Source organism: Rhinopithecus roxellana, chromosome 13 (genome assembly GCF_007565055.1).
Source record: "Rhinopithecus roxellana isolate Shanxi Qingling chromosome 13, ASM756505v1, whole genome shotgun sequence".
In the NCBI taxonomy this organism is placed as follows: domain Eukaryota; kingdom Metazoa; phylum Chordata; class Mammalia; order Primates; family Cercopithecidae; genus Rhinopithecus; species Rhinopithecus roxellana.
The window spans coordinates 54267498-54339586 of record NC_044561.1 but is presented as its reverse complement, the minus strand read 5'-3'; the positions used below and the strand labels follow the sequence as shown (position 1 = coordinate 54339586).

The following is a 72089-nucleotide window of genomic DNA, read 5'->3' as shown; positions in this document are numbered from 1 at the left end:
CAAGCTTTCTACTCCAATTAATTGTTCCTTGGAGCAATTAAGTTTCTGCTTCTCACTGTGGAAGCAGAAGTGAGCTCATGCCAAACAATGAACCCTGTCTTTTGGCCCAGCCTCATGGAAATTCTCCCAGCCCGCCTCATGGCACCAAACACATGTCTTTTCCAGGGAGTTTAGAGTATTTCAAAGATGCTTATTATTTAGGTTGCCAGATAAAAATACGGGACATCCAGTTTCAACATGAATTTCAGATAAACAACAGAAAAGTTTTTAGTATAAGTATGTCCGAAGGACATTACTTACAGTAAATACTTATACTAAACACTTATAAATAGTATACTAAATACTTACACTGAGTTATCTGTTGTTTATCTGAAATTCAACTTGAACGAGGCATCTTCTATGTGTATTTGTTAAATCTGGCAACCTACAGAATGCATTTTTAAGATGCTGAGACTACATATGGTCACCCCCAGATCACTGACGTGTACTAGGGGACCCAGGTGGGATGGCATGTGGGAATGATGGCAAAAAAAAAAAAACCCCAAAATCATGGGAACTGTTAGAATTCAAGTCTGTATGAGTCCTGGGGATGCTGTAATAAAATGCCACCAACTCGGTGGCTGAAAACATGAGAGATTTATTCTCTTGCTGTTCTAGAGGAAAGAAGACCAAATCCAAGGTCTGCAGAGCCGTGGGGAGAGATCTGTTCCAGGCCTCTCTCCCAGCTTCTGGTAGCCCCAGTCATTCCTTGGCTGTGACAGCCTGAGTCCAATCTTCTCATGGTTCTCGGTGTCTCCTCATGTACTTCTTCCTTTGTATCTGTGTCCACATTCCCCCCTTTAACAAGGACATCAGTAATACTAGGTCAGAGCCCACTCTTTTAATACCCTCATTTTAACTTGATTATCTCTGTAAAGACCTTACTTCCAAAGTTTGGTCACATTCTGAGATATCAGGGGTTAGGGATTCAATACATCTTTTTTTGGGGACACAATTTAAGCTATAACATTGTCCCAGGACTGTCCAGGGCTTTCCTATTCTCAAACTTCATGGGATGGCCTACGTTTACTGAGCTGGAGAACGCTGATGTACCTGGTCTTTGTGTAATCAGTCTTAACTGAAGACAATTCAAAGAAGTGACAGCCACAGTGAACCAAGAGGTGTCAAATACCAGAAGGGCAGCTCATCAGAGGACACAGTCGTGGAGAGTTCCATGGCCATCCATGGAGTATCTGTTCCACACTCCACCCATTGAGCTGCTATGTGGATGTTTTCAAACAGAGTGGCAAACACGCAGCTTTACTCCTGCAGAGTAAATATTTCTGGTAATGGCTTGCTTCATGGGAGCAGCCCACACATTTTGCACAAATGTTACACAAGCAGCCTGTGGCTTTGGAAATCATGGATGGAAATTATTTGCAAATTCTTTTGGAGCCTTATAACAAATGTTTGCTTCGGTCTTGAAGTGTTAAGCAAACAACCCCTCTACTTCAAAAATGTCTGCTAATGAGAAAGACATTTCAGCTGAAAGAAAAGAAGTGATCATTAGGGAAAAAAATGGACTGGATTATGCTGATCAAGCAAAAGATCAACTTGGGACTCTAACCACATTTGTTGCTTTTATCAGAAATTGGAGTGATAGTAGGTCTTCAGATAATATTATGTTGAATGGACTTAATAGTCATTTTAACGAAGACAGGCCTCTCTTATCTGGAATTGGCTATGTAAAATCAAAAGCCACCAAGATATTATTCAAAGGAAGCCTTGGCCATTGTGTGGGACAGGTTATCTGGCTTTGATCAGCCGTTTCTCTTGCTACTTCCTAGTGAGAAGAGGTGGATGGATAAGACCTTTTTGGCAGGCTGGTAAATTGTGTATATTTCGAAGGAGAAGGCAAGCATACAAAACCATTTCTAAGAGCACTTTCAAGAATTTTAGCTTTAAAGCTTGCAGAGTCTTGTAGATCAGTGCTGACCAATAGAAATATGGGGTGTTTTTATAATGGAAAGTTTTCTTTTAGTCACGTGTTAAAAACTGAAAAAAAAAAAAAAATAGTGAACTTCCAGCTTCATTCATGTCTTTTGACTAACGCAGGAACAGAAAACCAAACACCGCATGTTCTCACTTTTAAGTGGGAGTTGAACAATGAGAACACACGGACACAGGAAAGGGAACATCACACACTGGGGCCTGTCGGAAGTCGGGGAGGGCAAGGGCTGAAAACCTAGATGATGGGCTGATAGATGCAGCAAGCCACCATGGCACGTGTATACCTATGTGACAAACCGGCATGTTCTGCACATATATCCCAGTATTTAAAGTTAAAAAATAAATAGTGAAGTTAATTTTGATACCATAGCTAATTTAAGCCAACATATCCATAATATCATCTCATCATATATTTGATATAAAAATGATTAGTGAATGATTTTATCTTCTTTGTCTCATTCTATTTTTGAAATCTTGTATGTATTTTTTTAAAATTACACTTTCAGTTCTGGGATACATGTGCAGAACGTGCAGGTTTGTTAAATAGGCATACACGTGCCATGGTGGTTTGCTGCACACATCAACCCATCATCTGCATTAGGTATTTCTCCTAATGCTAACCCTCCCCTAGTCCCCTATTCCCTAACAGGCCCTGGTATGTGATGTTCCCTTCCCTGTGTCCATGTGTTCTCATTGTTCAGCTCCCACTTATGAGTGAGAACCTACAGTGTTTGGTTTTCTGTTCCAGTGTTAGTTTGCTGAGAATGATGGTTTCCAGCTTCATCCATGTCCCTGCAAAGGATGTGAACTCATCCTTTTTTATGGCTGCATAGTATTCCATGGTGTATATGTGCCACATTTTCTTTATCCAGTCTATCGTTGATGGGCATTTGGGTTGGTTCCCAGTATTTGCTGTTGTGAACAGTGCTGCAATAAACATACATGTGCATGTGTCTTTATAGTATACTGATTTATATAATCCTTTGGTTATATACCTAGTAATGGGATTGCTGGGTCAAATGGTATTTCTGGTTCTAGATCCTTGAGGAATCACCACACTGTCTTCCACAGTGGTTGAACTAATTTACATTCCCACTAGCAATGTAAAAGCATTTCTGTTTCTCCACATCCTCTCCAGCATCTGTTGTGTTCTAACTTTTTAATGATGGCCATTCTAACTGGCGTGAGATGGTATCTCATTGTGGTTTTGATTTGCATTTCTCTAACGACCAGTGATGATGAGCTTTTTTTCATGTTTGTTGCCTGCCTAAATTTCTTCTTTTGAGAAGTGTCTGTTCATATCCTTTGCCCACTTTTTGATGGTTTTGTTTTTTTCATGTAAATTTGTTTAACTTCTTTGTAGATTCTGGATATTATCCCTTTGTCAAATGGTAGATTGCAAAAATTTTCTCCCATTCTGTAGGTTGCCTGTTCACTCTGATGATAGTTTGTTTTGCTGTGTGGAAACTTTTTAGTTTAATTAGATCCCATTTGTCAATTTTGGCTTTTGTTGCCATTGCTTTTGGTGTTTTAGTCATGAAGGCTTTGCCCATGCCTATGTCCTGAATGGTATTGCCTAGGTTTTCTTCTAGGGTTTTTATGGTTTTAGGTCTTACATTTATGTCTTTAATCCATCTTGGGTTAATTTTTGTATAAGGTGTAAGGAAGGGGTCCACTTTCAGTTTTCTGCATATGGCTAGCCAGTTTTCCCAATACCATTTATTAAATAGGGAATCCTGTCCCCATTGCTTGTTTTTGTCAGGTTTGTCAAAGGTCAGATGGTTGTAGATGTGTGGCATTATTTCTGAGGCCTCTGTTCTGTTCCATTGGTCTGTATACCTGTTTTGGTACCAGTACCATGCTGTTTTGGTTACTGTAGCCTTGTAGTATAGTTTGAAGTCAGGTAGCATGATGCCTCCTCCAGCTTTGTTCTGTTTGTTTAGGATTGTCTTGGCTATACAGGCTCTTTTTTGGTTTCATATGAAATTTAAAGTAGTTTTTTTTTCTAATTCTGTGAAGAAAGTCAGTGGTAGCTTGATGGGGATAGCATTAAATCTATAAATTGCTTTGGGCAGTATGGCTGTTTTCACGATATTGATTCTTCCTATCCATGAGCATGGAATGTTTTTCCATTTGTTGTGTCCTCTCTTATTTCCTTGCGAAGTGGTTTGTAGTTCTCCTTGAAAGAGATCCTTCACGTCCCTTGTAAGTTGTATTCCTAGGCATTTTATTCTTCTTGTAGCAATTGTGAATGGAAGTTCACTCATGATTTGACTCTCTGTTTGTCTATTATTGGTGTATAGGAATGCTTATGATTTTTGTACATTGATGTTGTATCCTGAGACTTTGCTGAAGTTGCTTATCAGCTTAAGGAGATTTTGGGCTGAGAAGATGGGGTATTCTAAATATACAATCATGTCATCTGCAAACAGAGACAATTTGACTTCCTCTCTCCCTATTTGAATACTCTTTATTTCTTTCTCTTGCCTGATTGCCCTGGCCAGAACTTCCAATACTATGTTGAATAGGAGTGGTGAGAGAGGGCATCCTTGTCCTTTGCTGGTTTTCTTTTTTTGAGACAGAGTCTTGCTCTGTCGTCCGGGCTGGAGTGCAGTGGCCGGATCTCAGCTCACTGCAAGCTCCGCCTCCCAGGTTTACGCCATTCTCCTGCTCAGCCTCCGGAGTAGCTGGGACTATAGGCGCCCGCTACCTCGCCTGGCTAATTTTTTTGCATTTTGTAGTAGAGACAGGGTTTCACCGTGTTAGCTAGATGGTCTCGATCTCCTGACCTCGTGATCCACCCGTCTCGGCCTCCCAAAGTGCTGGGATTACAGGCTTGAGCCACCACGCCCGGCCGTCTTTTGCTGTTTTTCAAAGAGAATGCTTTCAGCTTTTGCCCATTCAGTATGATATTGACTGTGGGTTTGTCATAAATAGCTCTTATTATTTTGAGATACATCCATCAATACCTAGTTTATTGAGAGTTTTTAGCGTGAAGGGTGTTGAATTTTATCAAAGACCTTTTCTGCATCTATTGAGATAATCATGTGGTTTTTGTCATTGGTTCTGTTTATGTGATGGATTACCTTTGTTGATTTGCATATGTTGAACCAGCCTTGCATCCCAGGGATGAAGCTGACTTGATCTTGGTGGATAAGCTTTTTGATGTGCTGCTGGATTCAGTTTGCCAGTATTTTATTGAGGATTTTTGCATCAAAGTTCATCAGGGATATTGGCCTGAAATTTTCTTTTCTTTTTTTTTTTTTTGGTTGTGTCTCTGCCAGGTTTTGATATCAGGATGATGATGACCTCATAAAATGAGTTAGGTAAGAGTCCTTCTTTATCTGTTGTTTGGAATAGTTTCAGAATCTTGTGTGTATTTTATACTTGCAGCATATTTTAATTATAACTTGCTGCATTTCAAGGGCTCAACAGCCACAGTAGGTAGTGGCCATCATATTGGGCAGCTCAGCTCTAAATCTTTGCTACTTAAAGTGTGAACCAGCAGCATCTGCATCAACTGGGGGCTATTAACATGCAGAATGTCAGGCCGTGCCAGACCTGCTGAATCTGCATCTGGATTTTAATCCGGTGAGAGGCTCTGATCTAGCGAGCTTCTTTTCAGACCTTTCAGCCCGACGAAGGATGCATCCATTCCATCTGGGTGCACTCTGGGAAACTGTGGGTTATCTAAGTTCTTCTACTTTCCGTAAGAGTGATTTCCTGAAGCTTTTCTGCCTTTCATGGGTAAGTTTAGATTCCCTTATATGGGACTCCTATAAATGGCAGTTCCATCCTGTGAAATCTACATGGAGGTCAGTCTGTGCATTGCACCTCTGGCTCATTTGCCTGCTGATGCAGGGGTAGATGCGGTCACGGCAGACACACCTGTGGTTAAAGAAGGACACCTGGTGAGGAGGAGGGTGCGTTAATGCAGCCTCCGCCTCCTTAGGTGTCTGAGTGGAGCACTGGGCCTGTGTGTGTGGGTGCCCCTCGCTGAGGCTGGCCAGCGTGACTGGAGCGGGGTCCAGGCAAGGGTGGCCTCACTCCTCGCCAAGTCCTCTTGGTGTCTCTATTTTCCCATTGATAAAAATGGAGCTTACAGCCCCAGAGGGTGGTTTGTTGAGATTGGAGAAGACATTTGAGAGCCACCAGGGAGTGACGGAATGAAGTACAAATGCTGGAAACCACACATATGTGCAGATGCGATATGGAGATGTTGGAGTGATAATCTTCAGGCAGGAAATCCAAGAAATTTCCAAGTTAAGATTTTACCAGAAAGGTCAAATCATCCTCAGGGAGGATAGCAAGAAGAGGAAAAAGAAAATAAAACAAAACCACCAAGAAATCTAAGAGATTATGGACAGAACTATCCAGCCAGATCTCCCAGGGTGCCAATGACTCCATGGGAGAGGAAAAGGCCTGATGATGGCTGTATTAATATTCTGAATGCTTCTGGAACTTTCTGGGCTTGTGGGTTATATAGGATTTGCTCAGATCTCTCTCTGCATTTCTTTCATATGATTTTAAAGAAAGGTTCCTGAGAGGACACTGGCATAAAAATTCCTTTTACACAAACACTCCACTGGAAAGCAAGGCCCTGCTTATGGGAGGTGCTGGGGCTTCGGGCCTCTGAGGAAATGTCTGCTGAGAGAGCCCCCAACCTGATATGCTGTACCCTGCTGAGGGACTAACGGTCTGCTTTCCTGTGGAGAAAGGCAGGAGAGGAGTGCGTGTACTCCTCTGGATCACGTCTTGCAACAGAACAAAAACAGTAAAGTGTCCAAGTTGTCTCTGGCACGGAAGTTTCTAGAACAGTGATTACCTAGTGATAGTCATTTACCAAGCTCTGCTTCTTTGGGGACATCTGAGGAGTCAAATATGTGAGATTATTGGACTTTTTTCCTTCCTTTGGTCATACGGAGTGGAAGCATAAATGTATCAATCCTTTGCTTATGGCACCTCAGAAATGGAGTGGCACACTTGCCACCTTATACCAGATGTGACTTTTAGGTGCTAAGAGTCACCCTGGGGTGGTGCCAGCTCTCTCTGAAAGGATGTTACCTCAACACATCACTCAAGACTCAAGACTCGAGAGTGTTATTTCGAATGGCTCATAGTTCACCAACTCTTAAAAACTAAAGTAACTATCTGTTTTTCCTAATTCGCCAGGTCATATGTGCCCGTTGTATTAACAGAAAGTTGGAAAATTAGTGTAAAGAATGACATTTATCCATAATAATCCCACCACCCAAAATAGCCACTGCAAACATTTGGACATTGAACATATTGATTTGCATAGCTTGGATTTTACTATATTGATATTTTTTTCCTGCCTTTTCCCACTTAATATTGTATCATACGCATTTTCTATGTTACTGAAAATTATTTGTCAGCATGGTTTTTAAAAAACTTCTTACAAAAAATTTAAAAACCTATACCAAGTTAGAGAGCTGTTTATCATGAAGCGAATGTACTGACCACTTAGCCTCAAAAATTATCAATTTAGCCAATCTTGTTTTTTCTAACCTCTTTAATCTCTGCCTTTCCCCAATTGCTTTGAAGCAGTTTCCAAGAAGCAGTATAATTTTATCTCTAAATATTTCAGCGTGTATCTGAAAGATAAGGAAAAAACAAAAAACTTAAAAACAAATAACCACTATGCCGTTATCTCATGTAAAAACAATCTTTTAAAATATCAGCAAATACCTAGTCAGTGCTTACAGTTCCTCAATTGTCTTAAAAATTTTTTTGGATGATTTGTTTGAACTGGAATCCAAACAAGGTTATTCTGTTTAAATTGGTTCATAAGTCCCTCTCTGGTTGTATGGTAATTTATTAATTGAAAAAAATCAGTGCATCTGCCTTGTAACTTCCTATAGTGCCATGCTTTTGTCCAACATGTTTCTCTATACTTTGCTTTTCCTAAACTGTAGTAGTTAGAGCTAGAAGTTTGATCAGATTCAAGTTTAAATTCTTGAGTGTTAAGATGACTTCATAGACATTGTTGGGCTCTTCCATCAGGAAGTATTTAATGCCAGCTTCTCTCGGGTTTTCTTGTAATTTCCATTGCCTTGATCCATGAATTCATTAGGAGTTTCAAAATGTGACATTAGATAATCCCTTCTTTGTTTACTAATTGGAATCCTTTCCCCCGTCAATTCTTTTGTTATCCTGCAGTTTGTGTTGTGAAGGCAAAGATTAGTAAATGCCTGATCTTTTCTCTTTAGCAATTTCAAAGTAACGACGTGGTTCATGACCATCTTCCAGTTGTGAGCAGTGAGCTTTTTAATATTATTATGAACCTATGGATTCGGCCTATTGTAGTTATTATTCTTATTGATGCTTAAATTATATCTTTTTTTTTTTTTTTGAGACAGAGTCTGTTGTCCAGGCTATAGTGCAGTGGCACCATCTGGGCTCATTTCAACCTCTGCCTCCCGGGATCAAGTGATTCTTTTGCCTCAGCCTCCAGAGTAGCTGGAATTACAGGTGTGCACCATTATGCCCAGGTAATTTTTGTATTTGTAGTAGAGATGGGGTTTCACCGTTTTGGCCAGGCTAGTCTCGAACTCCTGGCCTCAAGTGATCCACCTGCCTCAACCTATCAAAGTGCTGGGATTACAGGTATGAGTCACGGTGTCTGGCCTTTATTTTTGATGAATAAGATTTTATTCAGATGAACTCCTGATTTCTTTTGGCATGCCCCTAGTAATGTTTGGTAGCTTCTTTGATTTCTGAATGGCACAATTTTAGATTCATTGTGTGTATTTTCAGTTCGGATCTGGAATCAGCCATTCCTGCAGGCAGCCCCAGTTCTTTTTGTTAGAAAATGGTATTTAGAGACCACAGTGCAGCACGACAGTGCTCAGTGCTGCTGGGTTGATGATATATTTCTAGGCCTTTTCAGGGGACAGTATCTTCTTAAAGATGGTTTATATTTCCTTTGAGGTCAAATGCATCATGAACTCATACTGATAGATGATTTTGTGAGCCAGGCAATTGAGCAGGGACTGGTGAGGTGATTCTTCTGTTTCAGGAGTCCTGGACAGAAGTCACTTAATTATATTCAGCTGTGAATGGGTTGGTTTAGAGTATTTGAGTGGCTGGTGACTTCCATGTCTGGTGACTTGAAGTGGATGCCAGAAGGTGAGCCCTAGCTGAGGCTCAGGCCGAGCACCTGCAGAGTGCTTGGACTTCTCACCTGGCCTCAGGGTTCCTAGAGAGTATGTTCAGAGGGGCCAGGCAGAAGCTGCAAGAGTTCTAATGGCCTACCCTGACAAGTCTCAGAATGTCACTTCACTTCCACCATGTTCTTTCTTCTTTTTTCTTTTTAAGAGACAGGGTCAGGCTGAAGTGCAGTGGCATAGCTCACTACAGCCTGGAACTCCTTAGCTCAAACAATTCTCCTACCTCAGCCTCCTGAGTAGTTGGGACTATAGAGTTGCCTTTAATGCCTACCTGTTTTTTTTTTTTTTTTTTTTTTTTTTTTTTAGCAAAGATGGGATCTTGGTACATGGTGCAGGATGGTCTCAAACTCCTAGCCTTGGGTGATCCTCCTGCCTTGGCTTCCCAAAGTGCTAGGATTACAGGAGTGAGCCACAGCACCCAGCAAAGAAGTAGCAAAGAATATATATATATTTAGAGACAGGGTCTGTAAATCATCCAGGGTCTGTAAATCATCCAGACTGGAGTACAGTGGCACAATCATAGTTCACTGTAGCCTCTAACTCCTGGGCTCATGTGATCCTCCCACCTCAGCCTCCTTAGTAGCTGGGACTACAAGTGTCTACTGTCACAGCTGCCTAATTTAAAATGTTTTTTGTATAGAGAGGGTCTCACTGTGTTGCCCAGCTTGTCTCAAACTCCTGACCTCAGGTGATCCTCCAAAACGGAGATCATTTGATCCATAAGGAAACTGACAAGGAACTCTCTTTGGCATAAGTCCCCGAAACAGAGTTCACAGACACTGAATTCTCAGTATCCATGAGGAGGGTTGATATTTCCAGGGTCTCATCTTGCTGATAATCTAAGCCTCCTCAACTATGCAGCATTTTATGGTATTTTTCCACGAGCAAGAGTGGTCACTTTTATAATTTATAAAACTTTATAGCTTATATAACTTTAATAACTTGCTAAAAATAACAGCAATTATAACGCTTGAATCTGGGACAGTTCTCAGTGCATGAGAGGAGCTTGCAAGAATTAAGAGAAGATTAAGCATGATCATAGGTGGTGGCTGTGTCCTGGCGTTTCTGTCTGTATGGCTTCTGTGTCATTGATCTATGTGTATGTATTTGTGTGTGTGTGTATGTGTGAGACAAACTTGAGATCCACATACTGAAACTGTTTGAGGTAGTCAGCATAGGCTAACCTCTGTAACACACAACCCCAATTTTCCGGTGGCTCAGTACAATGGAGTTTCTTTCTTACTCATGTAAAGTCCAGGTGACAGCGGAAACTTGCGGGGGAGAAAGTCTACTCCACAGTGTCATTCAGGGACCCAGGCTCCTGCCTTATGGTGGTTCCATTCGCCAGGGCCTTTCCAGCTCCTCCATTCAGCTGGAGGATGTGGGAGGAGAGTGCGTGCATGAAGGACCACACAGAAGCCTTTTTTTTTTTTTTTTTGAGATGGAGTTTCGCTCTTGTTGCCCAGGCTGGAGTGCAATGGCACATTCTCGGCTCACCACAACCTCTGCATCCCAGGTTTAAGCAATTCTTCTGCCTTAGCCTCCCAAGTAGCTGGGATTACAGGCATGCACCACCACGCTGGCTAATTTTTTTGTATTTTTAGTAGAGACGGGGTTTCTCCATATTGAGGCTGGTGTTGAACTCCTGACCCCAGGTGATCCACCCACCTCGGCCTCCCCAAGTGCTGGGATTACAGGCGTGAGCCACCATGTCCGGCCCACACAGAAGCTTTTTATGAGCCAGATCAGGAAGGGGCATAAGTTCCTTCTGCACCTATTCCATTGGCCAGAATGGTCACACCCTCACCCATCTGCAAAAGACACTGGGAAATTTGGTCTGGCCATGTGTCTAGGAAGCAGAGGAGCAGGTGACAAGAATAGATGTGAACATAAGGCATTCTCTATCATCCTGGCCAACCTGAGAATGGGTATAGCAAATGATCCCGGAAATGGCAAATCAGCTTTCCATGGAATCAGAGGATAGTAAGTTAGCATCTGCTATGTTTCCTTGGGATTGCATTGCTTTTCAACTCAGTGAGAAGGTGTGTAAAATTAATATTTTGTTCTTAAAGTCTTTTCCAGTGTTGAGGCAGACTCCATAGACCAAATTTAACTTATTTGTATAAAGGCCTAAGATACACACTTTTAAAAAGCATTGTGAAGAATTGTGAGCTATCTGAGATTTTACCTTACTTGCAAACTAACAAGTGGGCCTGCCATAGTTTCATGGATTCTGGCAGAAGACTCCCAGGTCAGAGATTTCACCTGTCTTGTTCACTGTTGTCTACATAGTGCCTGGAAAACACTGCCTGGCACACAGAACCCTCAATCAGTATTTATGAATGAGTGAATATGTAAATGCTAGCTATTATTGTTTCTTTTTTTTTGAGATGGAGTCTCGCTCTGTCACCAGGCTAGAGTGCAATGGCATGATCTTGGCTCACTGTAACCTCTGCCTCCTGGGGTTCAAGCAATTCTCCTGCCTTAGCCTCCTGAGTAGCTGGGATTACAGGTGCCTGCCACCACACCCGGCTAATTTTTTGTATTTTTAGTAGAGATGTGGTTTCACTGTGTTGGCCAGGCTTGTCTGAAACTCCCGACTTCAAGTCATCCACCCACCTCAGCCTCCCAAAGTGCTGGGATTGCAGGTGTAAGCCACCGCGCCCAGCCAATGCTAGCTATTGTTATGACCTACTCTCATCAGGTCCCTTTCTCTCCCTGTATCCCCTGTCTCACATCTTTATTCTCAGTTGCCCAAATCAGAAATTAAGGGCTACTGTCAACTCTCTCTACCATGTGGAAACCATCACATGCATGAAAACACCTACCACCTGAAAATGATTCTTACATGTGCCAGCTCATGTTGACATGATTCTGTCGTTGCTGGCTTTGAAGGAGGAGGAAGGAGCCATGGAATGCAGGCAGCCTTGTCTAGAAAACCAGTCAAGGTAAAGAAACAGATTCTCCCCTGGAAGTTCCAGAAGGAACCACTCCTGCTGACACCTCAATTTTAGCCCAGGGTTTCCCATTGCAGATATCTGGCCTCTAGAACTGCAAGGTAATCCATCTGTGTTATTGTAAGCCACTGTGTTTGTGGGAACTTGTTATGGCAGCAGCAGGAAGGCAATACACCTGACAAGGAGAGAGGGGGCTCACCAGGAGCCCTCCCTCCTGGTGGCAACTGGTCAGTGCTGATGGCCATGCTCCTGAAGCATTTTGTTTGTAAGATGAGCACAGAGGGGAGAGGAGTGTCCAGTGGTGGGGTATGGGCAGGGATTGCAGAGTCTCTGAGGAGGTTTCCAGGCGAGACTGGAAAAGGAGCGAGGAGGGAGTGTATGGGTTCCTCCTTCATCTTACTGTGTCTTCAACATGTTCCTAAGGGCATGGGGGCAGGAGGGAAAGGAGTGGTTAAAATTAGCACACAGGTGCACCGTGGCTCCATAACACCAAACCCCTCTCTATGTTGTGAGAAGAGAATTTTGCTTTCCCTTGCAGGAATTCTGTGACTTTCCAATTTGCCTCACATCGGTGCAGTTAAGATCCAGGAAGCTTTCATGAGCTTGATTTTCTATATTCTGGTTGTTGTGAGAGTGGCGTTTTCTGTTTCCATGTCCTTTTTAATATTCTTGTCGTCTGCCACTTGTTCCTCTCTCCTGGTTTTCCAGTGGAACTTGGAACTTAATGAGGAAGAAAAAAATTGCAGATAAGACTTCAAAGGCGAATGTTCTAAGTTTCTAAAAGGAGAATACTGAAAAGGAAAAATGTTCCAAGCAGCATCTCAAAGGGAAGGAAGAGAAAAAAAGTGAGAGCAAATTAAAAATGGGATTAGGCAATAGCCGTGAATGGTCAGGGGTGAGATGGGAAGTAAAGAGAAGAAAGTGAAGGGGTCCCAAAGAAAAGCGTAGCACCTGCCGGTGATCCTGTCTCCTAAAGAAGGGGACATGGGTGGAAGTACAACAAGGAAAGAGAGGCTGGGTATTGCCCAAAATGTTAAAAAGATCTAAGAAGGGAGGCATGCTTGACAAACACGATTGTTTGATTTTTCTCTTCTGATCTCTTCTATTAGATGTCTTTCCTCAAAGCTCCATGACGTCAGAGGGAACAAATGGCTTCAGAATTAATGCACTTTCTTTCACAAACTCTTTGAATAGTAATGCCGTTAATATAGAGATTGCAGAGTCTTGGAGCACGGATTCCATTTTCTTTCACCTGTGGCATCTTGGTGCTCTTTTGTTCCGTGTGAATTTGTATACAGTACACTTTTCACCTGATTCCAGATACAGAGATGATCCTGATGATTGAGAGGAACAGTATTGAATGATTTATGCAGGTATCTATTTGTGAAAAATGCAGAATGCTTTGTCTCGCCCAACATGATGGAATTTGTATGTCCTTGTTGGGTGATTTTGTGGATTTTTCAGTAATCATTCTCTCTACAACTGCTTAGATGTTGGAAAATGTCCCTTGATATTGGCAGGTAGCTGTGCCTCTGAGCTGACAAATCGTCTCAATACAAAGATGTTGCTAAAGACATGTAGACATGTTCTCTTGCTGTAGACACATTCTCTGGTGCCTTTCCTTTCTGGTTAGAGCTTTGATTTGCAGCTGTTTCTCAGTCACGTTTCTGTTGGGTTAATTATGCTTTGTTAATTTGTTAAAGTTTCGTGTTTGCTGTCATGTGTAATCATAACATTGTAATAAAAGCCAATAATTTGTAGGTAATGGCAGATGGTGAGGACCCAAATGAGTGCCAAAAGAAAGAAATGAATTTATAGATCACATCACAATATTTTTGTCTTCAAAGTTCCTTCCTGTTTCTCCTGTAAAATCCTTGCGTGTGTGTTGGGGGTGTGAGTGGAGGACATGAGCCTTTGAGGTAATTTTTCTCCAGGAAGTCCTTATGATGCCAGCTCTCCATGACAACTGTTGAAAACACACTGAGATGTTTTCCAAAACAACCAACACAATAATAATAATGAAATTACTGGAAGCAAGGGTAGAGAGCAGTCAAGGCAATTAAGAAGTTTCTGAGCAGCAGATCAGTCATTTCAGTCATGTTAGAAATTGTCATTGTCTTGAATCCCTTTGACGAGAAATCTCTCTGGATCCTTTGTAACTCCTTTGAAGTGAGTGTCTTGGAAAAAACAAGTGTCATTTCTCGTTTCTCTTGGGGAAGAGGAAGATGGAATATTTTTTCCCACTCTTGAGCAGTGTGTGATTTTGCCAGATTCCCTTGTGTGAACCTTGGGAGCAGATGGCATTGATGTGATAAATGCCACATGGTTCTGCAAATAATTTGGAATCCTGGGAATTTTTTCTGAATTGACTGGAAGATGAGGACTGTGGCACTTCCCAGGGAAGTAAATACTTGATAATGAATGGAGTTTCCACCATGGTATACAGCTATTTCATGCCAGTTGCCCACCTAGAGAGGGCAGACCAACCTGCGCATGTCTAAGCTCGGAATGTTGACCAGCCTCAGCCCTTGGGGTGGCTGAGCTCTCTGAGGCCTGCCCACAGCCAGTGTAGCTGTGTCCCACAACTGCAACTTCAAGTCAGCATTCAACTACAGTTACGCTAGGGTGGCATCCAAATGAAGATCTCCCCTGGGCTCTTGTTCCGACTGCCATTACGAGAGTAATTCACTAATCTGGAAAGCAGAGGCCCTTCCAATGGGGAAAATGACATTGGAATGGGTCTTTGTGTGGATTCTGGCTACTGTCACTGCACACTTGCAGGCTCTTTGGAGAGGACAACCCCACTCATGGGCCTCTGGTTACAAAGATGTAGCCAACCCCAGGTCTTGCTGTCTCCACCCCAGAGATCTGGGTGTCTGAAGATGGGAGAGGAAGAAGGAGTTTGTCCCTTTCTTCCTTGACCCTCCAGGGGCTGATTTTTCCTTGAGGAGTGAAATCATGGTCTCCCCTTCTCCATAACCTCCAGCACTATGAAATGGTCACATGTTCTAGTTCATCATTGGAGTTTTGAGAATCTCAAAGTCTTTGAGAAAGATCCTCTAATTCACTGGAGTCTTCCCTGGAGTTTTCTTGAGGCCCTCAATTTAATAAGAACTGAGCCAGCAGTTAAGCCATGTTTGCATAGATTCATAGAAACATTGGAAGCTCCCTGATCCAAGACTCTGCCTCCAGGGCCTTTTCCATGCAGCACTTACTCCTTCTTGTGCCAAGCCAGGGTTAGTGAAATCTTCACGAGCAGTCCTGGAAACCTACAGCTATTATAACTCCCTCAGTGCAAGGAACTCCAGACCCAAAGAGCGTGCTGCCATTCCTGCCATTCCTGACAGGGTGACATTCCCAGCTACAGCATGTGCATGCGGGTCTGCCCTCTCTAGGTGAGCAACTGTCATGAAATAGCTGTGTACCGTGGTGGAAATCCCATTCATTATCAAGTATCTGCTTCCCTGGGAAGTGGTACAGCCCTCACCTTCCAGCTATCACCTTCTCACTGATGAGTCCATAGCAGGGATTGGTAAACTTTCTCTATAAAGAGCCAGACAGTGGGTATTTTAGGTTTTGCTGACCATCTAGGCAAGTACTCACTTCTGCCATTCTGGCCTGAGAACAGTTATGGACTATATATAAGTGAATGGGTGTGATCGTGTGCCAATAAAACTTTATTTAAAAAAACAGGCAGGGGGCCAGATTTGGCTTGTGGGCTCTAGTTTGCTGACTCCCTGGCTGTAGTAGCTCTCATTCCATAAAAACGGAAAGGGCGTGAATTAGGTTTTTTATGATCTTAGCTTATTGACTATAAAGGCATAGTTCTCTCACACTGTGGTAAGAACAGAACAGATAGAGGAATGTCAGACAGATGGAGGGATGTAGCTAGTGGAGCACAAAGGAGGGCCCCTCACCTGCCCAAGTGGGTGCTAAGGTCGGGTGAAGAGACTTCTAGGTGGAGAGGGTGTGGGGGCTTCTCAGGTGTAGTGGTGATTAAGGTGGGTTTTGAGGATAATATGAGCTCCATATCAAAACCAGAAGAGTGTTCAGGGGAAATTGACACAGCGTGTGCAAAGGCACTGGGACACGGCAGAGCTGGCGTGTGGGGGATGCCGCATGTTCTCTGGAGTGTAACTGCTTGGTCAAGGGGGCTAGCCTTAGCAGCAGAGGGGGCTGGGAAAGGCGGCCAAGACCGAGTCTGAGTGGTCTCACATCTCAGGCAAAGGAATTTGGGTTGAGAATTTTTAAGCAGGTGGCAGACATGATCAGAACTGGGAGGGTGGTGAGAAGAGGAGACCCGAAGTGGGTGGGATTTGGCGTGTGGGAACCAATGCTTGGCCCTGGCCTGAGGACCTTTAGGTGAGCTCTGAGTTCTCTGCAAGCTTGGTCCAGGGCTCTGGCTCATAATTCCTTCAAGTCTTCCAAGTTCAGCCTTTCATGTCTGCGTTACTTTGGGTCACTTAGCGGGTTCCGCACCCTGTGTGTGTCTCAGCAGCTTCATCTAAACCGTGCACCCGCGCACCTTATCCAACAACAGAGAAGCATTTCTGATGCCGTGGCTGGTTCTGTGTGTCAAGGTGCCCAGATTGCAATACCCAGTTGTTTAATCAAACCCTCGTCTAGGCATTGCTGTGGAGGCATTGCGTCAATGTGGCTAACAGCTGCAGTCAGTTGACTTTAAAGGAGATTATCCTTGATAATTTGGGTGGGCCTCATACAATGAGTGGAAAGGCCTTAAGAGGCAAACTGAGGTTTCCTTGTGGAAGAAGAATTTCCATCTGCTGACTGCAGTGTTAGCTCCTGCCCGATAGTGCCCAGCCTGCCGGCCTGCCCTGCAGAGTTCAGACTTGCTTGGCCTGGGCCCACAATCATGTAAGCCAGGTCCTTGAAATCAGTCTGTCTCTCCTCTGTCTCTACAAACATTTTATACACACACACACATGCACATTTAATATATATTTATAAAATATACATTATATATTTATATACATAATAGTAATATATATTCATCTAAAAAGGTAATCCATAGATATACATATTTAATATATATTTATGAAATATATGTTATATATTTATAAACATAATAGTAATATATATTTGTGTGTATGTATGTTTATATGTGTGTGTATGTATGTATTTGATGTGTATATATCATCAGAATGTGTATATATACACACATTATATATTTACAAAGTATACATTATATATTATATACATAATAGTAATAGATATATTGGTATATACATATGTTTGTGTGTGTATGTATATATGTTGTGTGTGATGTGTGTATACATGATCAGAATGTGTGTATATGCATACATTTAATATGTATTTATAAAACATACTTTATATATATTTATATACATAATAGTAACATACATATTTGTGTATGTATGTGTGTTTATATGTGTATGTACATATGTGTTGTGTGTGTATGTGTGTTTGTATATATGATGTGTATATACATGATCAGAATGTGTGTATACACACACACACATATATATGAAACTGATCTGTTTTTCTGGTAGAACCTGACTGGTACACATAGTAAAGGTAAACTTGACAATACATTTCATTAATAAAGTGAAAATTTAATAGTATGTTTCCCACTATGAAGGTAGGAAAAAAATAATCATTCTTTAACGGATGAGGTTGGTCTATTTTTGCTTCTTCTGCCTTCATCCCAGAGGGTCATTAAGAGACACCAAGGCTTCTGTTGACACAAATTCTTTGGAATGTGTAGCTGTCCCTCCCCACCCCTCGAGTTTTGGATGGGCCTGGGCTGCATGTTCAGCCATGATTCCCAGGGATGAATCAAAGACTCAAGGCATTGTGGGTGATTGTCTGACTCCAGCTCTGCAGGCAGGAGTATTCCTTGTTCTCCATACCCTAGCAGGGCTTTGGGGAAGATCCAGTGATGTGTTCAGGCATTATTCACCCTTGCTAATGGATAAGTCATCTTGCACAGATGACAGAGCTGGTCTGGGGAAGTAACTTCATGGGCTCAGAAGAAAGTTATGAGCCATGTCAAGTCTGAGCCTTAAAGTAAATTGCCCGGTTGACTTTCAGGCTTAATGCCAGGCAGGGGACAGCATAGGCAATAGGGGCTGGGTCTTTTCACAGGCATTCTGTTGAGCCGCCTCAACACCAGCTTGTAGGAACAAAGTCCAACAAGTGTTTCTCTAAGTTCTCACAGGCAGCATCCACTGTGCAATTTGGCTGACGGCCTGGGGGACCGGAAGAGGATTTCTGTGAACCAAGGTGGCAGAGGACAGGAAGAGCAGCCACTGGCTCGGTTCAGAGGCCCTGAACAGAGGGAAAGCCTTCTGATGCCTGTCATCATGGCCAAAGGCACAACTTAAAAGGGAATGGAGGAGATATAGGAGACCTGGACCAGGGGCCTTGTTTCCAGGAAGAAGAAACATTCATAAATTTTAGTTGCTGTTGCAGGATTTAGGCTCCAAACTTGAAGTAGAGTGGAAGATTAGTCCAGATAGTTGAGCCCTAGCCAAGAGCTGGTTCCAATGAAGGCCACGTCAATATCATAAAATTAACAACTGCACCACTGTCATCACATGCCGCCAGAGGCTGGGCCCAGTGGTCTCTCCTCTGTAGCCCCCACGTAGTGTTTAAGGCCAAGCGCTGAAGGAGGGTGTGGATTCATGCTGAGAGGAAAGAAGAGAATGAACATTTTCCTGGAAGAGATCAACCCTAACCCACTGATGCTCACAGAGACTCTATACTTGTTCTAGTTGCTAAACCTGTGCCTAGGGTTGCCAGATTTAGCAGATGAAAATACAGGATGCTTGAAAAGAATGGTGCTGGCACAATCAGACACCCACACATGAAGTTGGGCCTGTTCCCTACACTGTATACCAATATCAATCATTGGCCTAAGTGTAAGAGCTAAAACTATAAAACTCTTAGAAGAAGACATAGGAGTAAATCTTCATAACCTTGGGTCATGAAAAGCCTTCTTAGCTATGACACCAAAAGCACAAACAACAACAATAAGAGGCCAGGTGTGGTGGCTCATCCCTGTAATCCCAGCACTTTGCGAGGTGGGCAGATCACTTGAGGTCAGGAGTTCGAGACCAGCCTGGCCAACATGGCAAAACCCTGTCTCTACTAAAAATACAAACGTTAGCTGGGCACAATGGCATGCCTGTAATCCCAGCTACTTGGGAGGCTGAGGCAGGAGAATCTCTTGAACCTGGGAGGCCGAGGTTGCTGGAGTGTGCCATTGCACTCCAGCCTAGGCAACGGAGCGAGACTGTGTCTCAAAAAAACAACAGCAACAATAACAACAACAACAACAAGAAATAGATAAATTGGACTTTATCAAAATGAAAGACTTTTGTGTTTCAAAGGAGACCATCAAGATAGTGAGAAGAGAGCCCACAGAATGGGAGGAAAGATTTGCAAGTCATGTATCTGATAAAGTCTAGTATCCAGAACATATAAAGAACCCTTAAAAATCAATAACAGAAAGATAAACAACTCAATTAAGAAACAAGCAAGGGATCTGAATAGATTTTTTTTTTTTCCAAAAAAGATACACAGGCCAGGTGTGGTGGCTCATGCCTATAATCTGAGCACTTTGGGAGGCCAAGGCAGGTGGAGCAGCTGAGGTTAGGAGTTCAAGACCAGGCTGACCAACATGGCGAAACCTGATCTCTACTAAAAATACAAAAAAATTAGCTGGGCATGGTGGTGCGTGCCTGTAATCCCAGTTACTCAGGATGCTGAGGCAGGAGAATCGCTTGAACCTGGGAGGTGGAGGTTGCAGTGAGCTGAGATCGTGCCACTGCACTCCAGCCTGGGTGACAGAGCAAGACTATGTCTCAAATTAAAGAAAAAAAAAAAAAAAAGAAGATACATAAATGGCCAATAAGCACATGAAAAGATGTTCATTAGCCATTAGGAAAATGTAAATCAAAATCACAGTGAGATACCACTTCACACCATCAGGATGTCTATCATGAAAAAACTGGAAACTAATAATGTAGTGAGGATGTGAAGAAATGAGAACCCTTGTACATTGCTAGTGAGAATATATGTGTGTGTGTATCTGTGTGTATGTATATATGTGTATATATATTTATGTGTGTGTGTATGTGTATTTGAGACGGAGTCTCTCTCTGTCACCCAGGCTGGAGTGCAAGCTCTGCCTCCCGGGTTCACGCCATTCTCCTGCTGCCTCAGCCTCCCAAGTAGCTAGGACTACAGGCGCACACCACCATGCCCAGCTAATTTTTTTTGTATTTTAGTAGAGACAGGGTTTCACAGTGTTAGCCAGGATGGTCTTGATCTCCTGACCTCGTGATCCGCCCGCCTTGGCCTCCCAAAGTGCTGGAATTGCAGGTGTGAGCCACCGCATCTGGCCGAATATATGTATCTTTTTAAAAAGTGCAGCTGCTGTGGGAAACAATTTGTAAATTTCTCAAAATGTTAAACATAGAGTTACCATATGACCCAGCAATTGTATTCCTATATATTCATGTATATGATATATATTCATATACATATTCATATATCATATACATATATACACATACATATTCATATATATTCATATATATACACACACCCCCAAGAGATGAAAACATATGTCTACAGAAACTTAAACACAAATATTTACAACAGATATAATAGCCAAAAAAGTGGAGACAACCCAAGCGTGCATCAACTGATGATTGGATAAATAAAATCTGTTGTATCCATACAGTGGAATATTATTTGGCAGTAAAAAAGAATGAAGTACTGATACATATTACAACATGGATGAACCTTGAAAACACATGCTAAATCAAAGAAGCCACTCCTGAAGACCACATGTTGTGTGCTTTCATTTATACAAAATGTCCAGAATAGGCCAATGTATAGAGACAGAAAGTAGATTAGTGGATGTCAGGGCCTGGGGCTGGGGCTGGCATAGGGAGTGGGGAGGGCCTACTAATGGGTGTGGATTCCTTTGGAGCTGATGAAAATGTTCTAAAATTGATTGTGGCAATGGTTGCACAACCTTGTGAATATATTAAAAACATTGAATTGTACACTTTAAATGGGAGGGTTGGATAGTATGTAAATTATAACTCAGTAAAACTGTAAAAATATGGGATGACTCATTAAATTAAATTTCAGATAACCAATGACTAATTTTTTATGGATATATTTCTTGCAATATTTGGGACATACTTATACTAAAAAATTAGTCATTGTTTATCTGTAATTCAACTTTAACTGGGTGTCCTGTGTTTTATCAGGCAACCTCATGCATGTTGGCTGCATGTGAGAACGACTTTAAGAATCATCCCCTCCAGGGCTCCTATCTTTTTATCCCTTTAGGACATTTACTATTAGAGGCTGAATCACGGCTGTGGCTCCTGAGCTCAGAGGGCTTGTTGTGGCTCCTGTTCTCTGAAAGCCCCACCTTGAAGAGTTTCCCTAGTAACCTCCAAACAACTCGTCAACCAGCCTGCAGGCCAGGGAGGTTTTTCCCAGAACAGTCAATGACAGGACTTATAGGCTACAGAGAAACAACTGGATTCTTTTCTGCATGTTGTCCCATGAGATGAGCTCTTCTTCCATGGCACCTTGATCGAAATCAAGGCAGGTTCCTTAGTTCCTCTGGTGACTTTCTCATCGTCAAAAATTCTCCGGGCATTTCATTCTCCATAAAGTCTCTCTCTGCTAAGTAATTAGTATGTCCAGCCCCATCTACTCATGAAAACTCCTCACCTCACTCAAAGTGGAAGATTCTTTTCTTCCAGGACCAGCTGCAGACAGAAAATATGCCTTGGGAATGGGGGGTTGGTTCTTGTTTTTTTACTTAGGATAGCTCTGATAAGGTTTGGCTGTGTCCTCACCCAAATCTCATCTCGAATTGCAGCTCCCATAATTACTGCATATTGTGGGAGGGACCTGATAGGAGGTAATTGAATCATGGGGGCAGGTCTTTCCCATTTTTTGCTGTTCTTGTGATAGTGAATACGTCTCATGAAACATGATGGTTTTATAAATGGGAGTTCCCCTGCACAAGTCCTCATGTTTGCTGCCATGTAAGACATGCCTTTGCTTCTCCTTTGCTTTCCGCCATGATTTTGAGACCTTCCAAGCCATGTGGAATTGTGAGTTCATTTAACTTCTTTCTTTTATAAATTACTCAGTCTCAGGTATGTCTTATATTAGCAGCATGAAAACAGACTAATATAAGCTCCTTCCTCCTCTCCCCTCTCCCTACCTGTCTCCACGGAAGGGAGGGGCCAGGAGAGGAAGGAATAAAGGAGCAGGACCGTTCCTTCTTTCTGGTACCAGTATGGCACTGTCCTTGGAGGCTGTTTAAACAGATGGATACTTTCTCATGTTTTGTACAAATTCATGAGAATTTTTGTATTCCACCTCATACTGTAGTTGTTTGTTCTAATATGTGTATATTGATCACCAATTAAACACGTCACTCTTCTTCCCTCCATCTGAATTCCACCCCTACCCCTAGATCTTCAAGTTGAATTCCTGCTCCAAGTATCAATGGCACAGTCATCCTGGCTCATCCCAGGGGTGGGTGGGAATTGTCCAGTTAGGGGAACATTGAGCTTGCTCTTGGGATGCATGATTCCTGGAGAGTCATTCTTGTGGCCTGGTGGCCCAGGCTGCATGGAGGTCTTTTGCTCTTGGGTGCCAGTCTACATCACATGTACACACACACACACAGACACACTTTATAGAGTGCAATGCTGTTACCTGATGTTTGCATTGCACTGAGCCTGCTGATAACCTCTAGGGAAAAATGCTGTTCCCTGCTCATGGAGGTCCCAAAAATATTGCCTGGCAATGGCTTCTCTGGGACATTCAGAAAGTAGGTTGGCACTGTGTCATCTGACCTTCCCTCTTTGAAATGCACGCTTGCTCAGGAAGAGAAGACTCAGATGTCCTTCCCAGCTGCCAGGGCCTGAGGCATTCTGCAGAGAATTGTTCTGGACCATTTCCTGAAGTAGTCACCTCCTCAGATGAGTACAGAGGGGCTGCGGAAGAGGCACAAAATCAGCATTGCTACCACTGAGACTGAAGGGTGAATGTCTAGGAACCAGCATGATCAGAGACACCACACAAATGCAGGGGAGAGCCCTGAGACCAAGGTCAGGGGTAGGCACTATGAGGAGTGGTGGGGATGTGGGCAGGCATGGGTCCACTATTGTGCACAGCCATGTCATTCTCAGCAGTCGAGAGGTGGAGGCAACCCAAGTTTACTTTGACAGATGAAGGAGAAGCAAGATGTGGTCTATCCACATAATGGAATATTATTCAGCCTTGAAAAAGAAGGAAATGCTGACACATGCTAAAACATGCATGAACCTTGAGGACATTATGATAAGTGAAATAAACCAATCATAGAAAACCAAACATATGATTCCACTTATATGAGGTTCCTAGAACAGTCAAATCCATAGAAATAGAAAGTGGAATGGTGGGTGCCAGGGGCTGGGGGGGGGAAGGGGAGTGGTTAATGGATACAAGTTTCAGTTTGGGGTGATTAAAAAGTTCTGTGGATGGATAGTGGTGATAGCTGCCCAACAGCTTGAATGTGTTTAATGCTACTGAACCTCACTTAAAATACTTAAGATATAAATTTTACGTTAAGTATAATTTACTACAATAAAAAAGGTAAAATAAAAAGTAGAAAAAAAACTTGAAAATAGTAATTAAAAAGACAGTGTGAGGCACAACCTCCTCACCCCACACATGGAAAGTTCTGGAAGCTGGACTGCACTGTGTCCATCTGTTCCAAGGCCCACAGGCAGGACTGCTCTTCTTTGTTGTCTTTCATTTTTCAAAACCTAGCTCAGATTTCCCTTCCCTCTGAAAGCATCTTTGGGTCTCTTGACTGGGAGCTGCTACCTTTTGTATGTTCTCATGGCTCCTTGTTTCTCCAGGGTGAAGTCTGCTATGTTTCGTTTACTTGTTTGTCCGCCTGCCTTCCCCATGAGACCCAGGGACCCTCCGAAGCAGGCTGGGTCTTGTTCACCTTTGTGTGTGGCTCCATGCTCTGCATAGAACTGAGTGCACCTGTCGTATCGGTGCTGCTTCCTGGGTTCCTCTGGAACCGTATCTAAAAATCAGGCCCTTTGGGAGGCCGAGGTGGGTGGATCATGAGGTCAGGAGTTGGAGACCATCCTGGCCAACATGGTGAAATTCTGTCTCTACTAAAAATACAAAAAATAGCTGGGCATGGTGGCGGGTGCCAGTAATCTCAGTTCCTTGGGAGGCTGAGGCAGGAGAATAATTTGAACCCAGGAGGCGGAGGTTGCAGTGAGCCGAGATCACGCCATTGCACTCCAGCCTAGGTGACAGGGTGAGACTCCATCTAAAAAAAAAAAAAAAAGTCAGGCCCTGCCTATCTGTGAATCCCAGGAGCTTTTGCATGAAATCACATGGCCATGTGAAGTCCCACCGCTTGCATTTCAAATTTTCTCCCGTGGTGAGAACCCCCATGACTGTGATGAACTGAGAAAAATGATTTCTGCTTTGCAAGGAGAACCAATACAGTAGAAGATTATGTCTTTCACAGCTGGGAGCGAGTCTTATGTTCCTCTTGTTCCTATCTTTCATTGATTTGAAGTCTCAATATTCTTTTGGGAATATTTTAAGTCTACAGTGTTCTGAATGTGGAATAGATTTACTGGGCATGGCTGGCACTGTGGGGGTTAGCCTAGCAAAGGGAAATTGCAAGTTGTTCTTTGTCCTTCCAAATGTATCTGTCCTGATCCCATCGGTATCCTATCGATCACGTTAAAATGAAGAATTTCTGTCCAAGACAGGGCACCTTAGATAAAGGGAAGAGGCAAGTGTCAGACTGGGAGATAATATTTGTAATATCTAAAACTGATAGAGGATTGAAAGAGAGGTTCAATGGCACCAAGAATTCTTGGAAATCAAGCAAACAATTGGCTCTATCTTCCTAACTTGGATTCCTGCATCTGAGTGTTTCCAATATCTCTTTTTCATAAATAAGAAAAAGTTAAACAAAAAACGTTTGAATGAAAAACTATTTAGGTCAGTGAAGACCTGAGTCTCAGTTTAGGATGTTGTGACTGAAAAATACCTAAAATATTAATGTCACTTTTGCACATTGGTATATTGGTGCAGAGGGGTAGCATGAAGTGGTAAAAGACCATGTTATGGATTGAACGTTTGTGCCCCACAAATGCATTTGTTAAACCCCCAACAACCACTGTGGCTCTCTTTGGAGCCTCTAAGGAGGTACTTACAGTTAAACAAGGTCTTAAGTGTGAGACCCTAATCTTTTAGGATTAGTATCCTTAGGAGAAGAGATGCCATTGTGAATAATATTCACAGCAGCTAAGATACAGAAGCAACCGAAGTGTTTGTCAATGGGTGAAGGGATACAGAAACATCATATATATATGTATATATATTATATATATTTGATTTTTTTGAGTTCCATGTATAAGTAAGATCATGCAATATTCTCTCTGTGTCTGGCTTATCAGGCTCATCCATGTTGTGGCAAATTGTAAGATCTCATTGTTTTTTAGGGCTGAATAATATTCCATTATATATTATATATATAGTTTTATATATATAGTTATATACATAGTTATATATAGTTATATATAATTATATAGTGATATATATAGTGATATATAGTTATATATATATATATATATTTATGGGATGTGTGTTCCAGCCAGGCCAGCTCAACACAGATGGAGACAGAGACAGTGCATACACGAGTACGTGTCCAGGCACTGGGACTCTGAGGCTGTAACCTCAGGAACCATTGGAGATGATGGAAGAGGCCTGGTATTGCCACAGTCCACATGGAGTTGGGAGTTTAGGCCCACTTCCTCTAGGCCTGAGGGGAAGGGGGAACTCTACCTGACATCTGGCTACAGCTTTAATAGTGAGAGTCTCTGACAGTGGGTCTGACTTTGTCTCAGTTGAATTTAAAGAAGTCAAGGTGCCACCATTTTCCCCAGCAAAGGCTGGGCTCAAAGTCACACAGGAATGTTTCTTGAAGCCCGTGCTGGAAGGAAATTAGGCCAGTGACCTTTGGGAGGCTTCTGGAGGTGTGATGTGTGCCTCCGTGTTCACTGTTCGTGTCTCAGCACTTCCTGGATTGTCTCCATTGAGGCTTGAATGGGAACTTAGGCCACCAATGAGACCACAGGATGAAGTGTGCAGAACGCTCACCCAGGTCCTCGTGACTGCACACCGGTTATTGAAACACATGTGTGTTTCACACACTTCCCAGGTGACACCCATTCCTAACACATATGAACCTGCATTCGTTTTTATTGGAAACTGTGGACCCAAATGAGCTCAAAGATGGTGGTGTTCAGTGGGGCTGTTCATGGTAAGACAGCAATGTTCTTCCAGGTGGTCTGAATGGAACGGCTCTGTTAAAGTATCCTCTCTGGTGCCACCAGCCAGAATTGCAAATATCATCTTCACTAGTGCCATCAGCCACTGGAATTTTGAATATACCCACTGTATTAGGGATCTCCAGGGAAAGAGGACAAATTCTCTGTGTGTCTGTGTGCACGTGTGTGTGTATAAATATTTATTATAAGGAGTTGGCTCATGTGGTTATGAAGTTTGCAGCAGGCAAGCTGGTGACCCAGGAGAACAAAGGATGTGGTTCCAGCCTGAGTCGGAAGGCTGGACAAAACTGGTGCTCCAGCTCAAAGACAACCAGGCAGAGAAGAGTTCCTCCATATTCTTGGAAAGTCAGCCTTTCTGTTCTATGCAGGCCTTTGGCTGATTGGATGAGGCCCACTGGCATGACGGAGCTGTTTGCTTTTCTCAGCCAACTGAATCCAACGTTCATCTCATTCAAAACATCCTCACAGACACAGCTAGAATCATGTTTAACCAAATATCTCAAGTCCCCATGGCCCAGGCACGTTGACATATGAAGCTAGCCACCACACCTGCAGAGCAATCCCCAGCGGTACCGGCTCAAAACCATGACCCTCTGCCTGTCATGACTGCTGAGGAAATGCCTAGATTTTATAATTGGCTACTGCTCTGTTTGTCTTATAATTAAAAAATGCTTCATTAGAAACGTTGACTTCAGCTGGACTAAAGACCTAAAAGTGAAAGGTAAAATCATAAATTCAGTAGGAAAAAATGTAGAATGATATGTTTGGTCCTAGGAATGGGAAAGGATTAGTGAACAAAATGCAAAAGATATTGTAAAACATGTTGTTAAAATGTTGTTGTCCATATGACAAAGTTAGGGAAAGATGATGGATTTGGATTTGGAGAGGGTGTCAACTTGCAGAAGGCTATGTCCATAACTAAAACCAATCAAGAATATCTGAGAAATACCTACACATTGATAAAAGAAAGCAGGAATTCTAATGGGAAAATGGGTGAAGGATATAAATGGTAATTTACAAGAGAGGTAACCTTCTCCAAATACCCAAGCGTATGAGGAGAGTCTCATTAGGAACGAGAGAGGTGCAAAGTCAAGAAGAAGATATCAAATCCATTAGGCCACACAAGAAAGCCATCTGTACTTGGCATTGGTGGGTGAGTGGATAGAGCAGCCCCCAGACCTTGCTTTGGAGGTACAGATGGGGCAGAAGACAGAGAGCACATGGTGACACTTAATCCAAGTTGGCACAGACTCTCCACTCTGCAGCTGTGGCGCTGCTGGGCAGGGATTCAGTGTTTGGGACATGGGTGAGGATGTGTGTGTGGTGTGAAGGGTGGTCCTGGGAGACTGCACACACTTGGGTGCCCAGTGCTGGGGCTAGTGGTGGGTGATGTGGGGAAGCTCTTTGTAGAGCAGTGAATGGGAAGAAGGGTGGGCCAGATGTGCTGGGCAATCCCTGCTGGTTGTGCACATTCCATTCACATGCACCACTCTCTCCTCTTCCCCATCTATCCCCGCACTTCTTTCCATTTGTCTGTTTTCCTCACTGGTGAGCAAGGCACCCACAATAACTTGCCATTTACTTTCAGAGAGTTTTTCTGTATTTGACTTAGTTGTGCTATTCAATAATAATCAGTGGAAAGGTCTTCCTGCCTTCCTTACCCTGTCCCTCCCTTCCTCCATCATACATGGGACTCCCACCCCGTGCAGGCACTGTGCTGTGTGCTAGGGAAGTGAAGAAGGGAAGAGTGACCTGAGGAAGCAGGCGCACTGACCCCCTGGCACTTCACAGTCACGAGCTGGCCATCAGCATGCCTTCATTTCCTGGAGAGGCAGTGGTTCTCAACTTTTTGTTTTTAGGACCCCTTTACATTTTCAAAAATTATTGAAGACACCAAAGAGCTTTTTTTGTGTATGTGTGTGTGTGTATTATGGTAAGCTGAGCATGTTTTTCTTTACTGTATTAGAAAGTGGAATTGAGGCATTTAAAAACATTGATTAATTCATTTGACATAATAGACTTATTACATGTTGATATAAATAACATTTTTATTTAAAAAACCCTAAAATTTTAAGGACAAAATGGTCTAATAAGAAGAGCAGTAAGCTCGGGCACGGTGGCTCAAGCCTGTAATCCCAGCACTTTGGGAGGCTGAGACTGGTGGATCACGAGGTCAGGAGATCGAGACCATCCTGGCTAACACGGTGAAACCCCGTCTCTACTAAAAAAATGCAAAAAACTAGCCAGGCGAGGTGGTGGGTGCCTGTAGTCTCAGCTACTCGGGAGGCTGAGGCAGGAGAATGGCGTAAACCCGGGAGACAGAGCTTGCAGTGAGCTGAGAACCAGTCACTGTACTCCAGCCTGGGCGACAGAGCGAGACTCCGTCTCAAAAAAAAAAAAGAGCAGTATTATTTTACATTTTTCAAGTCTCTTTAACAACTGGCTTAGTGGAAGATGGCTAGCTTCTCATATCTGCCTCTGTACTCAATCTATTGCACTACCACACATCACAAAGCTTCTGGAAAACTCCACTGCACACTGAGAGAGTACAGGTGGAAAGGGTAGATGACATCTTAGTATGATCATAAAAATCATTTTGATCTTATGGGGGCCCTGAAAGGATCTGGGGACTTCCAGGGGTCCCTGGCCTGACCACACTTTGAGAACCATGGGTGTTGGCCTTTCTGAAGGTTTGATGTAGTGCTTCAGTTCTAGAAGCCACTCAGTGCTTGATTCTAGAAGCAACATCTAGTGCTACGGTGAGGCCTGGGGCTGAAGTCTGGCTGTGACCTTGGAGCATTAATCTAGAAATTGGGGACTGAGGGAAACTGAGGTGGGCTACAGGCATTGGACTTTCCTTTTAGTGTTTCTTTGTGTCTTTTGAGGGATTTTTTAGTACTCTTTTTACTGACTATAGGAAGTAGGATATGGGTGGTGTATTATCTGAAGCTATCATTTCCTGAGCACTTCCTCCTGCATAGGCATGTTGCTTGTGCTGTCTGTGGCTAAAATTAGTTTATTCTTTGGAATTTGCTGTCTCTTAACGTAACAAAGGGTTTGGAGTAAAAATAATAGAGTATTAGTGGAAATTTAAAGGTGCTGGCGGGCCCTTTAATTGTTCTGGTAACATTGATCTTACTTTAATCTGTGGTGCCCCTCCATGCTTGTATATTGGGAACAAGGGGTTTCATGTCCTTAGACTGGAGGCAAATTCTCAGAAACATTTCTGGCAGAACTCAGGTGGAGAGGGGAACGTCTTTAGCTCCATCTAAAGTGTAAGAGGGAGTACAGATGTGTGCTGCCTGAAGAAAATCTACTTTTCACAACTGAGACACAGCCTTTGAGGGTCCTTCCGTATGTGATTTGTCTACCATTTCCACACCCTCCTCTGGCACCGTGCTAGTTGCTAGTAAACAGATACCATTTGACACACAGATTTGCATTGTTTTATAATTGCAAAGTGTTGGCAACCACGTAATTGTCCCCTAAGAGAAGACTAGTTAAGTATGTTGTGGGATGTCTATATAAATGGAATACAATAGGGCTGAAACAAACAAGAATGCATTTTCTTGTACCAATGGGGAAAAATTTCCAAGAAGTGGTGTTAAATCAAAAATGAAGAGACGGAGCACGTTTTATAGAGTGCCAGTCTTTGTGGTGGGGGTGGGAGTATACCTTTGCTTGTATTTGTATAGTAACCTTTGAAGACTGTAAAACCGTCTATTAAGAATGGAAACTCATGGTGGGAATAGCGTGACTGTGGGAGAGGAAAGGGAAGGAATTGCTCATATGTTCACCTTCTTATACTTTTTGATACCATGTAGATGCATTACCCATTCAAACATTAAATATGCTTAAAAGTAATAGAAAAGCAAAATAAAATCCAGATGGCGAGCAACTCAAATCCTTTTAACTAAAGTCCCTTCACTTTTCTAGACAGGGAATAGCCCCCTGCGAACCGGGGCAGTCCTGCCCCTGGGGTTAATGCCTTTTCAGTTTTAACAAATGTCACCCTTAATGACCATGTAACCATGATAAATGCAGAAAGGCGCCAACCCAGGTCCTCACTAGTTGGCTCAGCAAAGCAAACCTGTATTGATCCCTGGTTCGTCTCTTTAGCTTGATTTTTCGCAGGGAGACATAGAGACCAAGTGTTCAGAAACTTGTTGGATAGAGGGTGGAATTTTAGAATTTTAATAGTTGTCTTTGGACAGGTTTCATGTGCTGTGAACCTGCCTTGAGAGAGTGCCTGAGTGTGCAAATCCATCAGGTTGGAGCCTGAGGCACCCCTAAAGGAGCTCCTACAAGAAGGAGGTGCTGTTTAGCTTCTAAGGGGTGGCATGGTTGGCTTACATCTCTGGGGAAGCTCTGAAGAAACAAGGGGTGAAGAATGGACAGTAGTGGCTTTTTAAATGCAGGTGAGGAGTGTATATGGGCTTTGTAGATATCACAAGCATAAGAGGAAAGAAAAGGGTTGGGTACTGACAGAAAAGCATCACTTTCAAAATGTTTCAGAAGCACCTGTTTCTCATTCTGTTACATAGACATGTGTCAGAGTTTCAGTTTAGTTAACGAGACAAAAGTTGGAAACGTTACTTCATGCATTTTCCTTTCCTCAAATATGGTAGCCCCCTTTATCCATGGGGATCTGTTCCAAGACCCCCGGGGGATCCCTGAGACCTCGGAGAGTACTGGACCCTATACATTGTATGTTTTTTTCCTATATGCACATACCTATGATAAAGTTTCATTTGTAAATTAGGCACAATACGAGATGGACAATAATAAATAATGAAATAGAAAGATTATAACAATATACTGTACTGAAGGTTATGTAAATATGATCTCTGTATACTGTACTAAAAGTTGTATAAATATGATCTCTCTCTCCCTCTCTCTCTCTCTCAAAATATCTTAATAGTTTTGGACTACAGTTGATGGCGGGTAACTGAAACCTCAGAAAGTGAAGCTGAGGATAAGATGGGACGATTGTGTTAACAATGATGTTAACAATTTTAAGAAATTGGTGGAAGTAGGCAAAGTTTATATAGGTCATTTCTGTATTATTTTTGCTACTCTTCAGTAAATTTGAAATTATTTCAAAATACCAACTTGAAAAAAATTACCTAAAAGAACAATAATAATGATATGGAGGATTTTATTTACAAAGCTGGGTTCTTAAGAGAGAAAAGCTTCCTTTTCGTATTGGGAGCCAGCCTTCTAGGCTGGACATTGCAGGCACTTCTCTAGAAGAACGTGAGGCCCAGGGGCTTTGGCTACCACGGCCCAGCCAAGACTGAAGTTCTGCAGAGCAGGACGTGTCATTTGCACCTTTCAGAGGAGTTGGGATGCTGTCAGAGACAGGCCCAGGGCCAGGCCTCCCGTTCAGACATCACAGATTCTCCATAAAGCAGAGAGGATGCAGGAAATGACTGTAGGAATCATTTCCCAATGAGTCTACCTGCAGACTGAAAGTGGGGGAGCTAGAGAGGAGACCAGGGTATTATAGATGAATATCCTCAGGAGGCCCCTCCAGGCCACTGGCTGAGGTTGAGACCCTGGAACATGGACAGGACCTGAGGGACCGAGGTAGAAGGGCCTGACCCTTGCCCACCTGGAACCAGGAGGGGGCGCCATCTTGAGAACCCCTGCCCCAGAAGGAGAGGCCCTGGGTTGGCCTAGGAATAGCGGGTCTGGGGCGGGCAGAGGGCTCCAAGGCGGCCTGACTTGCTGGGTAAATGAATGTTAGCCTTTCCGATCACCATTCGATGTTGGCATTGACTCGCCTTGCTTTACTGGGGATCTTTTCTTCCCAGTGTATGTACCACATGCTCCCTAGAGCATTTCATGTTCCTTAGTGAACTGGAGCCAAGGGAGGCCCCAGTGAACTTGTTCAACCTCTGATCTGTAGGTGACAACTCAGTCCCCAAATGCCCTCCTATTGTTCTTTGTGCAGATCTTAGAGGAGCTGTCCCCTGCTCCCGGCCCCCTGCCCCATAGGAGTGAGCAGGCTGGGAGGACACCATCCTGGTGACAAAGGGCTGAGATCGGTGTCTTGTGGCTCTTGTTGGCTCCCAGAGGCTAGATTAGCTCTGAAGTAAGGGCGCCTCTTATGGTGGCTTGGGGTTACTCTGGATGGCTTTATCCTTCTTTGAGGTGTGTGGTTGTGAAAGGACCCTGCATGGCTGGTAAGATCAGTTCCTCTTCTTTGCCTGTGCTGGGTGGGCCATAGCTCACCACACTAGATCCCACGCAATGGGGAGCCTGGGAGTGGGCGTGATGGGAGGACGCTTTCCACCAACAGCTCTCTGCAGTGTTTCTTTTTTTCTTTTTTTTTTCTTTTCTTTTCTTTTTTTTTTTTTGAGATGGAGTCTTGCTCAGTCACCCAGGCTAGAGTGCAGTGGCATGATCTCAGCTCACTGCAACCTCTGCTTCCTGGGTTTAGTGACAAGTACTCTTCCATCTTGCTGCAGAAAAGCTGATTGATTCTACAAGCCACACGGGGAATGTGCAGGAAAGTATAGTAGATATGATCACTATTGCAATGCTTGTCATTAAACTCAATAGAACAAAAACTAGAAAGCATTAGCTTTCAAAGCTGGATGTCAGTTTGATGAAGTTAAATGAAGGGTGGCTGAGGAGGAAGATGGAGAGTCCATGTAGATTCTGAAAGGGTTTTCTGGTCCTTTCCAATTCTTTAGGAGTTTGTGTATTATTCCATTCATTGATTGAACAGATATTGATTAGCCCTGTGACCTGCCGGCCTCATCAAGACAAAGAAGTTGCTCTCAAAGCCCTTCAGTCCCAGTGCGGGGAGACAGCTGATAAAAATAAGCACAGTTACGCAGAAATGACAGCACGTGCCAGCAGCGGTACCTGCATGAGGACAAAGAAGTGGCAGAGACTGGCAGGAAGACGTGGGGCTATTGGGATGGAAGGGGTGGGACAGGCGTTGATGTTCAATAGGACAGTGGACTTGGGTCCTAGGGCTGCCCTGATAAAACACCACAAACTGTGTGACTTAAACCAACAGAAATCTATCCTCTCACACTGCCAGATTGGGAAAGAAGGAGACCTGGAAATCCAAAATCAAGTTGCTGGCAGGGCTGCATTCCCTCTGGAGGCTTTAGGGAAGATCCTTCCCTACCTCCTCCACCTTCTAGTGGCTCCAGGCTTCCCTGGCTTGTGGCCCCATTGCCCCAGTCTCTTTCCCCATCTTCACATGGCCTCGTCTCTGTATGTCTGTGTGTATTCTCCTCTTTTTATAAGAACACCGATCATTGGATTTTAGGCTCACCTTAAAACTAAGATAACTCATCACAAAGTCGTTAACTTAATTACATCTGCAAAGACCCTATTTCCAAATAAAGTCACAATGACAGTCTCCCCAGTGGACATGAATATTGGGGAGGACGTGATTCAACCCACTGCAGGTGGTCAGGGTAGGTCCTGGAGGGAAAAGAAGGTGGAATATGAGCTTAGAGCAGGTGTCGGGAAGCCAAACAGCTCCCTGCAGCAGGTGGGTTCCAGGGCAAAGGAGCAGCTGGGACAAAGCCCCTGAGCTGGGACAATGAGGCCACCATGGTGGGGGCAGGAGGCATGGATGGAAGAGGGAAGATGTGGGTGAGGCATCCCACAGGGTCTCAGAGACCATGGTGAGGTCTCTGCAGTTAGCGCTGAGTGATATGGGGGCCACGCAGGAGGCTGAGTAGAAGACAGATGCCACTTGACCTTAGGCGACTGTTGGGAAGCTGGTTCAGGAATCCAGGAGCAAGCAGAGTGGGAGGATAATAAGTGGTTGGCTCCTGGGCTTACTTTGAAAGAAGGGCCAGCAGGACTTCCTGACCAATTGGAAGAAGGGAAGGAGGGAGTGAGAGCAAGAGGAGAGTGGACAGGGACTCCAGGGCTTTTGGCTGGAGCAGCCAAAAGGATGGTGTCACTGGGGATGGGGAGGTCTTTGCAGGCAGCAAGTTGAGTATGAAGAGCAGGAGTTTAGTCTTGGGCGAAGGGAGTATGAGATGCTGAGGCTGAGGTGTGGAGTTGGCTGTTGGACATGCAAGTTGGGAATCTGGGAGAGAGGTCTGGGCTGGAGGCACAAATGGGTGGGTGGATGACTTTTTTCATGACTGGCTTTTCCTAGATGTTGGGGTTTTTGGCTTACAGATGGGGAAGAGAGTGGGGAAAGGAGACAGAAAAAGATAGTGAAGAAGGTAAGAAGTTAGACAATTTTATACTGGGGCCCCCACTGGGTGTTATTGGTGGAGGCAAAGTGGAGATGAGAAAGAAGGAGTCCTGGAATCAGACTGACCTGAGCCTCTGTTTCCACTGCTGCGAAATGGGGATAATAATAATCACAATGATGGTGACAATGATCCAACCATCAAAACAAGACAATAGCAGCTGCCAACCTTTGTGACACTCAGGATGCACCCCACTCTGAGTACTTCATGGATGTGCCCTCATTTAACCCTGACAATAGCTGTGAGGCAGGTTGGCAATTCTTTCTGTTTGGGAGCTGTGTAGTCTGAAGCACAGAGAGGTTGAGTCTCCTACCTGAGGTCACACAGCTGGTGGGAGATGGTGCTGATTCACTTAGGCCTGAGCTCTTTGCCCTGGCCTCCACCTACGCTGCTTCTCCACTGTGTGCTTGGCACATCTTTAAATACTCAAAAGGTACCCATATGTAAAATCGGGGCTTACAACTTGGCAGTACTGAGAATTATAAATAAAGGTGTCTTTTACATTGTGTCATGAGACCTGGGTCAGCCAGGCCACAGGGGTGGCCCCCCAGCTTTCCCCATCTGCCCCGGAGTTCCAGGTTATATGTGAAGCTGGGAGCGATGAGGGTGAATTTCAGGCCAGGAGATTACAAAGAGGCCTCTCTTCTGCTGTCCTAAATGCTCCAGTGGACCAGCCTGGGGGCACTTGTCTTCATATCCTGTTACCTTGAAGAATAATCTCCTTTATTCTTGTTTTCGTGACTTGCCCATCTCTCTCTGGGTTTTAATCTTTTTTTGTGGAGAATGGTATCATCTAATATTTATTAAGTAATTAAGTGTTCAACAAAGCTGGGGCATTTCTTCCAAGCGGCCTGGCTGGAAGGCAGGTTTGGGGGCTCACTTTCCCTCGGCTCTGTGTCCCTGGGGGTCCCAGGGCTGTGCACTGCCTGATCAGGAGGCGGCAGCCCTGGCTGTCACACCTGGCTATGGGCAGAAGACCTGGAGGCGGGGACAGGAGAGGGTGCAGACGTGAGGTGTGGCAGGCACCGTCAACGCTGGACAGACAGCAGATTCGACCTTTGTGTGTGTGACGATTTCCCAACCAGGAAACGGCTTTGAAGAGCCACGTCACACACATGATCACACAGTGCCCTGTGAGTGATCCATTTTGGAAATGAAGCTGATCAAACAGTTGGAGCAGACAACTATGACCCCAAGTCAACCCCGAGAATGTCGCATGGGGCTGGAGAGGGACACGCCTCCCATGCTGGGATGCACCATTGACCAGCTATTTCCAACCTACAGGTCGGCGAAGGTATTAAAATTGATTTAAAAATATTCACGTGTCTCTATACCTAACATGCAGACAAGGCATGAAGGGGACCTATTCCCAGGCGTCTCCCCGAGGCCCTCTACACGAACAGCGCTGCTCCCTCTGCTCCACTTCTCTTTCAAAAACAAAGCGAGCTGCCAAACCAAACAGCAGCCACAAACCCCACACTTTCTTCTTCTGAGTAGAAAATCATAAAGTCACTGTGGAGCAAATGGAAGTTCAGAAAGGTATCAAGGAGAAAATAACCGCCTTCAGCTGTTCTGCCACTGGTAACCTTTTGGCCGACTGCCTGCTCGATATTTTTTCTAATATGTTCTCATGGTCACATTAGATTTTGAAAAAAGTGATTGTAACTACAGTTATTTTCGTGGGAACAGTTTCAGTGGACCCTGCTCATCATGTGGGATTATATCATAATTGATAGAGCCAATTTGCTACTGTTGGATATTGAGATTGTCTGCATGTTTTTGCACAATTATGCTTCAGGGAACATTGTAAATAAATAAATCTTGGTGCATATCTCAGATCTGTTGGTGTGGATAGTGACTCTCCAACATCCTGCCACAGTGTATCCCCCAAAGAGAAGCTTTGAGGTTTTCACCTTTTTCTTAGAATTTTAGGAGAATGTAGCTTTCTTCTTGAAAGTGATCTAATTTATTGTAATGTTAAAATAACATCTTCAATTACTAATCCGTTAAATGAGTCGTTAATTTAGCCCTACCTGCAGAGGCTTTCAGTACAATGGATGTCCAGGGAGATGAGCCCTGGGGACCCTGAGGCCTCAGGTCTCACCTGCTGCTTCTCATGTTATGCCTCAGGGGTGACCAGGTGAGAAACAAGTCTTCGCAGAGGGTTGCAGAAACATAATTGCTGGGTTAACAGTGAGAACTCTTTTTTTTTTTTTAATTATTATACTTTAAGTTCTAGGGTACATGTGCATAACATGCAAGTTTGTTACATATGTATACTTGTGCCATGTTGGTGTGCTGCACCCATCAACTCGTCAGCACCCATCAACTCGTCATTTACATCAGGTATAACTCCCAATGCCATCCTTCCCCCCTTCCCCCTCCCCATGATAGGCCCTGGTGTGTGATGTTCCCCTTCCCGAGTCCAAGTGATCTCATCGTTCAGTTCCCACCTATGAGTGAGAACATGCGGTGTTTGGTTTTCTGTTCTTGTGATAGTTTGCTAAGAATGATGGTTTCCAGCTGCATCCATGTCCCTACAAAGGACACAAACTCATCCTTTTTTATGGCTGCATAGTATTCCATGGTGTATATGTGCCACATTTTCTTAATCCCGTCTGTCACTGATGGACATTTGGGTTGATTCCAAGTCTTTGCTATTGTGAATAGTGCCGCAGTAAACATATGTGTGCATGTGTCTTTATAGCAGCATGATTTATAATCCTTTGGGTATATACCCAGTAGTGGGATGGCTGGGTCATATGGTACATCTAGTTCTAGATCTTTGAGGAATCGCCATACTGTTTTCCATAATGGTTGAACTAGTTTACCATCAGAGAAATGCAAATCAAAACCACAATGAGATACCATCTCACACCAGTTAGAATGGCAATCATTAAAAAGTCAGGAAACAATAGGTGCTGGAGAGGATGTGGAGAAACAGTGGGAACTTTGTAAAGATTCTTGGTATATATGGCTCTTCTATATAACAAAATTAATGCCACAAGTATAAAAGTTATCACTTACAAGTAAAGTTTTCATCTTCTATACTCTTGTGTTATAAAAACTGGTTCCAAAAGGATAAATACTGATCTATTTTTAGAGTTAAGACATTTCTAGATACTAGAAGCAGAAAGAACAGCATGAAAAAAGAATTTGACTACATATCTAAAGATGACGTTAAAATGAAAAGGTAAATAATAAACCAGAAATTTCTATTTGCTATATATGCTATATATTTGTATCACATGTGTATATAAATGTGTATGTAAGCATCAATGTCTTAAAAAAGAACAACTTAATGAACCGCAAACATCCAGTGGAAAAATGGGCAATGAACATAATTACCGATAACTATAAGAATGCATAGAAATGATGAATATATACATGTGAAAAACAGTCCACCTCACTAGCAATCAAAGAAGTGTTAATTAATCAAAAATGCCACTGTCACCTAATATAATTGGTAAGCTTTAAAGACGATCATGAGGGTCAGCAAGGGCACAGGGAAGCATCATGCTTCCTCGTTGCTGCCTGAGCAAATGAATTCCGTCCTGTGTCCTGCCCCAGCCCAGGGACTACGTAGCCACACACCTTGGCTTCCATTCTACCCTGACTCCCCCTCACGCCCAGGTAAAAAAGATTTCCCTTATTTTAACCCCGGAACACTGTCTGTGAGTCTCTTGTAGTAGGTGGTACAAATGATCTTACTTGATAATATCAATACTCAAAATAAATATTGTTTTCTAATAATTTATTTGTTGTTTTACTTTATTTCATTTATTTTATTTTATTTTATTTTGTTGAGACGGAGTGAGTGCAATGGCTCTGTCTTGGCTCACTGCAACCTCTGCCTCCTGGGTTCAAGCGATTCTCCTGCCTCAGCCTCCCAAGTAGCTGGAACTATAGGTACCCACCACCATGCCTGGCTAATTTTTGTATTTTTAGTAGAGATGGAGTTTTGCCATGTTGGCCAGGTTGGTCTTGAACTCCTGACCTCAGGTGATCCACCCTCCTCCGCCTCCCAAACTGTTGGGATTACAGGCATGAGCCACCGTGCCCGGCCTGGTTTTCTGATAATTTAGACATAAACAGTGCTACGTCATGGGATCTATTCAGCACTATGTACCAGGCACTTGTCCCGGGCACTGAGATACTGCAGTGGACAAAACCAGACCTGGTCCCTGCTCTCGCAGAGCTGACCTGCTGTGCGGGAGACAGACTCTAAACAACCACATATGTTAGTGAACAAATGTATGAGTTCAGGATGGGTGGTGCCAAGAGAAAAGGAAGAAGGCCAGACAAGAGAGTAGTGGGCCAGGGGAGGGAGGCATTTTAGCCCAGCATGTGAGCGAAGGTGGCTTCTGAGATGAGGCCTGATGGAGTGAGGGACCCGTGAGAAGACCCAGGGAAGATGCTTCCAGCAAAGGGAATGGCTTGTGCCAAGGCCCCTGCAGTCAGCGGTGTATTCGTGCATTCAGGGTTCAGCCAGGAAGCCAGCATGGCTGAAGAGTGTGGGGACAGAACAGCGGAAGTAGGAGGTGCCAGGGAAGTGGCCAGGCGTGAGAGCACACTGGGAGAACCTCATAGGTCATGGTGAGGCTTTAGGGTGAGATGGGGGAGCCTCTGGTCTGGTGGGTTTTAGGCTAAGTGATGTCATGTTCTGACTTAAAAAAAAAATTGGTGCTCATGCCTACAATCCAAGCACTTTGGGAGGTTGAGGTGGGAGGATCATTTAAGGACAGGAGTTTGAGAGCAACCTGGGCAACATAGAGAGACCCCGTCTCTACAAAGAATAAAATAATCAGCCAGGCATGGTGGCGTACGCCTGTAGTCCCAGCTACTCAGGGGGCGGAGGTGGGAGAATCGCTTGAGATCAGGAGGTCAATACTGCTGTGAGCTGTAATCACGCCACTGCACTCCAGCCTGGGCAGCAAAGTCAGACCCTGTCTCAAAAAAGTAATAAAAATTGGTATAAAAGGCACATAAGATAAAATTCACCATTTCAGTGATGTTAAAGTGTTTAATTTGGTAGATTCACAATGTCGTACAGCCATCACCACTTTCTAATTTCAGAACACTTTCATCACCCCCAAAGCAGGCTCACTTTCATCCACCCAAAAAGAGACTCAGTCTATGAGGAGTCATGCCACCTCCTCCCTCCCCCCAGCCCCTGACAACCACTTTCTGTGTCTGTGGATTCGCCTATTCTGGGTATTTCATATATATGGAATCCTACAAACCTTTTGTGATAGTTTCTTTCCCTCAGCAGAATGTTTTCAGTTCATCCATGTCGGAGCGTGGGCCAGCACTTCATCCCTTGCCATGGCCAAGGAATAGTCCGTCATGTGGATAGACAACAGTTTATTTCTCCGTGCATCAGGTGACGGACATTTGGGTGGTTCCCACCTGACTCACTTCATGAAAGAATCTCTCTGGGCCCTGTGTGGAAGCTCAAAAGAGCAGAACTGGGAGAGCAGGGAGGATGTAGCTGCAGGAATCCCAGGGATGCAGGTGAGGGCTGGAGGCGATTGCCCTGCAGGTGAGTGATGGGAGATGCTGGAGGGGCCGCCAGCGAGGTGTGGGTCTGGAGCCAGCAGAGCATGTTTTCTGTTGGTCCTTCCTCCATGAGGATGTACACTTTAGGAGCCGAGCGACGATGACCTGTGGCTGAGCAGCCTGGGATGCCCCTGTCCCCAGTCTCTTCAACCTGAAGCAAGTTTGTGTTCTGTGCTCTCTTTCTTTGGAACAAGGATTGACTCCTAAGTGGCATCTGGAGAAGGCTGAGCTTCCTTCAGGGACCTGAAGAGGGTATTAATAGCAACTTTCCTCTCTGGGGTGCGGGACCAGCAGGTCAGGACAATGGGCCCCAGCCAGGAACCGATCCAGAAGTAACACCGGCTGCCGCTGAGTGGAGCCCACCAGGCCGGCTCTCCTCTCGGCCACAGCGGGGATTGCTTTCTGCATCCTGCTGAGAAAAAAACTGCATAACCATTTCTGAAGGTAAGGGCCATCCACTGGGTTATTTTAAACCAAAGAGCTGAAGCCTCCTTCAGTAGACACAAGAAAATTGATTAGAGTCTGAGCTTTGAGGGCCCTGAAAGCACTTTATGTCAACGTCCTTCCTGCGATAGTGCTTCTGCGTTTTAATAGTAAAGCCTGCATGAGTTTACTAAGAAGGAAAACCTTAAGTGTTTTGCAGGTATTGAAAAAAACTGTCACCCAGGCATTGAACTCAGCAGTATGGTTTGGCAATTACTGTCCTCAAGGCTCCTTTCTTTTATTATCTTTATCTCCTTAAAAAAAATTTGTTAAAGATTTTTTCTTATTTCAAATGGTGCACAATCTTATACAAGATTTTAAAAATTACAAAATTAATTAGCAAAAAGTTAAAATCCTTCCTAATGCAGATGGCAAGAGGCTATGGCTTCCTTCCTGTGCGCACCAACATTCTTATTGGTATGTTATGTTTGTATCAGCTGCTTTGGAATCTGAGGCTGATTGGTTCCATCTGCATTTCTGTTGGACTTTCAGCTCTGAGATCACCCTAATTATAGCTCACTATCTAGAAAAAGCACAGAGACTGCTACAGAAGCTGCAGGCTTGTAGTTGTATCAACCTAGTAACATACTGAGCTGGTCTGGAACCACTCACACAGACCCCTCCAATCACTGAGAGCCCAGGGCTGATGGAGCAAATAGAAGATACCACAACGCAAGGAAGGCCCCTAAAAGAAGTCTTAGACAAGGAGTCTGCATCTGCCAAACTCCATTTTTCTGGAATCCCAGCTGAATGGTGACCTATTCATGCTTCCACATTGCATTCTAACACCCAGAGCTGCCCCAGTTCTAATCTGTGACTCACAGTTACCCTGGTCGTCATGAGTATGGATGGCCTTGCCCATAGACACATCCATTCTCTCTTCCAGGCTGTCAGGTTTTCTCCAGGTTTGTTCACTTTTTTTTTTGTAATTATTTCTGCATTTGCCCCCAGAAGGTTTTTAGAAACCGAAAGGGAGTCATCAAATTGCTCACAATGGCCAGATCTTGCCCTAAAGTCAAAGCTCTGAAGCACTGCACTAAAGCGCTCTTGGAACACCCATGGATTCCCAAGGAAAGGAATGGATGAAGTTGTGAGCAACAGAGGTGGTGGCCCTGAGGGTGGGTGCCCAGGGGAGGAGGCAGCCATTTCCTTTGTCTTTCCTCCATTCTTCCTGGATGCAATTCTCCGCCCAGGTTTTCTCTGTCGGGTGAACTCTCTGCCCAAGGAGGGGGCTGCAGCTCTGCCTGACCCAGTGCAGGCAGCTCACCATTCCTCTGCCAACAGGGCCTGGCAGGAAAGGCTGCTCACACAGCCAAGGAGGGCATCTTTGCAGGGTTCTGAGATGGAGGCCGTATTTCTTAGAGCAAATCCCCTTGCTCTGTCTCTTTCAGAAGGCATGACCTTGTTGAATCCAGCCATTCTGCAAGTGCCTCCGTTTTGACTTTAGGAATGGAAGTCCTTCCAGGCATGCCAGGAGGGAAGGTAACATGGCAGGTGCACTGGCTTTGAAGTTGCCATGGTGATTGCAATCCTGCATCTGTCTCTTCCTGATGGGGTGACCTCAGGCAAGTTGCTTGGCCTCCCTGAACCCTAGTTTTCTAGTGTGCAAGATGGGGGCCATATTGCCTTGGGGCTGACTTTGAAGACTGAGAGAAGTATTTTTTTTTTTCTTATTTGAGACAAAGGCCTTTCTCTGTCACCCAAACTGGACGGCAGTGGTGCAATCACAGCTCACTGCAGCCTCAACCTCTTGGGCTCAGGGGATCCTCTCACTTTAGCCTCCTGAGTAGCTGGGACTGCAGGCATGAGCACCATGCCTGGCTAATTTTGTAGAGATGGAGTCTCACTGTATTACCCAGTCTAGAGGAAGATAAATTCTAAGCGTAGTACAGCACCTGGCTTATATGAAGAACTCAGTAATCAGTGATATTTACTTTATGTATTTATAGTTCCTAATATGGGTGTTTAGTCAGCCTCCCTTATGTCACATCTTCCAGCTGTTCAGATATCCTACTTGTCTGCCTCCTCCTCCGTGAACCCTCCCTAGGTTCCCCTAATCCTCAATGATTTCCATCTCTTCTGTTGTCAGTTTGCCCCATTCCATAGCACTCCAGTGAGCTCTCCACATTCCTGCCACTAGGACTCTGTTTCTTGTGCATTAACGTTGTTTCATTAAGAGTGGGGAGGTGGCCTCAGAAGTGGTTCAGTGGTAGTTTAAGATGCAAGGTAAGAGCACAGATTCTGCAGCCACACTGCCTGGGTTCAAATCCTGACTGGGCCACTTAACACCCGTGCGATTTAGTTTCCTTATCTGTAAAATGGATTCAATAACAGTTCCTCTCTCATAGAGCTGTGAAAAAGGATTAAGTGAGATCCATTTAGATCCATGCCTGAGCTTATATGTGCCGTGTAAGTGTTAGCTATTATTATGCCCACCTGTATAATTTTGGTAAGTTGGTGTATCTTTGTGAACCTCAGTTTTCTCATCTGCAAACCAGTAGTAATAAAGTGTAATCCTCTGGGCCGTGGAATTAGATGAAGTGCTGGACATGTGGGCACAGTGCTGGGTGCATGGTAAGCACTCAGTCTTGGTAGTGATTGCTTCTGTCAGTTCCTGGGGACAGGAGCTCTGTCTTGGTCAAGCTGGGAATTTGTTTTCCAGAGTCTCCTTTTTTGGGGAGTTCTGATAGAACTTGGCCCGTTTAACAAACAAAATAACAGAACTTCTATTTAAAGTTGAATTGCAGATCAGTCATAGCAAATTTTCAGTGTAAGCATATCCCACATATTGCATGGGACATACTTATGCCTAAAAAATTATCCACTGTTGATCTGCAATTCAAATTTAATGGGACATCCTGTATTTTACATGACAACCTCTCAAGAGGAACTAGCGTGAGTCTCAGAAAATCAATGCATGGAGGCAGAGGTGCTGATGGATCCCAGTGTGTCTTCCCTCTCCTCTGCTCTGGCCCTGCTGTGGCTCCCCTGGGGTCCTGGCTCCAAAGGTGGACATGCTGGGATTGTTGAATCCTGGCATGCTCTGTGCAAATCCCTCAACAATTGTCCAGAGTCTGCCCCCTCTCAGCAACCCCACAGCTATTGCCCTTGTCCCTGCCTCACTCTGGGTACCATCCCCCAGCTGTTCTCTACACAGCACCCAGAGAGATCCCTTTAAAGGTGACACTGCTGGTTGGTTGCGGTGGCTCACACGTGTAATCCCAGCACTTTGGGAAGCTGAGGCTGGAGGGTCACCTGAAGTCAGGAGTTTGAGACTGGCCTGGCCAACATGGTGAAACCCTGTCTCTACTAAAAATACAAAAATTAGCCGAGTGTGGTGGCGTGAAGCTGTGGTCCTAGCTACTTGGGAGGCTGAGACAGGGGAATCACTTGAACCCAGGAGTCGGAGGTTGCAGGGAGCTGAGATCATGCCACTGCACTCCAGCCTGGGTGACAGAGCAAGACTCTATTAAAAAAAAAAAAAAAAAGTGACATTGCCTTCTCAAAACCCTGCAGCGGCCCCTTTCTCACGAATAATAAAATCTAAAGTCTGGACCTTTGTTTCCAGGCCCTGAGTGTTCTGGCCCCGGCCTCCCTCTGGCCTCTTTCCTCCCCTCTCTTGCTCACTTGCTCTGCCCCAGATATACCTGCTTCTTGATGTTCCTGGAAGCACCTGCTGGTCCCTTTTGGATGAGACATTCTGTCCCCTGAGTATAGGAATGCTTGCTCCCCCTCACTTCATGGCATCTTTGTGCAAACGTCCCATCCCCAAGAGCTTGACCTTGGGCTGGGTTCCCCTCTCACCTTCTCTTTTCCTCTGGGCGATCATCACCTCCCAACACTCCCAGCACTTTTCTGTTTGTGGATTGTTCCCTTCACAGTCCCAGGAGCCCATGAGGGCAGGGACTCCGAGCTGTCCTCCGCTCCATCCTGGCCACAGCTACACACCTCCCTGGATGGACACCCCACAGGCCAGTGTGGAATGAATGAGTCACGTAGTGGTGACAAGATGGGGAGGCTCTGCAGGTTCCCATGCTATAGAACTTGGCAAATGAGTGAAATTGTGCCAGGAAACAATTATTGGAGTTCTTGTAGCAGCTCAAAGCCTTAAGGTTGAGCACTGAGGCAGGTAATGTTGAACCAAGCTTCTGGAAGTTTCTGCCAATGAAACCCATGTCCATTGGTTGGACTCACTTTGACTTTGTGCTCTTCATATCGCTAATTCTTCCTTCTCTTCCTCTTCCTGTTGTCAGTAGTACCGATTGGTCACTGGGCTCACTTAAGCATTTAAAAGGACGATGATGGAAATGCAGCCTTGCCCTGTAATAACTGAAGGGCAAAAGGTTTCATTAGAATGCCATAGAGTTCTCTGGGGGGTCGGGGGGTTGTATCCTTAGGCCATTGCTACTGTTTGTATGTTCGTCCCTTCCAACTCTCATGCTGAAATTCGATCCCCAATGTTGGAGGTGGGGCCTGGTGGGAGGTGTTGGGTCATGGGGGTGGATCCTCATGAATGACTTAGCACTATCCCCTTCGTGATGAGTGAGTTCTCACTCAGTTCACGTGAGATCTGGTTGTTTAAAAGAGTCTGGGACCTCCCGTTTTCTTTCATGCTGTGGCTCTCGAGTGTGATGTGCGTAGCCTACCCCCTTGCTTTCCACCATGAGTGAAAGCTCCCTGAGGCCTCCCCAGAAGCTGAGCAGATGCTGGCACCATGCTTCCTGTACAGCGTGCAGAGCTGTGAGCTAAATAAACCTATTAAAAAAAAATTATCCAGCCCCAGGTATTTCTTTATGGCAATGCAAAAATGGCCTAACACATTCATTTCAGCTGTGTCAGTACCCCAACTGCCCTCAGAGGTAGAAGGGACATATGTTTTGCCCAGTGTGCACTTAGAAAACTAAGTGCAGACTGAGTGTGGTGGCTAACACCTGTAATCCCAGCGCTTTGGGAGGCCGAGGTGGGCGGACCACCTGTCTGGCCAACATGGTGAAACCCTGTCTCTGTTAAAAATATAAAAAAATTAACCAGGCATAGTGGTGCATGCCTGTAACCCCAGCTACTCGGAAAGCTGAGGCAGGAGAATTATTTTGCATCCGGGAGGTGGAGGAGGTTGCAGTGAGCCGAAAGCATGCCACTGCACTCCAGCCTGGGTGACAGTGAGACTCCCTCTCAAAAAAACAAAACAAAACAGAACATAAAAAAAAAACAACTGAGTGCAGAGGTTAATGCCTTCCCAAATCCTATAGTTGCTGAGTGTAAGCTGAAGCTCACCTTTTCCCCTTTCTTTTTAATTTTAAAATATTTAAATGCAAATATACACTTAAATCACTAATATTAAGAAAACAATAAATATTAAATACAAAGAAGTTTAAGATAAAAAATATAATGAGAAAAATTGTCCATAATCTCCCATCTCCCCCACAGTGATTTCTTTCATCTCACCACCCCGGCCTCATTATTCACGTGACATATTTTCACATCATCATCACCACAGGTATCACTTAAGACTGGTTAGAAATATATTGTCACCTCATCCCATTGTCTGTCAATAATGGTTTCCAGTGACCGCATAATAGTCCAACAAATGAAAGCTCCAGGTGATGTATCTTCAAGCTATTTCTCTATATTTTTAAACAACGCTTATTTTATAAACATTTTTGAGCTGTAAAGTTTTTCTTTCTTTTGAGCCCAAGTGTTAGGATTCTGTTGTGGGTCAAATTGTGTCCCTCAGAAAGACGTGTTTAAGTTCCAACCCCTGGTGTTTGGAAATGGGCCCTTGTTTGGAGATAAGGTCTTTGCAGATGTCACCAAGTTGAGGTGGTCATTAGGGGGCATCCCAATCTAATATGGCTTGTCCTTATAAGTAGAGGAAAATGTGACGTGGAGACAGACACGCATGGATTGTGACGACGAAGGCAGAGGTTGGAGTGATGCTGAGACAGGGTCTTTGCAGATGTGGTCAAGTAAAGAGGAGGTTATTAGGGAGGGATCCCAGTGTAATATGGCTGGTCCTTACAGGTAGAGGAAAATGTGATTTGGAGACATCGACACGCATGGAGTGTGACAATGGAGGCAGGGATTGGAACAATGCAGCTGCCAGCTGAGGAGTATCAAGGGTTGATCATCACCATCGGAAGCTAGAGGAGGTAAGGGGGGCTGTATCTGGAGTCTCAGAGGGACAGCAGTCCTTGATTTTGGACTTCTTGGCCTCCAGAAAGGTGAGACAATACATTAGCATTGTTTTAAGCCTCCTGGTTTGTGTTACTTTGTTGTGGCAGCCCAAGGGACTCTGAATCTGATATTCTGTCAGGTACACAGCAGAATTTTCGCCTCTCCTGATCACATCACACCGATTCCAGGACGAAGCAGGCTGTCACAGGCAGGGGTCAAGCCAGGCTTCAGAAGATGGGCCGGGCTGGCCTTGGCGATCCTCCAGCCTGGGCTAATGCAGTCTCCTATGGAGGAATGGCATCCAGGCCTTTACCCCTCCAGGTCAGCCGTGGCCACCAGCCAAGGTGACCGCGTGGGCAGCCCCACATTCCTTCTCAGGTTGTGGCCCGTGTCCTCGGCACTCAGGTCTGGAGTTCAGCCCAAGTGTTGAGACTCAAGTATGCAGCTCAGGGTGGCCTTAATTAACCCTCCCATGGACCTGGGCACTGCCTGCGTCTCATTCACTCTGGGCTGCTGGTTTTGTTCCTGACGCTGCAGCCTGACACTGTGGGCGGGCGTGCAGTTTGTGATGGAAGGCCCCCTCCGAATCGAGGAAGCCTTGACCTTGGGAGGGGCCTGCCTTTTTGCTGGGCTTGCCTTTCTCTGGGCAGCATTTCAGTACGGCCGATTCCCCTGGAACTGAGTTCACACCAGCCATGACGGCTTCCCAGCTGTTGCACGTTCTCTCTGTTTGCAGCTGTCCTTTGGTGGCAGAAAAAGATGATTTTTCTTCCCCCCACTCCCATTCCCTTTTGTTAGTTTCTCTCCCTGAACTACATTTTGAGCTAAGTGAAGGTCTCAGGTTGGCCTTTAGAGGGAGTAAATCCTCTGATAGCATCAGGTACCGGAGAGGCAGAAATGAGGTGTTAGGCCCTGGAGAGCAGGTGCCACCAGCTTGCCTCCCACTGGGAAAGACATTTCTGTATCTTTGGCCCATGAATTATATTCTCTTCTCAAGCAGCTCCAAATGAGCATTTAGGGCTTTATCTATCTCCCATATGCATGATTGACTGGGATGTAGGACGGTGGTCCTGGGTGGGGTCTTGGCTCACCTGCTCACCAGCTGGGTGACTCGGCCTCACGGCCACCCAACACTCACCCAGCCCCCTCCTGGGGCACTGGGGGGATTAGGGGTGGAGACATGGGTAAGAGGGTGAGCATGCAGGTGCCCAGGGTAAGCAGTTTCTGAAGGCCCAGTTTGTTCTTGCCATCTCTTTGATTTTACAGTTGGCACCAATAATCTTCATTTTCCCTCCAAATGGAAGGGTTTCCCGCAGCTGGCCAGCCCGCCGTGGTGCAGACTGTGTTTCTCTTCTGTGAGTGCCACATGAGAGACACTCAATAGATGCCGACAGGCAAGTTGGAAGGTACAAGGGAGTCCTGGGGTTATGTTTTTGGAGGCATTTTAAAGGGTAGATGGCTTCCTTTCTGCTCTGTGCCTGTCCCCGGCTCAGCCCTCCACAGGGGGCCCCAGGCCTGTCCCCTTTCCTCCTCCCTTCCTCCCTGCAGCTTGTGTTCAGGGCTCCCTCCACGAGCGCCTCACCCCCTTTGCACCCAGGTCCAGCTCCTACCGTGCTTCTCTCCTGGAGGGTTCTGTCCACGGAGTGGCCCACCACCTTGCTCCCCACGTCCACCAGCCCTGCCTGCCCACCCAGCCTTCCTCAGTCCCAGTCTGCCTGGATTTCCCTGCAGAGCCAAAAGCCAGAACACGTCGAGGCCACTCCTATTGCCCAACACACACCGTTGTCCCCAGCTCCACCCCAGAACAACCCAAATTCCTCAGATTGCTGTGAAGAGAGTCAGCCTGTGCTCACAGGCAGTTGGGCAATGTGGAGCCTCCCAGGGTCCCTGCCCCTGCACCCGGCAACAGCCAAGCGGCCTGAGCATCCGGGCTCAGATCGGAAGGCGTTTCAGGGAGGATGACTCTTTCCTTTTGGGGTGTAGTGGGAAAATGGTGGTGGTGGGCAAAGGTCGCTCCACATTGCCCATCCTTCGGGGGATTTCAGTTTGAGCTCATGATGTCTGGTTGCTGTTTTGTTTAGGGTGTGGGAGTCAAAGGCTGGAGGGTGGCGTTCGCAGGATGGTGCGAACCTTTCACCTCTGAGTTGAAGGGAAGAGGGAAGCAGCTGCCCTCGCAGCAGGAAGCAGAGTCCAGCCTCGAGCTGACACCTCCGGCTGGCTGGGGAGGGTGTCACCAGGCAGTCGCTATGTCTTTGATGTTGGGGCTGCCTTTTCTCCTCTCCCTGTCCACCAGACAGCTGGGTGGGCTGAGAAGGAGGCGCCCAGCACACACGTCCGTTTCCTGGAAAGGCGTGGCCACAAAGGTCACTCCATGGACTCTAAGCAAGGGGCCGTGGGGGCTCCTGAGCCCTTCTGGATGGAGACCTGGGATTTGGCCCCACGTTGCATCCCCAGACTTTGGTGGATATTCCCAACCGCTCTGAGTGAATTCCAGGGAGGTGTCCCCTGAAGCAGGAGTCCCACCCCGATGACATGCTTGTCAATTCACCACAAACCCAAGCACAGGTGACCCAGGAGAAGAGGGCTGCCGCGTGAATGTCCTGCATGCATTTAAAGAGTTAATAAGGGAGGACCAAGGAGCCTGATTTAAAACAGAATAGGAAAGTCTTTTAAAATATCTTTTTAAAGAAAAATTAAAATACCTTTAAAAATCTTTAAAACATGTATTTTTTTCTCTTGTAAAAGATTAAATGATTGTTGTAGGAAATCTGGAAATGACAGAAAAGTATAGAAAACATGAAAAATCATCTTGAATCACAAGAAACTGCGAACCCTTGTTAACATTGTGGTCTAGTCTTGATACACACAACACAAACACACACCAACACCCGTGTTTTCACACTCGACCGAGACCATCCTGCAAATACAGCACGTGTCTTTCTTAATTTCCCTTAAAATTCCATAACAAGCATTTTCCCATGTCCTTCGAAACATGAATTTTTACAACCACCTATCGTTCTTTGGAACGGCTAAGCAATGTATTTAACAAACTCCTTAGTAGATGATGTATAGCATTTAATTTAAACCAATTAAAATGTACACGTGTGCCTTATGAAATAGAATAAGAAACCTGCCACCCTGAGCCTCAGTTTTCCCCATCTCGAAAGTGGGAGAACTCTGCCTTCGCTCAGGTGGCTGGTGTGCTCTTTAATTAAGATTTAGGAGGCCGGGTGCGGTGGCTCAAGCCTGTAATCCCAGCACTTTGGGAGGCCAAGATGGGGGGATCACAAGGTCAGGAGATCGAGACCATCCTGGCTAACACGGTGAAACCCCGTCTCTACTAAAAAATACAAAAAACGGCCGGGCACGGTGGCTCAAGCCTGTAATCCCAGCACTTTGGGGGGCCGAGATGGGCGGATCACGAGGTCAGGAGATAGAGACCATCCTGGCTAACATGGTGAAACCCCGTCTCTACTAAAAAATACAAAAAACTACCGGGTAGGGGCGGGACCTGTATCCCGTTACTCGTGGAGCTGCGGCAGGAGTGCGCCAGTTCGTACTCGAGAGGGCTGAGCCAGGGGTGAAGAGGGCGTGTCTCAAAACCCGGGGGAGGTGCGGGAGCTTGGAGGCTGAGCTGGAGATCATGAACCGGGGCGAGCTTGCAGGAGCTCCAGTCCTGGGGTGACAGAGTGAGACTCCGTCTCAAAAAAAAAAAAGATTTAGGAAAGACCTTGCAATTTGTGGGTGAAGGATTGCTACCTCAGTCAAAGGTTTTGCGTAGTCATCCTTAATTGTTATAATGTGCTCATTATGGGCAATTAGCACATTGCAGGACAACAGAGAGGAATTTATTTGGGAGTTGATCTGTGTCATTGTCCTGTGTGAGCCAGGGTGCTGGAGGTTCAGGAGGCCTGTGTTGGCTCCTGGCTGGAGAGACAAAAATCAGCCAGCAGCATCCAGCCCTCAATGGGCCGAGATAATCGCTGATACTGGGCTGATCCTGAGGGCGGGAAGGAGAAATGCCGACTGGCAGGGCAGGGAGACTGGGTCTTTCATGGGTGCCAAGTGCCAGCTCTCCATTTTCCTTTGCCTTCCTGATTTTAATCTTCTGGAATACATATATGATTCACCAGGATTTCTATCTTCATATTGATTCATTGAGTGTGTGCACAGATTGTCTTAATGGCCCATGAGCTATGGTGTTTGTCTTAATGGCCCATGAGCTATGGTGTTTGTCTTTGGACTCTCCAGAAGTTTTCACATATGACCTTTTTTTTCCTTTGAGACCGGGGTTTCACTCTGTAACCCAGGCTGGAGTGCAGTGGTGTGATCACAGCTCACTGCAGCCTCGACCTCCTGGGCTCAAGCAATCCTCCTGTCTCAGCCTCCTGAGTAGCTGGAACCACAGGAGCACACCGCCATGCGTGGCTAATTTTTGTATTTTTTGTAGAGACAGGGTCTTGCCATGTTGCCCAGGCTGGTCTCAAACTCCTAAACTCAAACGATCCACCCACCTGGGCCTCCCAAAGTGCTGGGATTACAGGTGTGAGTTGCCCCACCCAGCCGTGATTAATTTGGGCTCTCAACACCCTAAAATGGGAGAAGGCGGTGGCATAGAGTCTGTAGGACTGATGAATTGTATGTATGTTTGTTGCAATTTGAAGAAATACAGTTAAAAGTCCATCTGCAGAGAGATTATGACCATCGCTTCTGTCTGACCAAGGTCTGATTTCCTGATCGGTGAGTACAATTATGTAAAAGGTAAAGGGATAGACTGTTTGCAGTGGTCATACTCCTGGGCTCAAGCGAGCCACCTGTCTCTGCCTCCCAAAGTGCTGGGATTACAGGTGTGAGCCACTGCGCCTGGCCCCTAACACTCTTGATTGTGGAGGTACAGGTTAGTGGAGGAAGAATTGTTTAGTGCATTCTTGTGTCAACCCCTAGTTCTCAGCTAGTCTGGGGAAAGATTTACATCCAGGAAGCTGAGGGTTCAGATTGTTGACTGGTCCAGATGTAGGCTGCAGAAGATAGCCAGGGAGGCATCCCCCATAGACAGTTTCCATGGCATCTAGGAATGGCTCATTCCAAGGCTAGGATGACCCACTGAGTTATTGTCAGACTTTGGAAAAAAATAAATTGGGATGGTTTCAAACCTCCAGGAAAAAAAGGGAAGGGAGGATGGAGGGCATCCCACATCCTCCGTCTCGATCGAGATAAAATACTTGAACTTTTGACCCCATTGCACAGTTTTAACTGGTCCAAGTGCTTCTGCAGATTTTGAGCTGAGTGATAAAAGCACAGCGCTACTCAGATTTGAAATACTGAGAGCTTTTCTATTTCTCACCTCTAGGTGTATTTGTGAATAGTACATGCGGACATGCCTTCATTTTACCAGAACTTCTCGGATTGAGATGTTGAATGCACCATAGTTATTATTATTATTATTATTATTATTATTATTATTATTATTATTATTATCTCTAGAGACAGTGGGCTAACAGAAAACCTAAATCCTACAGGAGTTTCTCTCTTTTTTTTTTTTTTTTTTTTTGAGACAGAGTCTCGCTCTGTCACCCAGGCTGGAGTGCTGTGGCCGGATCTCAGCTCACTGCAAGCTCCGCCTCCCGGGTTTACGCCATTCTCCTGCCTCAGCCTCCCGGGTAGCTGGGACTACAGGTGCCGCCACCTCCCGCCGGCTGTTTTTTTTTTTTTTTTAGTAGAGACGGGGTTCACCGTGTTCGCCAGGATGTCTCGATCTCCTGACCTCGTGATCCGCCCGTCTCGGCCTCCCAAAGTGCTCATCTCATTTTCTAGATCAGGTGCCTCAGCGTGCATTCCCAGGACTTTATAAGATGATGCACTGCAGGATTTCAGCAAGAAAATTCTGGAGTGTCAACTGATACGTTTTTCAGTCTCACCTTGCTCACTGTTTGAGTATTGTCACATACACATGCGTATTAGAGGTGAATGCATGAAGTTTTTGTTACTGAGAGAGTGGCCCTAGACCAGATGCCAGCGAACTGCAGCCCACAGCCCCAATCTCGCCTGCTGCCTCTTTTCATATGGCTCACAAGTTAGTCATAGGATTATATTTTAATAGTGTGGGAAAACATCAAAAGAAGAACAAATTTGGTGGAACATGAAAATGATACGTTTAAATTTTAGCATCCATAAAAGGAGGTTTCATTAGAACACACTTCTGTGGTTTGAATGTCTGCTCCAAAACTCATGTTGAAACTTAGTTCCCAGTGTCACTATATTGAGAGAGAGGGCCTTTAACAGGTGATTGGGGTATGGGAAATCTGCCTCATGAATGGATTAATCTATTCATGGGTTAATGGATTCATGCATTAATGGATTGGTGGGTTATCATGGCAGGGAAACTGGCGGCTTTGTAAGAAGAGGAAGGGAGACCTGAGCCCTCTCACCACGGGTTGCCCTGCACCACCACAGGACTCTGCAGAGGGTCCCCGCCAGCAAGAGGATCTTCACCAGATGTGGCCTCCATAGGCCTATGGAGACTTCTCTAGCCTGAGACTTCTCAGCCTCCATAACTGTAAGAAGAAATAAATTCCTTTTCCTTATAAATGACCCAGGTTTAGGCATTCTGTTTTAAGCAACAGAAAATGAACTAAGACAGTGCGCATGCTCATTCACTACATATTATCCACGGCTGCTTGCCTGCATTTTGATGGCAGAGTTGAGCAGTTGCAACAAAGACCAAATGGGCCAGTAAAAGCTGAAAATGTTTACTATCTGGCTCTTACAGAAAACACTTGCCAACCCCTGCCCTAATCATTGACTTCATTTCCTGGGACGATAGTTTTGTACTTATCCAACTTTGTGGATAGCATTTCTTTTTTTTTTTTTCTTTTTTGAGATGGAGTCTCGCTCAGTCGCCCAGCCTGGAATGCAGTGGCACTATCTCGGCTCACTGCAACCTCTGCCTCCCAGGTTGAAGCAATTCTCTGCTCAGCTTCCCGAGTAGCTGGAATTACAGGCGCTCACTCCATGCCCTGCTAATTTTTGTACTTTTAGTAGAACGGGGTTTTACCATCTTGGCCAGGCTGGTCTTGAACTCCTGATCTTGTTATCCACCCACTTCAGCCTCCCAAAGTGCTGGAATTACAGGCGTGAGCCACTGTGCCTTAATAAACTTTCTCAAATAACTTACATATATATTGAATGAGTACCGCCCCCCTCAATAATTTTACCTGGGATTGGGGAGGAGGCATTAGAAGAAGGCCAGGAAAAACATCCTGAAGCCAGCAGACTGTGAAAAGTCAAGAAGCTGCACAACGAGTTGATTTGGTGGGCTATGAATGAGTGTGAGGGCAGGCCATGCATGTCCTCTTTAATCTGCTGCTGTCTTTGTTTGGATGTTGATACTGTAGTCAGCCAGTGGTTACAGTGTCACCTCCAGCCTCATGTTAGTGTCATGCTGCCTTGTACTACACTTACTGAGTACCTCCTTCCCCAGGAACCCACAGATCTACGCTCAAAGATTTATTTCTCTCCTTAACATTCCTGGGAGAGGTGCTTTCATTGGATACAATCTCTTGTGATCAATTCACTTTTTAGGTACACTGAAATTTGAAAAAGGGACAAACCCTCATCAGAAATGGGAGAACCTTCCAGCAAAGCCCAGGTGGCTGTTCACAGGTATTTGCTGTTTTTTTTGTTTGTTGGTTTGTTTTTGACAGAGTCTTGTTCTGTTGCCCAGGCTGGAGTACAATGGTGCGATCTCGACTCACTGCAACCTCCGCCTCCCGGGTTCAAGTGATTTGCCTGCCTCAGCCTCCTGAGTAGCTGGGATTACAGGGGTGCACCACCTTGCCTGGCTAATTTTTGTATTTTTAGTAGAGATGGGGTTTCACCATGTTGGTCAGGCTGGTCTCGAACTCCTGACCTCATGATTCTGTCTGCCTCCGCCTCCGAAAGTACTGGGATAACAGGTGTGAGCCACTGCGCCCGGCCTATTTGCTGTTTGAATGTAGGTGAATAACTGGGTCCAGCCCCATTTATTGATTCCAAAGCTGAACCTTACTTGTCTGACTCTTATTTGATCAGCTATTCTGCTATTTTATGTAGGAAGATTTAGATTCCAGGAACCCTGGTTATCTCAAAGTTTTGATGAGCATGACAGGCTTCTGCCAGCAGGTAAGATGTTCATCTCACTTAACAAGATTTTTTTTTTTTTTGGTGGATGTCCAAAATAGAAGTTCTTGAGAACCCAGGTGAGAGGGGGCATGTGGGTTTAGGCAACTGGTCAGCCCCCCAAAATAAGATCCAGTAAAGGCATGACAGACAGAGGCTCTGGTGCAGGAAGTAGCTTATTCCAAATGTTAGGAGGAAACAAAAGAAGTGGCTGGGTTGTGAATCTGTGTAACTTACCAGTGGATACTACGGTTGGATGACAAGTAGAAAACCTCAGAGTGCTGAGTAAGAAAAGAAATGGTTCTGAGGAAGAAGGCCTAACTCAGAGAAGATGGAAGATTTTATTCTGGGAGGAAGAATAGACTTAGTAACATGCGGTGGACTTTACTAGCTCAGAAGTCCTCTGGAGTTCTGAGTCAACTGCTTATTAATACAGTGTTACGTAATGACAGAAGGATGCACAAAGTAAACTTTCCAGAAAAGCAAAAACCACAAAAGTGGGCAGAACCTTAATTTCCCCTTTGTTTGCTGATTAGTGGAGGCTCACGTGATTTCTTTTAAGGCTGGTACAGTCCCTCCACTGGCATCCAAGAAACGGAAATCTCCCAATGTTAGTAATCCCGTCAGAAGTTTCAGTTTTCTTGGAAAACATGCCTGGTGGCCTACTGGGGGCCTCCAGGCCACTGCACCTCCACTGCTTGAAGCTGTCTCTCTCAGGGTGCATGGGTGACATTGTGTTCAGATGGATGCTTTGAATCCAGGGCCCCAGCCCCCAGCTACTGAGACGTGACACCAGTGCTGTGATTGCCTGAAAAAGATAATTGGCTCATACTTCTCTCAATATGAAAAGTTAAAAAAATATGTGAAATGATCATGCTAGAGAAATAAATTCAGTAAGTCCAAATCCAAAATAATCTAATCTGATTATTATTTTCAGTTTCGAATATTTATAGAAGTCTTAAAATACTGCCAGTCATGGTGCTCACATGATTTTTGCACATAGACCGCCTCACAATGAATGAAGTGAACGGCTCCTTGTTTCACTAGGGGCACAGAGTCACAACCTGGCTTGTCCCTGGGATTTGCCTGCTGTGTGTTCCCTCCTGGTCTTCATGAGAGGGGTCCAGGCAGAGCATCCTGCCTGGATTCCCACGTCTGTACAGTGCCAGGAACCTGACAGTGGAGGGCTGTGATGTGGTTTGGCTGTGTCCCCCACCAAATCTCACCTTGAATTGTAGCTCCCATAATTCCCGTGTGTTGTGGGAGGGACCCAGTGGGAGATAATTGAATTATGGGCACAGTTTCCCCCATACTGTCTTCGTGGTAGTGAATAAGTCTCATGAGATCTGATGGTTTTATAAGGGGAAACCAGGCCCGGTGTGGTGGCTCACGCCTGTAATTCCAGTACTTTGGGAGGCTGAGGCGGGCGGATCACAAGGTCAGGAGATTGAGACCATCCTGGCTAACACGGTGAAACCCCGTCTCTACTAAAAAAAAAATACAAGAAAAAAAAATTTAGCTGGTGTGGTGGCAGGTGCCTGTAGTCCCAGCTACTCGGGTGGCCAAGGCAGGAGAATGGTGTGAACCTGGGAGGTGGAGTTTGCAGTGAGCTGAGATCGCACCATCGCACTCCAACCTGGGCGACAGAGTGAGACTCCATCTCAAAAAAAAAAAAGTGAGGGAAACCCCTTTCACTTGCTTCTCATTCTTTCTTGCCTGCCGCCGTGTAAGATGTGACTTGCCTTCTGCCATGATTGTGAGGTCTCCCCAGCCACGTGGAACTGTGAGTCCGTTAAACCTCTTTTGTTTATAAATTACCCAGTCTTGGGCATGTCTCTATCAGCAGCATGAAAATGGACTAATACAGGCTGCACCCTGGTCCTGCCTTCTGCTGTGTTTCCGTGAGGCAGCAGAGCAGAGCCTCCTATGAAACGTGTCTCCCTTTACAGCGTCTCTTTAGTGTCTGCCTCACCTCCTCACTCCTCTTATCCCACGTTTCACTGCCACTTCTATGATGAGCCGCTGCTTCGGAAGGGGTCCCCTAAATGGTCTGCTGATGGCTTGGCCTTCTGAGCCTCCCTCCCTCCCTCCCTCCCTGTGCACTGGAGGAAGCCCCTTCTCCTGCAGATAGGCTCTCAGGCCACAGGGGATGGGTGTGGAATGGCAGGTGTGGCCGGAAACATGAGGATGTGTGAGGATTGTGTGCATGTGGGGTGTGTGAATGTGTGTGAGCATTTGAGAATGTGCACATGTGAGTGTGTGCATGTGTGTGTGTGCGTGTGTGTGTGCATGTGGGGTGTGTGAATGTGTGTGAGCATTTGAGAGTGTGCACGTGTGTGTGCATGCGTGAGTGTGCACGTGTGTGCATGTGATGTGTGTGTGAATGTGTGAGCATTTGAGGGTGTGCATGTGTGTGTGAAGGTGTGTGAGCGTCTGAGAGTGCGCATGTGTGCATGTTTGTGAATGTGTGAGCGTTTCAGTATGTGTGTGTGCATGTGGTACATGAATGAATGAGAATGTGTATGAGTGTACTGGGAAAGTGAGTGTGATTGTGTATGTGTGAGTGTATGTGAGCATGAGTATGTGAGTGGCAGTGAGTGTGCGGATGTTTATGTGTGTGCGAGTGCATATGTGTGTCGGTGAGTATTGGTCTGAGAGTGTGGACACCAGAGTGAGTGCTTGAGAGTGTGTATGAGTGAGTGTGCAGGCGTGTGAGCATGAGTGTGAGCATGAGTGTGTGAGTGTGAGCATAAGTGTGTGTGTGAGGGGCAAGGTTGCAGCAGGTGTCTTACTCATCTAACTTTGCCAGTGGAACAGGCAGGCGCTCCCCTCCTGTCTTGAGGTGCCCTGTGTGGCGAGCTCAGGGCTTCTGAGGACAAGAGCGTGGCAGAGGGCACTACTTATGGCATGGGTGAAGTCTGCTGGTGGCTGCTGTAAGCTGTTTGTCACGTTGCCTTACAGGCACATTCTATAAAGGAAATTGGTTTGCTTTTCCTTAAATGAGCCTAGGGAAGCCAGGGGTAGGGTGACAGGTAGCTGGAGAGGAGGATTTTCTCACTCGCTCCTAGAATTGTACTGTGGGGTGAATGAGCAGGTGCATGAGGGGTCAGTAGCAGGTGGGCTGGGCGCAGAGCCCCACTGCACAGGGTCCCTCTGACCCACATGGGCCAGTCCCACCCCAGCCCCTTCCCAGGTGCTTTTACCTCCAGCACCTTCCGACCTGCTCAGACTTCCAGTAGTGGGGTCTTCGGGGGTCCTCAGGGCTCTGTCCTGGATGTGCCTTGAACTCCAGCCTGTTTCCTTTAGGGCCTCCATGGCCTCCCGGGGCCCCAGAAACCTCCATATGCCTGTACTGCCCTGGCTGTACCCCTGCTCGTTCTTCTTGTCTGAGCTCCACACCCGTGTGTGTGTCTGCACATCCTGCCCCCACCTCCCCACATTGCTTCTCAGAACCTCCATAACGCCCTGCTATGAATAATTCTATGTGGCAACTTGACTGGGCCATGGGGTGCCCAGATATTTGGCCTAACATGATTCTGGGCATTTCTGTGAGGCTGTTTTTGGACGAGTTTATCATTTAAGTTGATGAGTGAGCAAAGTAGATTGTCCTCCCCAGTGTGGGGGGTGTCATGCGATCAGCTGAGGGTCCCGAGCTGAGTAGAACATGGCTGGCCCTCCCCCAGGTGAGAGAGAACTCCTCCTGCCTGCTAGCCTTCCAGCTAGCACGTGGGCTTTTTCCTGCCTTTGGGCTAGGACTCAAACACCAGCTCTTCCTGGGTCTTGAGCCTGCAGCTTTTGGACTAGAACCTACACTCTGGGCTCTCCTGGTTCTCAGGCCTTTGGACTCAGATGGGACTGTACCCTCAGCTCTCCTGGGTCTCCAGCTTGCTGACTGCAGATCTTGGAACTTCTTTGCCTCCATAATCACACAAGCCAATTCCTTGTAATACATCTCTATCTATCTATGTCTCCTATGGTTAAGTTTCCTGGGGAATCCTGAAGGATACACCCCCTTCCTCTCCCTCAGCACAGAGTTGTTCTGTGCACTTGGATAAGCCTCCACAACTTCCCTCAGGACAGGGCATCCATCACCATCTCCCACCCGGACAGCAGCAAACACTGCCCCCGTGACTTCCTGGTGCCATCCTTGGCTCCTTCCCGTCCATTCTCCAGCGGCTGCCAGAGTGAGCTTGAAGAACCCTGTGACATGTCCTTCAGAGCGTTCTACTTCCTGTTCCAGGAGGATGGCCCCTCATACTTTCCCGCGGGCCACATGCCACCCCTTCCTCAGCGCCCCAGGCTGGCATCCTCTCCCTGCATTCAGCCTTCTTTTCTGAGGTAGCGCTGATACCAGATGTCGCTAAATAGCAACATGCGTAACTGTTCAGCTTCTCTCTAGTAGAAGAGATCATAAGCCTCATGAGATCCCAGAGTCTGTGTCTTCTTCAGTACCCCCCAGCACCCACCCCAGGGCAGGGCCACAGAGTTGTGGAGTGCCCAAGTGGTGGATGAACATAGAATGCAAAGGCTGAGGGTGCATTGACCAGGAGCACGGGGGGCAGCAACTTGTGGAACAGCCGCAGCACAGATGAAGTGGCCAGGCTCCTAGGGAATCCTGACTAGGGAGCTGGAGGGAGGCCCGGGAATGGCGGGAGAGAGGGAGAGGGTGTGTGTGGTCATGGCCTGGGAGGCCAGCAGGCCAGAGCTGGGAGGGCTTTGCACATCTCTCCGGAGCTTGGGTCCATCCTGGAAGCCATGGGGAGCAAGGATTGAAACTGGGAGCGGGCTCTGGCTGTTGGAGGTAAAGCTGCTGGTGCCACTGAGCCTTAACACTCAGGAAAGTGGTCCTGGCTGCAAGGTCAGGGAGCCAACGGAAGCCAGTGCCTGATCCGGGTTGAGTTTTCTCAGCTGTCCCCCAGGAAGAGGCTGCATCGGGAATAAGGGCACAGAAGCTGGCTAGGATGGCTTCTGATTCCAGTAGGGCCTCTCAGGAGCCATGACAGCCAGCCTCTTGGTCTGACTAATTCAAAAGAATATTCTTATTTTATAGGCGTGGGGCAAGTTTTCCTTATCTTAGAGGTCAGCAGTGGGGATGCACTGTTTTATTTATATAATCAAAATGTTTTCACAGCAACAAGAATGACTTTAATCCTGCCAGCATGTTGTCATTGTTTGTGCAAAGGTACGTCTGTCTGTCGGCATTTTAGGTGATCCAACTTCCTCTCCAAATCCCTGCCTCCCACCTCAAAACACATCGCAAGCTCCACGGAGCAAGTCTCTTCGTTAGTGGAGGCGCTGGCCTGACAGGGCTGAGGCGGAATACACAGCTGGCCTTGGGCCAGCGTCAGCCTTGGCTCTGGGGGCTGTATTTCCAACTGACTCTTGGCTGGCCAGGAGGGGAGTGAGCCAGGTGCTGGAGGCTATGAAGAGGAAGCTGTGTTCAGAGAGGTTCAGCTGTTGCCCGCTCAGGCAGCCGTGAACAAACACCGTTTTCTGACCTCCAGCTGCTAGTAAGAAAGTGCAGGGAGGACAGAACAAAAGCTGAGGTCAGACTGTTTCTTCCCCCACACCTCCGCAGTCTCTTACCTTTTGGGGCATGTGGGCCCTGCCCACTTACCGCCCACTTACCTAAGCCCCACTGCCATTCCACTGCCTGCACAAAAGCAAGTGAGAAGCTCGTCCCCGCAAAGAGCCTTTCCCCAGGCCCTGCTGAGGTGACCCCCCACTTCACCTCCCAGGACACAGACTGCTTGGATCATGGGTTCCCAGTGTTTTGGAATGAGGGTCCTTTGTAATGTCAACACTTCTTAAAGATTCAAGGGATAGTTTGGTATTTGTTAGTTGAGAAAATAACTCTTGTCAAGTAGGTGTTGTAAATAAATATTGACCCTTTTAAGGCAATTGGGGTTTGTTAGTCTTAATAGCACCTACATATTTATTGCAAAACAGTCAATCAGATTTGTTCAGATTTCAGACAATGCTTGTTGGACACCTGAGTTCCTAGACACCTTGTCGTAATTCTGTGCTTTCTCACCCCTGGTCTGTGGCTCCCCCAAGATGGGGATTACTGAAGTTACTGAATGATGCATTATGGTCGTGAGTTCAGTGCTGGGTGAACATGTCTTGTCTTCCCAGGGAGTTTAAAAGGCCTCTTGGAGGGCTGGGACAATGGCTGGTGGCCCCACGCCTTGTGTGGAAGCGGACACGAGGCAGGCATATTGCTACTGATGACCCCACAGCAGAACCAGAGGGGTTTTATCCCAGAGGCTGTTTTAGGAAAAACAGATCTCCAATGAAAGCTACACTGTAATCACATGAGAAGAAACTGTCATTCAAGAGGCCAAGGTGGTGGCACAATAAGGCCATTTATTCAAAGGTATATTTTGTTAGAGAAAAATAGTTAAGGCTGTGGAAATGGTTAGGGCTCAAACACCAGTTCCATACACAGGGAGAGGGGTGGACACTAATTGTGTTTGAGCATCACAGAAGAAACAGTGGAAACTCACCCTTTGTAAAAGCAGAAGACACACAGACGGGAGCAGGGTCGGGGGGACGGGAGCAGGGTCAGGGGGCCGAGAGCACCTGAAAACAAAAGCAACAGGGTGGCAGAGGAAGAAAAAGAAAAAAAGAGACAGGTTTCCACCAGCACAGTTTGGCTTCTCTGGCTTGTAGGAACCAGAAACAGGCTCAAACAGCTTAGAACAGATATCCTCTCTGAGGTGACAAGACGGGAAAAGTCGTGACTTCCTTAGAAAAAGCTGATCTATTAGCACTGGAGTTATTCCTGTTCAAGATGCTCCTCCAAAGAAGAGAATTATGTGACTCATTATCAATTAGAATTCAAAAATTCTTTCGTTCACATCAGGTCAGGCCTCTAGTTCTTGCTTTTTGGGAACCGTGAGAGCTTTTGAAGCAGAGCCAAGTGCTTGTGGCCATGTGACCTAAGCCCTGTGGCCTTTCTAAGTGAAAATTACAATATGGTAGACCTCAGGGTTGTCCTGGTTCTGCTGCAGTCGGCTGGAGGACCCTGTACCATTTCCCTGTAAGACCCCCTGGGCCTTAGTATGTGTATCTGTGAAATGGGGGAGTGGACTTCATTGTGTCTGAAGTCCCTTGAGGTATAGGTGTCTATCCTGTTCTAGAAAGTGTCCCAGATAACTTTTCTTTGGGGACCAGGCAACGTGAGCTCCAGCTCTAACTCTGTCCCAATCAGCTGTGTGACCTTGGGCAAGTTGCTTAACTTCTCTAGGCCTCAGTTTTATCATCTGTGAAATGAAGTTAATAGAGTGTTTGTTGTTGTTGTTGTTGTTGTTAGTTTGTTATTTTAAATCTTATCAGTCGTTGGGAGGATTAAATGAATTTGTGCAGTGCCTGGTGTCTGGCACCTGCTCAGCGAATGCTGCAAACCCTGTGAATAATAGTTACTCCATCACACAGCAACCCCAGGGGCTGTGCTGAAATCTCTCTTGGGATCTGAGGCATCATATAATTGGCCAAAGGAACCCATTACAAAGTGAAATACGTGGCAGGTGAAAATATGTGCAGAAACGCCCTGGGTTCAATTAAAAATATGTGGTAAGAGATGCTAGGATTCCAGGTTCTAGCATAACAATTTGAATATTCATTAGATTGCAACAGCGGTTCTCAGGTTCAGTTTGTGTCAGAATTCCCTGGAGGGCGTGTGAAAACTTGGATTTCAGAGTTCTGATTCAGAAGATCTGGGTGAGGCCCAGGAGTTTGCATTTCTAACAAGCTCCCAGGTGATGCTGAGCTGCTGGCCCTGAGAGCACACCTTGAGGACCACTGGATTACCGATTCTATTCTAAAGCTGCTTTTTTTCTCTCTTCCAAATTTGAGTAGTGCTTAGATCCCATTTAAAGGGGAAAAAACAATGGATTCTCTCTCATTTGTAAAACACTGTGTTAGTCTTATTCTACAAAACTCTTTCAACTGTGAATTTATGAAAGTAGAATAATTTTTAAAATTTATATTGTCAACTGAATGGAAATATAACATGGAAACATTTTTCTAGAAAGTTCACACCATGTGGGATACAACCTAAGAAACATTATTGTAAAACAGAAACGTTCCTGTTCTCTCTATACCTGTAAGGGTAACGAGGAAGTAAATGCAGGAAGGGGATTGTGAGTGGCCAGGTTTGGATTTTGAGCCCTTTTCTGCCTGGGATCCCCCTCTGTGAGGGGCCGTGGGCTGTGCACGGCTCTCTGGACCCTGTTCCTTTGCTGGAAGAACATTCAGTGTGAGGCTCTGAATCTTTGCCATCAGCTGCTGGGAAATGCAGGACCTTCTGGCGGCAGGGTCAGGCTGTCAGGGTTCTTGGCTGAGAAAAGAGGAAGCTGGAAGCTGGGTGGGACAGGGTGGGAGGTGCTAGGGCTTTGGCGTGAGTTTTCCTGTTATTCTATTCTGTTGGCTAGCTCCTAAATTTAGGTTAAAAAAAGAAATGTTTCAAGTACAAAGTGAGTTGAGCAGTCCCCTGGGGCAGCTAGCTGTGCCGTGGAGATGCACACTGCTTGCACTGACTTGATATTCTTTTTTTTCATCAGGTGTCATCTCGCTGGAGGGCAGAAGGATTCCCTGGAGCCTGGGGGCCAGCAGGACAGAGGAAACAGAAACTACATGGCCGATGATGTCTTTCGACCACAGAAAGGGCTGGAAGAAGCAGGGGACCCACTGTTTGAATAAACCCAGTGGAAAAACAGAAACCCCATTTCATACTTGACTCAGCTCTTCAAGTTTAAATCTTGAATCTCCTCAACTACACGGAACAGTGTTTCTCCCAAGTCATCTGACACCCACTCTGTTCTCTGGATCATTCCTTCCTAGAGAACCTTGCTCTTGGAGGGCTGTGATCTGCTCTCACCCACTTGCCTTTCTGATCCACTGAGTGCGTCTCAACAGTCATTTGGGGTGTTCTGATCACTCATGACCAGGAAGGGTTGGGTGGCTCGTGGAGCTTGGGAAGCACTCTCACATGGTGGTCCCCATCGGCGGTCATGGGGTTGCCACGTTGAGCCACGTTTCTGCCCTCATCTGTCTATATGTTACTGTGGAATCTCTGACTGAGGACCCATGGACTCACCCAATGTGATAAAGTCCTGAAGCCCAGCCAGGACTTCCGACCCCAGCTGCAGGGCTTTCCAATATACAGATGCATAGAACTTGGGAGGAAATCGACTTAGAAACCTGAAGCTGGAAAACTGGTTGCCTGACATTCTGTGCAAGACTGAATATCTGAGGAACGAGGGCTGTGTAACTTTGGGAACATGTCTTTTCCGGCCTATGTAGACCCCAGGAAACTTTGCAGTTCTTCCCCAAGTATGGATGGAGTCAAACTTGATGTCCTTTCATCCCCCCATCCCATCCGCTAATCTATATCCTTTGGAAAGTTTAGAGTGCCAGGCCTCATGTAAATACACTGAAAACAATGTAAGTCATTTATGTTCTACTAGGCCAAGAGTTCTTAGTGGTGGAAGAAGATGGGGTCTTACATGAATGAAAGGATCTTGGCTATTTGCATTGGTATCAACAGAAGGACTAGACGCTTGCACTGAAAGAAAAAGCTGAGAGATGGGGCCAGGAATTGGGGAGCTGGGACCCAAGCCCCACCTTCCTGAGTTTGCCTGTCACCAGGAAGGCTGGAGATGCCAGACGCTGTCCTGATGCTCCTCTGGGTGGTGTCTCCACCTGCTTGTTTTCAGGAGAGGCCTGGCAGAGGAAGTACAGGACATTGCTAAGTGGATTGAATAATGTTCCCCCAAATTCGTGTCTAACCAGAACCTCAGAATGTGACTTTATTTAGAAGCAGGGTCTTTGCAGATGTTAAGTCAAGATAAGGTCATAGTGAATTAGAGTGGCCCCAAATCCAATGCCTGCTCTCCTTCTAGGAAGGGGAGACACAGGAAGAAGGCTGCGTGAAGCTGGAGGCAGAGATGGGGGCGGTGCAGCCATGGCCAGGGAATGGTGGCTGGGACAGGCAGGGAAGGTTCCTCCCTGAGCCTTCAGGGGAGCGTGGCCCTTCCACCGCCTTGTTGCCAGACTTCTGCCCTCCAGAATTATGAGATGATAAATTTCTGTTGTTTTAAGAACAAAAGAATTAACACCTAGTTTGTGGTCGTTTTTATGATAGCCCTAGGAAATGCATACAGCTGGGGAGACCTTCTTCCAGGGACCTGCCTCTGAAAGCATAAAAGCAAGTGCCTTCCAGCTTCTGGCAGGGCGGTGGCCCCAGCCTTGCTGCTCCCCCTACCCTCCCACCCCCCGCCCCCCGCCCCGCCACTCTGCTGTCTCCCTCCTCACTGCTTCCTGCTCAAGGCTCTGTGGCTGCCGGCAAGGCTCTGTGGGGAAGGGGTTCAAGAGAAGGCCTGGTGTCGGCCCACGGTCCATTCTGGACAGACAGCTTGGCTTGCTGCGGTGGTCCTTTTCCTCTTTGTGAGCATGTGCTGGAGAGATAAAGGTGAGGGAGGAAGTGGAGGAGGCTGGGGCTGCAGAGCCGAGGAAACCGATGGAAACCCTCTGAGAAACAGCAACCCAGCGGGTGTGAAGGTTGGCCTCAATGCGGTGGACAGGGCTCTACAGAGGAGGCTGGAGTGGGAGAACTTCGTCGTCACAGCTCTGCCCCTCACTATGTGACCCAAGCAGGACACACTTCCCAGCTGCCTCAGTCTCCTCATCTGAGGAATGGGCTGATTCACACAGTATCACATCCTAGGGTGTGCTGAGGATGTCACACACATATCCCTGGCAAGGCTGCTGGGAGGACCGAGTGAGTGAGCAGGTGCAAGACCATTGTCTCCCCGGTCAGTGCTGTAAAACAGTAGCTGCTAGAGGATTACAGTGATATTGTCGTTTCCTTAGTAACGGACGTTGCTGTTTGGGAAGTTCCTATAGCCAACGGCCAAGCTCCTGGCATTTAATGCTGGTGTCTCCAAAGATTGGTTCTCATCTCTTGAGGGCTTGTTTTTAATAAGGGCACACTCTTGCCCCCACAGCATGCAGGCTGATGTCACACGCCGCCCTGAATCACACCGTGGTACCACCTGTTTCCCTGACGTAAAGCTAGGAGAGGAATGATGTGACCATCCCTATGTTCCAGTCACCCTGACCTTTAACCCTGGCTTCTAAGAAGGCTCCAGATGTTTCTTGTGGTTAGATCTCCCAGAAAATGACTCCTTCCTCTATGAGACATTATCTGATGACAAGAAGATTCTGAGCGATGTGGGGGAGTGCGAATGTTTTCATAATATCTGCCATTAGAATGACTTAGAAATGGAAGGCCCAGGTTGAGAAATTAGGATCCCATGCACGCTGCACTCTTGTGAGGAGGTGCAGAAGTTACCTCTTCCCTTGGAAATTCTCTTTCTTAGAACTCGGGTATTTATCAGCCACCTAACTGGCTGCTTGAAGGATGGTCACCTTTTTCTGTATTGGTTTGCAAAGAAAGGAAGTTGCAAAAGGTCACAAATTTTAGTGTGCCGGGCCTCATGTAGATAAACTGAAAACAATTTAAGTCTTTTGTGTTGTACTAAGTCAAGAGTTCTTTAGCAGTGGAAGAAGATGGGGTCTTGCATGAATGGAAGGGTCTTGGCTATTTGCATTGGTATCAAGGGAAGGACTAGATGCTTGCACTAAAAGAAAAAGCTGAGGGATCGGAACAGGAAGTGGGGAGCAAATCTGAGACTGAATAAATGTAAATAAAAGAGCTAAGATTGTTGAGCAGGTACTAGGAGCTGGGTCAGATTTTATTCCCAAGAAATCTTAGTTATTCTGCCTCCTCCTAGATAGGGAATGTGTTGCTTACCTTTGCGTCCACACCTGGCTCATACCAACCATGCAACCAATAATTGTTCATCAGATGAAGGTCGTCAAAGGCTCGGACAACCCTTCAGTAACTCTTTCAGGGAAGCCACCCGCCCATTTCATCTTATCTGCTTGGCTTTCAGTGTTTATCATGTCAGTGACTCTTTATCCCAGACCGGAGGTTGATTTCGATCACCTGCCGGGGTCATTAGCGCCATGGTGTCATCACACACCTGGCCCAGCGGGTTGGGACTGGGACTTCGGTGCTGTGTCTGTGACCAGGCTTGTTAGGCTTAGCAGAGAGCTGGCATCCTGGCCACTGGCCGGGGTCAGGATTTCCCAGCAGGGCGTCTCCTTCCTGGAAACACCCTCTTCTCCCAGCCTTTGGTCTTCTCTCCTGCGTCTGGCACCCAGAACCTCCCTGGGCCTTCTGTATCCCTCCAACCACCTGCCTGGACTTAGCTAGCTTCCAGATTCAGCAAGGAGAGGGGTGAGGGGCTGGAAGGCAGGGCCCGGCCTGGGGTCTTCTGATGCCCTGTGCTGTGACTTGGCTCCTTGTAGCTGCTGCAGCTGATCCAGTCTCTGGGCTGGATCAGTGGGAGGTGGAGGCTCTGGAAGGATACCGGCGGCTCCAGGGTTCTACCTGGCAACAGCGTGAGTCTAGCTCTTCATTATCAAAGGAAATACTTACAGGTCGGAGATACAGTTCCTTATGGCTTGATTTGGGCCATGACATCTCCCAGAAAGCCTCTTCTGAGGTGAGAGATTTTGGCAACCTCCAGAGCAACAGGTTTCCTCTTTGCACCTCATTACCATCTTTCCTGGCTTAGAAATGAATGTCAGCCCCGTTCAATGTACATTGTGTGTCATTTAAGAATTACTAATATATGGGTGGAATTACGCTAACATGTCCTCACTGCGATGGTTCCTTCTGGGTTCCATAAGGGATACAAAGGTGGACTGAGCACACATCTTGTCTTCAAGAACTCTGGCATAGCAGGGACACAAGTGCATACACGTGTGTATGCAGACACATACACACGCACATGCTGTATTAGGTCTGCTGCTGCTCTAACAACTTATCACAAACATGGTGGCTTAAAACAATGCAGACTTACTATCTTACACTCCTGGTGGCCAGCCGCCTGACCCAGGTCTCCTGGGTCTAACGTGAAAGTGGCGGCACTGCTCTCCTTTCTGGAGATTCTGTTCTCCTGTGCTTTCCGGCTTCTTCCTGCCCCGGGCTGGTGGCCCCTTCCTCTGTCTCTGAGCCTTCCGTGCTTACACCTCTTCGTGCCCACATCGGGGAAAGGATCCCCACTTCAAGGGCTCGTGCGATGAGATTGGGCTCACCTGGATAGTCCAGAAGAATTTTCTTATCTCAACCTTGATCACACCTGCAAAGTCCCTTTTGCCGTGGAAAGTAACATATTCATGGGTTCCAGGGATTAGGAGATGGCCCTATTTTGCCATATTTTGCTGGGGGCGGGGAGGGTGTTATTCTGCCTACCATAAACATGTACACACAAATAGTAACAATAAGTATAAATTTATGTTTATATATGTATAAACAATTACTATAATACAACATAGATGAGTGATTCAGAGTTTATTGGAGCTCCTGCCTGGGGATGTACTCCAGATCTGGGTTGGAGAGCGGGGGCAGTGTTGTGTAGGGGATGAGTTTGCAAAAGCATACATTCAATAACAATGAAGTATGACATACATCGCTATGTCATACCTTCATATCTGTCAATCATCTACCTATTTTTATTTTATTTTGTGTATTTTTTTTTTTTTTTTTTTTTTTTTTTTTTTTTTTTTTAGTGACAGGGTTTCAATCTGCAGTGGCACCGTCTCTGCAACCTTGAACTCCTGGGCTCAAGCGATCCCCCTCCTGTAGCATCCGGAGTAGCCAGGACTATAAGCACACGCCACCACACCCAGCTAATTCTTAATTTTTAAAGGTTTTTGGTAGAGACAGGAATCTTTCTGTGTTTTCAGTGTTACTCATAAGAAGTCATAGCTGAGAAACAGTGACTGCTCTGTGGGCACTAGGGAAGAAAGAGGTACTTTTAGTGCTTGGGAGTTGGAAAGTCTTAAAGAGGAGAATCCTTGGAGGATGTGAAGCTGGGCACCCAAGGATGGGAGGGTTTCGCAGATGGGAGGTCAGTCTGGGTAGGAAAAGACATCACAGGCAGGTAAGAGGATCCCTGAGTCTGTCAGTCAGGTTGCAGGTGGGGGCTTTATAAGGAGCAGGGAACTGGCAAGTCACGGAGGTCAGGGCCCCTGCCAAAAGTGTAGGCCCAGGCAGCTTTCAGAGATGCAGAGCAAGACAGGGAAATACCCAGGACTGTCCGAGGAGCAGAGCACAGCAGCAGCAGAGATGGGGTGGCTGGTGGGTGTGGGGAGGACTCAGCCCTGCTGGGGGCAAGAAGGTGGGGATGGAGGAGGGTGGGCACCAAGGCTGGTCCTGAGGCAGTGGACGGTGGGTGGCTCCCTTCCAGAAACGACCATCACGGGGCATCTTTATCCAATCGCAGATCAGCAGGCTCAGCACCACCCTGGACTCGTTGGAAACGCAGATTCTCAGGCCCTGCCGGGCCCTCCTGAATCAGAAATGCTGGGGAGGGGCCCCGACTTCTGTGTTCTCACAAGCCCCAGGGGATTTTGTGGTGCTCAAGTTGCATAGCCACTGTCCTATTGCGTTTTCCTCCCTCCCAGTCACCCTCTTCCTTCTCCTGAGCTTGCCCTCCCCAGTGGTGGTCAAGGCTGGGTCTCCATGCATCCCACACTCAGCTGTCTTCCCATTGTGACAGGTCATGGTGAGCCTCTACAGCTTCTGAGAAGTCACCCAGATGACTCAAAGTTAAATCACCTGCTTTGCAGCAGAGCCAGGGGGTGGTGGGGGCATCACTCCTTGACAACAGGAAGGGCTGTTAAACAAAGGCTGGTGGCCAGGAGTTCCCCTACTTGCCAAGAGTTTGAGGAAATAGCTTCCTTGCAGTGTCAGGGATTCAGGGAGAGCAAACAGGACTCCCTTCTAGCGTGTGATGTCAACACAGGAGTAACAATGGACTTCCCACCTCCAATGTCCCTAAAAGCGGGCGCTCATCCACTGCGACCCTATTTCAGGGTGGGGAAATGGACAGGTGGCTTCATGTAGCGCAGCACCCATCCAAGCATCTCGTCAGCTCCATTCCTGTCTGGAATATTCCAAGAAGAACCTTATAAGATGGAGAATGAGGGTCTTGTTGTAAACCTCACTCAGGCTACAGCAGAAACCTACGGGGAGGCCAAGTAAACTGGGGGTTCTGTGGATTGCACATCTCCCCCTGCTTGTCCAAGTAAGGGACGGTTTCACTCCTGGGCAGTGCCGCCTGGTGCCGAGGGTGAGCTGGGCCAGGAATGTAACAATGATGGGACGAGAATAGGGAAACAAAGCTGAGTTTCTGTAGAAAGTGTATCACCTATCAGGTCTTTCACTTTGTTTTCTAATTTGCAAAGATACCTCTGATTTTCCTACTGTCAACCATCGATATCTTTCTCAGATGTTCTTTTTCCAGCACGAGAGAACCAAGGGCATTTGAGGCAAATACTGAACCCATGAACAGAGAGGAAGGTATGGTGTCTGATCTGCCAGGGCCTGAGCAGATGGACCTCAGCACAGTGCAGGAGACTGGGTTGTGGGCAGAAACAGCAGAAGGTGGATAAGGACGAGAGTCTCTGGGTTGGATGCTGGTTCCACCACTTACCTTCATGTCATCCCTGGCGAGAGAGAGGACAGGAGAGAATGAGGCTACCCCTCCCTCCCAGGCCCATCCCCACCTGAAACCACTGTCCCCTGTGACTCTGACACAGGCAGCCTCCCTGGCCTATCCCTGCTCTGATGGGAAGACTTGGTGCAAAAAGGGGTGCTGGCTCCTGATATTTTTTTTAAGTGAACTTAAAAAAAATCATGGTAAAATATCTAACATAAAATTTACCATTTTAGCCCTTTTTGAGTGTACGATTCAGCGGCACTAAAGACATTCATACTGCTGCATAACTACCGCCATTATCCATCTCCAGAACTTTTTTTTATTTTGCAGAACTGAAACTCTGTACCCACGACACACCAACTCCCTCCCTCCGTCCTCCTCTCATCTCCTGGTAACCACGGTTCCATTTTCCGTCTCCATGATTTGATTATTCTCAGTAACTCATATAAATGGAATTATACAGGATTTGTCCTTTTGTGTCTGGCTTATTTCATTTAGCATAATATCCTCAAGGTTCATCTGTGTTGCCGCATGAGTCAGAACTTCATTTCTTTTTAAGGCTGAATAATATTTCGTTACATGCATGTATCACATTTTATTCATCTACTGATGGACATTTGGGTTGTTTCTACCTTTTGGCTATTGTGAATAATGAACATTGTTGTGCAAATATCTGTTCAAGTATTTGTTTTCAATTTTCTAATGTAGATATCCAGAAGTGGAATTGCTGTATGATGTAGTAATTCCATGTTTAATTTTTCAAGGAATTACCATGCCACAGACACCGTATCACTTTATATTCCTACCAGCAATGTGTGTGTTCCGATGTTTCCAAATCCTTGACAACACTGCTTCTTTTCTCTCTTTTAAAAAAATATTTGGTATCCTATCCTGTACATAGCAGTGGGCAAAGATTTTATGACAAAGACACCAAAAGCAATCGCAACAGAAGCAAAAATTGATAAGTAGGATCTAATTAAAACTAAGAGCCTCTGCACAGCAAAAGAAACTATCAACAGAGTAAACAGACAACCTACAGAATGAGAAAATATTTGCGAACTATGCATCTGACAAAGGTCTAATATCCAGCACCTGTAAGGAATTTAAACAAATATACAGAAGAAAAACAACCCCATTAAAAAGTGGTCAAAGGACATGAACAGACACTTCTCAAAAGAAGACATACATGCGGCCAATAAGCATATGAAAAAAAGCTCAACATCACTGATCACTAGAGAAATGCAAATCCAAACCACAATGAGATCCCATTTCACACCAGTCAGAAAGGCTATGAAAAAAAGTAAAAAAAATTAATAACAGATGCTGGCAAGGTTGCAGAGAAAAGGGAACTCCT

At 45.8% G+C, this 72089-nt stretch overlaps 2 long non-coding RNA genes across 2 annotated transcripts; both read left to right on the top strand.

Annotated features, from left to right (window-relative positions):
• Nucleotides 1–42123: 42123 nt before the first annotated feature.
• LOC115892962 lies at nt 42124–49711 on the top strand. The gene is made up of 3 exons (XR_004052924.1): nt 42124–42308; nt 46848–47321; nt 48267–49711. It is a non-coding gene; the product is annotated as an uncharacterized LOC115892962 (long non-coding RNA).
• Nucleotides 49712–52856: 3145 nt separating this feature from the next.
• Nucleotides 52857–65384, top strand: LOC115892963. The gene is made up of 3 exons (XR_004052925.1): nt 52857–53556; nt 54582–54662; nt 63722–65384. It is a non-coding gene; the product is annotated as an uncharacterized LOC115892963 (long non-coding RNA).
• The last annotated feature ends 6705 nt before the right edge of the window (nt 65385–72089 follow it).